This window comes from Pipra filicauda, unplaced genomic scaffold (assembly GCF_003945595.2).
Source record: "Pipra filicauda isolate LSUMZ 115617 unplaced genomic scaffold, ASM394559v2 scaffold8_size5757611_pilon, whole genome shotgun sequence".
In the NCBI taxonomy this organism is placed as follows: Eukaryota; Metazoa; Chordata; class Aves; order Passeriformes; family Pipridae; genus Pipra; species Pipra filicauda.
This window is the reverse complement of record NW_024105087.1, coordinates 963,287-1,035,000: the sequence shown is the minus strand read 5'-3', so window position 1 is coordinate 1,035,000 and position 71,714 is coordinate 963,287. Positions and strand designations below refer to the sequence as shown.

The window sequence follows — 71,714 nt, the reverse complement described above, 5'->3', positions numbered from 1 at the left end:
TGCTGTGGTTTTATTTTTCTTCTGGAAGGGGTCAACTTAATAAAAATTAGATGAAAATGTGTAAACGAGGTGTGGAGGAAGTTGTACTTAAATATACAGTATGTAAATATATTTATGGCTATATAGCCAGATTTCTCAGGGCCTATAACAGAGTGGTTTCATGCAAAAGGAAACAGTTGAAGCCTTACTTTATTCATGCTTTTATCTATTTTATGTATTCTTTTGTCTGAGCCAGCCAAGATAGCCATGAAAAGAAAAGCTGATTTGTCTAAGAATCACTTGGAATGTGCTAAAGTGTGGAATATTAATCAGGAGACAGAACTAAGCAACTTTTACATAAACTCTGAATAAGAAAAAGTCACAAGGAAGACACTAATAATGCAGTGCTTCTGCTACTTATTTTTATCCTGTGATCTGTTTTGGAAAGAAGATCTTTTCACTCCTCCAAAACTAAGAAAGCAAGAGCACTAGGTGTTGGTTAATGAGGCTAATCAGCAGAAGTCCTGTGAACTTGACAGAAGTTTTTCATTGCTGTGAAAATTTGTGTTGGCTGCGCAGACAGGAGTTCAAGCTCAGCATATTTATTTTGAGAAGGACTACAGAAAATGAAAGGAAGTGGGAACAACATAAGCGAGAAGAGCAGAATTTGACCCTACACATTTAGGAAAAGGAATTCATAAAACTGACTTGGAAGTACCAAAGATGTCTTGTGCTAATGAGAATTTAGATTTCATCTTCAGAAGTTTTATGAAACTTTGCCTAAGACGGTAATATGATCCTGATTTTCCATTATCCCGCATAGTTGTAAAAGCCAATTCCAGAAAAAAAACTAAGTATGAAATGACTACCCAGTCAGCATACCCTTGGTTTGAACAGTAATAAGTTCTACATTCCCTACTCTAAGTCAGTTAAACTGCACATCTGATTTAGTGAAGAACTTTTCCTGGGATTAGAATGGCAGGATTCGAGACACAAAATCTTTTGTAGAGTTAAAGGAAAAGCTTATCCCTTATTTATGGGTATGTAAATCATATCTGAAGATAGTGCACAAGCCCCAAAACAAAAAAGGAGACACCAAGATGATATTGTAGCTTTATGTTCTACACTTAGATTTTAAATATATTAATATTTTAAAAGGTTTTTTTCAAATATGACTACCCCACAAGTAATCTTGGGCCTGGTTCCTTCTTGTATTAAAGCTTTAACTACACACAGGATTTTTTTTTTGTGTGTAAAAATACTATTTTTGGTTAAGACTGTTAATTAACTTTTTTCCCTGAAGAAGTAAACTTTTTTTTTTGTGTGTAAAAATACTATTTTTGGTTAAGACTGTTAATTAACTTTTTTCCCTGAAGAAGTAAACTTGCAGTCGTGCTATCTGTCTGTCTTCATGTCCCTCCCCAAAGACTTTTCAAACCAAGAACTCATTCTGAGCAACTCTGATGGCAGATGGAACTCTCCACAATACAGAAATCCCACAGCCTTAGGAAAATGGGTGGCCGGAGAGAAGAGAGAGAGATCAAGCCTCTGTCAGTGACCCAGTAAAGATCAAAGCTGCAACATAAACTCACCATCAGGGACACAAACGCTCTTGGACTGCTTTCAGAGACTGCACACAGAAGCACAGTCTTGCAAGACAGACCCACACAGAGCCAGACTTTATCAGCTCCCCTGTTAAAGGAACTGCTTGTTCCACCCCTGCTGTTCTGGCAGTAGTAACCCAAAATGACCTCTACACCCAAAGAACTGTAGTAACACAAAACAAGTGAGGAGATGAAGGGATCAAACTGCTTTCCCTTGGAAGTAATACAATGCTGAGGTGCACTGGTGGTGAACCCATTTTCATTATGAGGCACTTTTACACTGCTGTTGATGTCATGGAGCTGAAAAAATAAAAATCAGAATAGCCCAACAGGAAAATTCACTGTGTGCTTTCTGACTTTCCTGTCTATATTCAAGCAGAAGTTACACAATCACATTTATGCCATCTCCCAACTCTTGATCTATTACTTGCCAAACAACCTCAGTAGCAAGCAGAGGCTCATCAGGGTCGCTGCAGAACTGCTTTCATTCAAGTAGTTTAACACAAGATCATTCTAAATATGCATTGCATTGTGTAAAGTTGTGATGTAGAAACAAATGGGATGTTCTTTTTCCCCAACAGTCATAGACTCAGTTTTGAGACCAGCTCTGCCAAAATTGACTCTGAGTCTCCAGCAAAGCTTTGCTGAAATCTGCAGAGCACTGCATAGCAGATGGCAGTTCAACTGGACATCAAGACTGGGACTGAAACTCATGTGAAAGAACAGAGAAAAATAGTGACTCTTAAAACATGTTATTAAGTCTAAGCATTTACTGGATAATAAATTATTTGCTAAAACTCTAAGATGAACTGAAGCCTTTACTGTTAATTCAATCATTTTGGAGTTCTTGATGTTAAGTTAATTAATTGTTGTTGGCATAATTATGAAATATCTTCAGTTTTATAATGGGTATAAAGTTCTGAAATATAAATTGAAGATATCTCACATTTTTAATAGTTGTTCCTTAACCTTTAAGGCATTTAGTTTTGTGTGGTCAATGAAGAAAATGTGAGCTTTTTTCAATTACATAGAGGACATTATCTGAGATATTATTTATCAGGCAACTGAACAGATAATGTTTTGTCTACTTACTCTTCCCTATTTGTCCTTCTGTGGTGCATCCATACCACACATACATTTGTTGTAGTTCATCCCATTCTGACGCTCAGCAGATGTACCAAGTATGGTCTCCATTTACTCCATCTTGCCCGTTTTCAGTTTATGTAGAATAACCTCTCACAGAAGCTGCAGGACAACTGTCTTTCATTCAGTGACCCAGAAGATGCAGTGGTCTCATTCCAAATACATGCAACAGCATTATCCAAATAGGCTATTGCAAACTGACAGAGATGATAAAAACCCATATTCCAATAATACCTACAAACTAGAGGAATCATGCTACAACAAAACAGGATAGTGACACTGTTATCTTGCCTCTGTGGCCACTACAACCCACCTCAACCACTGTACAACTGTGCCATTCTATTCAGCATGCCCTCTGTCTTGCTGGGTAGGCACAGGCCACCAGTGCACCACCCAAGTGTCTCTTTACCAAATTGTTGCAATAGTCCCTTACAGGAAAGGAGTCAGATTGGTTTCCAGGAGGTTATCAAGTCTTGGTAACAGCTTAGTAGTGGTTAGATGGCCTGAATGTATACCTCTCTGTGCTTTCTATGAGATGACACTTTATTCTTCCTGTGGTTGCACCAATACCTGGAGGATATCCCCAAAAGCCAATCATTAGGGATGGGCCTCCCAAAAACTCCGTTGTCTATACCTTGCAATGGCCGCGCTGGGGTTCACAGGCATTATTTCCACTCTCCTTCCACAATGACATTATAGTAAATATCTCCCAGATCATCCTCCTTAACCAACTATTGTCAACTTCCAGCTTTATTGAGAGGCACCCTACAATTCTTTGGGGATCCAGTCTTGTTTCTGGAAATCTTGCCACTGTAATGCCACACCTCTCTGAATGATCACTTTTCAAGGAGGGTGGGAAGATGAAAGATTTCTAAAATACATGAAAGTTTGGGTTCTAAGAAACCTGGAGATAGGAGTAGAACAGGAGTTAATGTGACCACAAGCTCAGCTCAAAAATGACTTTTTCATGGTAAATGAGAAATTACAACAACCAGAGATTCTGAGGGTTGTTTTTTCTGTATCTCCTCTTCCTATCAGTCAGAAGAACGTCAGATAAAACTAATTCTCGAGGCATTTCTTGCCACCCTGTGCCTTCCAGAGAATAAATCACATCTTTGGGATTCTTTCCCAAAACAAACACAGTCCTAGGGAAAAATTTACCCACTGGGATCCATTGAGAGCTACATTCAGAACTCAGCTTCTCTCTCAAGGGTTCCTGAATCCATCAGCTTAATTGAAAAATAATTAAGATATCCATGCTTAGCATTTCCCCCAAGGCTGTTGACTGCTACAGTCGAGCTTCTTCACAGACATGTAAAAAATGCTTAAAAGTGCTCACATCTCTTGAATGTTGCCATGCTGCTTTGTTTACTGTTGTGTGCGGGACATAACTCAATTAGTCAGAGGTGCTTGCAGAATCTAAAGGCATGGCTGGTATTTAACTTGACTATAAAAAAAATTATTTATTTGTTCTCCTTTCAGACCTGCAGGAAAGGATTTAAGCTTAACATATGAGCTGAAAAAAAGTCACATTTTATACAATCATATAAGAGAGAGCAATGAACATAGCTCATTACTAGTTTCTGACAAGGCTTAATATGTCAGAAACTAAATCAATTTGAGGATTGTAACATTTCAGAGTAAAAGATGCCAAAGGATGCCAAACCTGATAGATTCGAAGGGCAATGCACTACAACATATAAAAAATTAGCCCCCTATGAGAAGCTGCAAGCTTAAAACAAAATAATTAAATAATAGGCCCTAATGGCATCACCTCCACAGCTTAACTTCAGCAAGACAACATTTCTGCAGTTCTTACCCTGAACTTAACATTGCCATGCAAAAGAGACCACTCAGATTTCTTATCCATTCCAGTTGCTCAGCTTCAAGCTACAAGTTTGATGATGTCCTTACATAAGCTTTGACTATAAGCTTGAGGCTGTCACTTATAGATGCATTCTTATTAAATATCAAGAAAATATGGCATATTTTATGAGTCTGATTGCTCTCACCAGCAATTAGCTTGTTTTAAGGCAAGTGCATTACACCTGTGAGTGTCACCTTCCAGCATCTCACATCAATACACAGTGCTATGCTGTTGTTTCTTCCAACACTTAAAATAAATTTTGTAAAGAGATCATCTTTTTACTGAAAAGCAAAAAACAGTGAGAGCTGGAGTTTTCTGTTCCCATTTTCCCCTGACCATGATAAGCCTTAGGCCCACTTTTGGACAAATGTGTTTACCACCTCAGCTGTTCAAGAAAAACACTGGCAGTAACACTCTTTTAATGACACCATTGCCCCTATACACTGAAATTCATTCCAAATTGATTTTAAGTAGATCATCTTTTTAGGATTGACACTGTTTTCTTTCCCTTACAGGTCAGGAAATAGTCCATTCTAAGTCACAAAAAAACCAAAAATGTATGGACTTCCACCAAAGCATTTTCCCTACCAACTGCAGAATATTCTCAAGATCACAATTAATAATATGGTATCTGAGATATTTTCCTTTCATCCATGAAAACTCTGCCTCCATCCATCAACAAAAACAAAGTCACAGGATTCCGTTAGCCAAAAATATCGGTGCACTGATGAGGCTGTGGTAAGCTCTGTTCTTTATTCAAAGCTGGTGATACTGGGTTTTCTGACTGTGGAAAGAGATACACTGTATTCTCTGCATGCTTAAACATGATTAAAAGTGGATTAAAAAAATATTATCAAATCAAGTTTAGCATTGCAGAAAAGAATATCACATGGATAAATCGATAAGCCTCACAAGATACATAGGGAGATGATAGAGAGAAAACCATCAACTGTAAAAGAGTTGGGATTGTTCAGCCTGAGGAGGCTAAATTGGATGTGGGACCTAACAATCATAAAATACATTAAAATTCTGCTACAAGCAGGAAAGGAATTTTTCCCCTCCTTATTCACAGTGGAAAAGCCAAGAAAGAATGTCCATAAACCATGGCAAGAGGAAAAAGAAGGTTAGACACGAAAAACCTTTCAAATGGGAATTATGATGAAGCCTTCCAACTGATCACCCGGACAGGCAGGGAAGCCTCCAGAAAGGGACATCTTTAAACTCTGACTGAATTGACATCCACTGGGAATAACAGAAGTATCGCTGGGCTTGCTTGGAGCAGAGGACTGCACAAGACTGCTCTCAATGGTCCCTTCTGACCTGTTTTTCTACAGTTTCTGAAGTTAATTCAGGAATGTAGCTAGGGCAAAAATCATGGCAGTGAAGGGGGGGAAAACTCTGCCTTTTTTAGTGAAGGAATCTGCAGGTGCATGTGTGTCCCAGTAATTTTATGTAGAGGAATGACACTACAGATCAAGTCTAGCAAGACCTAACAAATTAACACTTTATCTTAACGTTGAGAGGACAAGCCATTCGAAACTGGATGCCAAATGCTCCCCCCAGTTTATTTCAAATATTCTGTTGGAACCTGTGTAACTACTTAAGAAAGACAATTTCTGCTTACAACCTACACAGAAAAAGACAAGTGGGGAATGGATACACATCAGGATGACTGGATATACCCTCGGGCTCAGGCAGCTAGGTGAAACACCAGGTCTCTTTTCAGTAGACCATGTTCTGAGGAAGAGGGCTGCAGAGGTTTGTTTCACCAGAGGAAATAACCTTGGCTATTTAACCTGTCCCATGCACCATATTGCATGTTGTGATACATCATCTTCATGGAAAGTTAAGATCAGTTTTGAGTGATGTGCAGCCATTTATTGTTTTTGTACACAGCCACCACACAACCCCTTGCTCGGGTGTACACATATATTTTCTGTGGTGTAAATTGCTCAGTGAAAGGACTGTCTCTAAGTATCTCTACCCTCGCATTTGTACAGCACCTAGCACAATACTGCTGAGATCATAATTAGCTTTGCCGTGATAAACTGCAATAGAAATATGAAATACCAAACAACAAAGAAGCAAATGTTTAAAGGAAACCTACTGACTGGCAGAAGTGGTAATTTCATAGAACATACATTTAATGCTTTGTACACATTTAATGCTTTGTACATTTAACTACATTCAATAGTCAATGTTTCATGAGGCAAATCACTGGTAAAAGAAGTTTGGGGATCCCTATACCCCTATGAAGCCCTTTTTTAGAGCTGAGTTAAAGAAAAGTCAGGCAACAAAAAAAAAATCTTCTCTGCAGGAAATGTTTATTAAAACCTCTCTGAGGAGATTGGAGCGCTCATTTTATAAAGCTTCCAGTTCAAGGCTCAGAAAAGAAGCAAATTTTTAAAATGCTAAGTAGGCAGAGTTTTCCATTTGACTGTTTGGTTCAAGAAAGTTCAAAGGTTGCTCTTGTGACACACTAGGCTGAGGCTATCAAGGAAATCATGATAAATGTGTTTTCCAATGTACTGACCTGGATGTTAGCATATTTTTTTGCTGAACATTATGGGGTACTTTGCCTAGTACATAATTGATTTTCCAGTAAAGCTTAGGCTCCTTTCTGATTCCAATAGAAATCTGCAGACCATTTTCTTTAGTACCATCATCAAGCACCAGGGTGGGGTGCAGGGTGGGGTGAGGCAGGAGGGAGCGGATTGTGAAAATCCAGCAGCATTACAGAGCACTAGTTTAGTAGCTCTGCGAATAACCTGTTGAATTCTTTGTGTGCACATACCAACACTCATATGTTCACTTAAACAAGGACATTTTCAAAGACCTAAAGGCAACCGGATGTGCCCCCATCACTTTTTCAAGTATTCAAAGACCTTGGAATGAGACCTGGTAAAAACTCAGAGCTGATACTTTTTTTGTGTGTTCTGTGTATGTTAGTTTTCCCCCTTCATCCTCTAACCTTAAGCACAATTATTTTTTTTCAATTTTCAGAACCCTTCTGCGCAAAGCTATTTTTTTATTCCTTTATCCTTCCTAAGGGTAAGGAAAAAACAAAAATAAAAATCAAGGAGCCTTGGTATATATATTTGTTTTTGACACATATGTAAGATGCAATTTGAAAAAAGATCTCAGGGCACACAGTAGAGGAAGCTAGTGTGTACAATCTTTTATTAAAGTAAGTGTATTACAAACAAGTGTATATAACAAATGCCACATATGGTATGCATCGTATCACCCACTTGTAATTAGATCATCTACCATATGTAAAGTTTCCCATATAATATATACCATAACTTAGGTCACACTGACAAAAAAAAAAAATCTATTTCTTCTACTTGACATATTCAGGCTACAGAATTTATTGTTTCAAGAGTGCTTTCACCCAAGGCATGGATATGTATATTCACCCTGCTGCCCTTCCAGGGCAACTGCCTTCTCCAGGCATTCAGAGAGAAATTAAGACTCTGTGCCAAACCAAGGGAAAGGTGCTACCTGTGACATCAGCTTGCAAGTTGTGGAATTTCTTTACAAAGCATCATTGAGAGTCGACTGGCTGCCTTCTGGTCTCACATTGATGTTCCTGTATATCTCACATCCCTGTGCTCGCACAAGCCCACATTATGATTTCTTTGACAGTATCTGGATACGTAAGAGTCCCCCTTACTAGTGAAGAGACACAGCGCTGGACAAGGCAGGAGCCCTCAGCCCTCAAGGAAGGAAGGTCCAAGCAGGAAGTTAACAACAGCCACTAACTGCCATAGGGGTATACCTGGCACCTTCCCATTAAATTAGCCAACTTAACCCTCAGGCTGACCATTCACTGCTAACTGATGTTCTTTTCCAGAATAGTTCAAATTAAAACTGTCCCCCAAAGTAAATGTAAAAGCCCAAAATAATTCTGACTCCTTTCCCCTCCGTAATAATTTACTTTGCAATCATCCTCTTCTTCCAAGAGATCACAATGTACGTGGGGAAAAAATGAGCACATCAACAGCAGTGATACGTGGAGGAGGCAGGAAGAATGCACCAAGTGCATCAGTGTCTCTATGGGTTTGCCAGAGCCCTGTTTCTAAAAAGGTTCATCATATTCCAGCCGTGATGGCTTTGACTGCTTTAATTCAGCAGTACGTGTCCAGGGGCTAAGGCCACCTTGTCATTGATACACTTGACTGGCAGGCATGGATCTTCCCTGTCAAAATACCCAAGTGTTTAAGTAATGACTAGTGCCACTTGAGTGGAAAAAACTAGGCGAGCTGTCAATACAATGGGTGTCAGAAGCACATTGTTACTCATTCTAATCACAGTAATTGTACACAGGGACAGGCAGGGAAGAAAAGGAAATGAATGCCTATCTGCTGGCAACAATGCAACTTCATTTAACCTTAACAGACCAGGCATTGATATCATTTCTTCCTGGCACTCTCTGCGATCCCGATGTCAAAACAGCTTCTCATTTGCAATGTATGACAATTTCCTCACATCTGAAAAGACACTGCTGCAAGTCAATAGACTATAAATTGCACCTGGAAATGGGATCATCTTAACTAAAGCCTGCCTGCTTTCCCCAGGAGGCCCAAGCCTGCTCCCCCCTCCTTTTAATAATTTGTATGTTTAGGTGTTCGGTCAATTTACTCTACACTTGTAATGTCTTATAGCCAAGACCATCAATCAGATTCGGTGTGACAAAAATATCCTGCTGCAATATTACAGGTTATTAAAGGGATGATGGGAGAAGGCTGCATGCATTTACTGGGCCCCTTTTTTCTCATCTCAGGAAACCTGTCACAGACCTAAACTGGTGATTCATCTTCTCTTCACTATCAACAGGTAGCAGCCAAGAGTGGACTTTGATGAGCTGCTTTCACTACTCTTTTCTCCACACCCTCTATCCTCCTCTTGCTGCCTCCCAGCCCTATATCACAGTCTTCCCCACTCGTGGGAGAATGCACAACCATGGAGAATGCTACTTTAAAGGCCCAAATGGGTAATTAGCTAGCTCAGCTTCCAAAAAGGCCAGGGAAGAACTACAGTGTCCATTGAAGGGCTTTCAGCAAGGGGCTCATCATAGTCCAGAGCACTGTATTTTTTCAAAGAGCCAAATTCACCCTGCAAATATTTTGCATAAAGCTCTAAACCAAATCTTGATGAAGCGCTATTGTTCAAATGCTCTTCTTAAAGATTTTTAAAGGCAAAATAAGCTAGTATATATATGATATAATTACATTAATTGAAACATGTAAGTAATTATACTTACTAGGACCCCCAGCATTTTTCCTGAGCTCTGCAGTCTAGGGCAAAGCAGGGAGGAACAGAAAGGTGATAGCTCACTCCCTGATTTCCCAGGCTACTAACTGTCTGCACACAAGGTGTCTATTTATGACATGGCACATCACCACCAGAGCCACATGTCAATCTCAAAATTGAAAAAGAAAGGGATGAAATAAAGTAATAAGCACAAACAATAATGTGAGGCTACACCCTACCCTGGGATTTCTGCAAGTGACAGCCTAGGTCAGCGAGGGTCTGAAAGGAAACTGCAGCCAGCGTACAGACGCCAAAGAGATGTGTGATCTCTCTTCTCATATTTAGTTCAGTGGGAGAGTGTGTCACACTGACTACTTGTGATATTCCAGCAGCCTTAACATCTTAAGACAAGGGTCTTATTTCAATTTTATAAGATTTCCTATCTTCCTTTGGAATAAAGGTCATACCATATGCCTGACCTATGACTCTAGTGCAGCATCTCCATGCTGGCAGATCTGACACCAGAAAATCTCTGGTAAAACCACGTATTTCTTTTCTGCATCATGTCTGGGTGGTGATCATGAATGGGGATGGTGTTGTTCTCACAATAAAATACATAACTGAACTGGTGAAATTATGGTGAGAAAACAGATATGCACAGCCCATCTGACCTGTGTACTGAAGTATGTTTATTATATGCATACAGAAATACCTAAGCAACAGATCAACTCAGGCCCCATCACCTTTTCTAAAGCTTTGTCATATTCTGTTCATCTTTAATACCCTCAGACTCCCATCAGCTGATCACACAGCTAAGATCCATACTACCAAGGAAGAACAACAAGCTGTGTCCAGTGATTGACACCAGTATGAGTCCTCCAGCCTTGCTCAGGACCAAGTCTTTAGCAGGACACTATTTAAAAGTCTGATGGCATCATGAGTTACAATATGGCTCAGTACCTAGGAAACACACCAGGTAATTCTGTTTTCAAGAAGGAAGTGCCCATCAATAGCCATCAGGTAGTGAAATAATGTAAGAAAATGATGAAGCACATTTACATCATTTCACCATGTTTAATCTGTTCAGTCTCCGATAGCTGTTTTACTATGTGCTCACTACTCAGATTCCTCCACACTGTCCTTGTAAGAAAGAGGGCACTAGACTAGCCCTTGAGGAGGACGTTTCCTACCCCACTGCCCTCCAGCCCTGTATGCAGATTGAAAACCTGCTAGTCAGCCTGTCCTGAAATACAGTTTCCCCCTAATAAAAGACAAGGCAGCGTTTCTCCAGGGCTGTGCAGGGCTGGAAGGTCTTTTACATAGTCTAATACAAACTAAGACAATGATCACATCATTAGACAGAGAAGTTAACAGTCTGTCTTCAAAGAGATGGAACAATCAGTCCCAGAGAGACCACTAAACACATAATGCATGAGTGTGCAAATTATATCTAAAGCTTTGTGTGGAATGAGCAAGAAGGAAAGACAGAGAAAAAGCATCAGTTGCTGGAAAGACCTCAGGACTCTGCTGATGGCATTGGAAAGGAGGTGGCAGTGCACTTTTACCTTCAAAAAGGTGTTTCAGTTGCAGAATGTGAACGAGGTACATGGGCAGCAGAACCCTTGAAGACTTCCACAGGTTGGCAGGCAGGGGATATGCAGCACAGGGACCCTCCAAACCCACATTTCTTCCTAGATTTTTTGTATATTGTTGGTGGCTGATGCCAGAAAGGCTTTATTTCCCAGAAGAGAAAAATGTACTAGCAGGACAGGCAACAAGGAAAGAAAAGTGTGTCTAGAGCTAAAAAAAGTGATGGAGCCATAGGCTTGTGTTCTGACCTGGATGTCTGTCGGTGCTGAGGCTGCCTAGGGTGAGCTCCCTCCTCTCCTCCAGAGGTTAGCTGCCGATGTGCCGCAGACCAATAGGTCAGAGCTGACATGTCCCAGCCACATCATCATGGACTTGGGGTGCCCAGGAATAGCTGTGAGAAAATACACAGAGAGATAGGAAAGGTGAATACATTACCAACAGAGACAAGACTCTTAAAAGAGACAGGATCTAATAGGAAAAACAGAAATACAAAAAAAGATATACAGCATTAGAGGAACAAAGCCCATGGAGACAGTCTGTTGGGTGCAGCCAGAACAGGGCCAAGCACTGAGAGCAGCCTCCCTTGCCAGCCCAAGTCCCAGCTGGCCAGCAATGCCCTTCAGGGGCATCTGCCAGTTGGTATCTTTTACCTTGTGAGCCAACAAAGCATTTGGGTGGCTATGTGGTGTGGAGGCCTTGCAGTGGGGATGTTTTCCCCATCTTTCCTCCCTGGCTGGCAAAGTCACCCCCTAACCCACCAGTGCTTTCACACCTACATACTTTTTCTCTTCCATATTTGCATCATCATCATTATCCAAAAGCATTGTTTGTTTTTGTGGGTTTTTTTTTAAGAATGCAATTTTAAGCATGGCTGGTTTTTATTAAGAGAAAAGATCACAGCGATTTTGCTTTGCAAGCCATTAAGGAGGATATTCATAAGGCTCTAGTCCTCAGTGCAAATTAATATGGCCCTGAAACAACCCTGGGCTTCACAGTTTGCTTTTCCTCAGCAACTGTGTTTTCTGTAATCTAGGCAGCCCCACAAGAGGGCTGCAGGGCAACAGCCTTATCTGCAAGGCTGAGGAGGAGGGAGATGAATCTAGTGAATGCATTTTTTTTTTTTTGAGCAGTGATAAATTTAGAAGGAGCAAAACAGCATTCCCAAAATTACAGGCAATTTCATTAATTTACTATTATCTAGTGTTGCAGAATTTTGACAGCAATGGCCACGGTGTGAGTTACTGCGAGGTGTGTTGTGAGATGCTGTGATCTTTGCACAGCCAGCCCATTTTTTTATATTGAACTTTGAACACACTGTAGCGTCTGTGCCTGTGGAGAGATGGCCCAGGAAACAGCTAGAATATTAAGTACCCAGTTATATGTCTCCCAAAGGAGGCTGCTGCTAATATTATACATTACAACAACATTGCCTGAATGGTTTATTAATGGTAGCAAAACAGAGTGAATACGACATACAATGATAATAACAATAAATGTTATTTATACGGTGCCTATCCATGACAACGCTCTAGAGGCCTCACAAAAATACACTTAAAATGCTAGCATTGCAGTATTAAAATGTGCCCAAAGCCTCAGCAAATAAATGGATTTGGCATTTAAAATGTGATTTACTTATACACAGTGCCCTTAGCAGCAAATTTACATTTTAGATGGACACATAGAGATTTCCAAAAATCATGCATGGTTATCATTGCCCAAGTGTTTGGAGGCCAGTTTAAGCTGATATAAAAAGATTCTGAGCCCAAGCTATCTGCAGGTTCCTTTTAGGACTCAGAGCAAATTACATGGAAAGAGAAGGTCCGGAAGCAACCAATCGTATTGGTTTATGTGTGCACACAATTATAACTGCAAGGTAAATATAAATGAACTTGTTTTTAAAATGTAGCTAGAGTGTAAGGTAGCCAAGATAAAAATGTCACTGGTTTCTTTGATCCTCCTTTCAGGTTGCTGGATAAGCAGTGCTGCATGTTTGACACTCCCTTTGCTGTGCGTTTCCGGCTTTGGAAACACCTTTTTCAGAGCTTATCACATGTGTTGGGATTTACCTCCTCAAGCAGCCTGTGCAGATGAGGTGGTGATAGAGAATGCAGTGTCTGTCTCCTTGCCTCTGAGCCCAGCTTGGCTTTCCATAACAGAGTGGAGCAGGTATGCTGTCTCATACCTTCACCACGCCAGGTCTCCTTCCAGTGTCCAAAGCCTCACCTCAGCACCCTGGCTCTAACCTCACGCACATAAGGCAGGGCAGATCCTCAAGTGCCAGTCGGTGTCAAAATGAGCAATGTTTAGAGGAGCAGTAAGCACCAAACTGCAAAGCCAACAATTTTCTGGGCTCGCCTCTCCTCCAGTATTATAGGGTCTGTCTTTTCATCATCAAAAGTTACCAGTAAAGAATGAAAGCTGCAGCTGTCAGAAAGCTCTGCAGACAAGGCTGCAGAAAGCACCTGGGCAGTAGGAGACAGAGACTAAGTTAATGCATTTATTTGTAGTTGGCAATGATAACTGGGTTAAGTGCCAAATTCAAACCTGACTCGTCATTCTTAAATGCCATACCTGATTAAATAGTCAAAATCACATTCCACCACTGCACCTGATATGCAGTTACAGAGTCATCTTCTAGTTCTTTTTTTTATTAAGTGTCTCACAAGTCCAGAGATACCTGACCACGTTTGAAAGGTTTATTAAGAGATAGTAACAAGACTTCAACTAACGCTCTATTTATCTGCTAAAACCCTTCCCAGATGCACTTCTGATGGCATCATAGCATAACTAAAAGGAGCATGAGCTCATCTGTCTGCCAGAAGACTTCTCTCATTGAACATTCAGAATTAGGAACCAAAACATCTCATGTTCCCTCACCTCATCTTCCCACACCCAATAAATTTAAAAGGGAAAAAAACACTGAATATGTAAGAATTTTGTGTGGCATAACCCAGAGGCACTCTGTGCTCATCAAATACTATTTTACAAAAATTGATTTCTACATATACATGCACGTGTGTGTTTGTATAGACACACGCATATTTCTCACCACGCAGTTTTCTGAAGCAACCATTGTCATACCATATAGACCACACTTTGGTCCAGATTTACTGTGCAAGAGGCACAAAACTGCAGGGAAAATCCAGTTCTTTGCCCTCAATGTTACCGACAATAAATAAAGGTTATTAGCATTCATATACTTTAAGCATATTTAAGTGTATGGTTCTATTTTTCTGTAAAAAATAAAAATATCAGGTCACTTAAAGGGCAAAGGTCTTAGGCTCCATGGAACAGAATCTGGCAAATGAGCATAGCGTGAGGGTAAAAAAAAAGACAAAAAACCAAAAATCACCTCACAAAAAATTATCAATTAGTAAAAATTCAGTGGATTGCAAGTAATAACAACATTTTAAAGCACCAGACAGAAAACCTGGCCCCAAATTATCCATCAAAGATATAAAAATAATTACAGTAAAACTATTCTTAGTCCCAGGGTTTCTCTGTAACCACACAAGGATCTTCTGCCGTCCCTCTCCACATAATAAGCACGGTCTTTTTCTTTATCTGTGAACAATGACAATTTCTCCATTGTCAAAGAACCTGGGGGAGAAAAATCATCTTGTCTTTGCATAGAACACCACTCGTTTTTATGCTTTATATAAAATAATAATGAATGTGGAAGGATCGCTAAGTTTCAAATCAATCACAGTCTTTTGATGTTATTATTAACTGCACATACTCCATTCTTGTGGTTTATGGTATCATCAGAACCCCTCAATTGATTTATACCCTGGTGATCTAGTTGTCTCTATTCATTATCCCATATTTAATTAATATATGCCTCAGAAGGAGTTGTCAAAAGACAAAGTTAATTATAGCAGAAAAAAAAATCTAGTTGAAATCATGTCATATTTTAGTTTAGTGACAGCTCCCACAAAAGACCATTTTAGCTGCTTCCGTATTTTTTCTGCTTCTCTGAATAAATACGATCGTGTTTTCCCATCCAAGTGAGAAAAAAGACTTGTCTCTACTATTTACTAGGCACTTTAGACCACAGAAAGTTTTCTTAGATAATTAATGTTTTACTAAGTATTTGCAGTGTTTGAGCTGTGCCGAAAAACCTGATCCTGAAGAATAGAGAATTTGGCAACAGATTATTAATCTTATTCATTAGGCTCAAATAGCACCTTTTATGAGGGGAAAGTGAGTATTATACAACCTATAGGTAAATACATCAGAATCTTTATTCAAAATTATTCCAGCTGTGTGGGCAACCTTCTTTGAGATGCTTTCACTATGTTCAAACAAATGACTCCTTCTGGAGGAATGTTTGTACATTTTAAGTTCATGTTGAAAAATATTGATGTAAAATGAACATTTTAAGTCTTAACTATAAATATTCACTGTGGGAATTCGATTCAAAGCTTTATGGTCATCCAATCAGAGGTGTGAGGCTCACATATCCAAAGAAAGCTGTCCTGCTTGTCTTGACTTAGGTATATTTAAGTTATATCTGTCAGAGCCCACTTCCAAAAAAATATTGATTTTAAGACATTTGCAGATTTTTAGTGAATTATTTTGAATTATGAATATATTGAGAAAATCCTATCTGTTCCCAGGTATAGCTTACTAAAAGAAACAAAAAAACATTAGTCTTAGCAAGCCGGGGATGCTCAGTGCTGCTATGTACACAGCACTTGCACTCTTTATGTTATATATGCTGACGCAGGGAAACTGTCAAGCTTGTTGTTTAGGATTCTTTTCTCAGAGATCTGTGTTTTGCTAGTGAGCGTTTAGTCTAGGTCTAACAGTAAAATCTGAGGGTGATGGCAAAGTCAGAAATATAAATCATGTCAAAAAGTGACCTAAAACTGTTCCATCCATTAAAAATGCCCTTATTCCATATTCTCATACCTTCCATTGCACACAATCTTACTGTTTACAGCACCCATTTAGATCCTTTAAAGAAATCCCTTTATGGGACTTCATCAGACAGCTGATGTCCCTTCACTACAAAGATTCCCAGACATTTTACACTAATGATTGCTGTCACCCCCCAAATTTTTTCCACCTCTGGCACTTCTGTGGTTATATAAGTGTTATTCCAGGTTACAGGTCTGCAGACCTGTCATAGACTGCTTATCATGACCCCACAGACCACAGACTGCTATTTGGGACCCAGGGTTTTGAGACTCAGCTTCCAGCTGTGCATGTTTGCATTGGGTCCAACAACTGTTTGTGAGAAACATCTGTGGAATAAATGTTATTGCTGCAAAGCATTCGAGGACACCCATATTAAGAGGCACAAATCTGCTCTTGATTACAGCACTGGATATATAAACCCACAATAACACATCTATTTAATTTCCTGAAATATTTTAAGGGTTACTTTTTTTTTGGTCATTAGCAGATTTTTAAGCAAAGTGAAACTTCAGACTTTGTTTTTTCCCCACCAGATTTGATTACAGTGTTTCTGGCTGCCATTTTGCAATGCTGCCACTCTGGGGTAATCCAATCCTTCCCCTTGAAGTCCCAAAATTTTCAAAACTCTTCTGAATGCTGTTTCTGATTTGGAACTCTAGCATCCACTACAGCCATACTGCACTGCAATGTGAAACTGAAAAATATCTGTTTGTGGGCAAGAGTAACAATTATCCTATCAAGCTGGAAAGCACACCCCAGTATCCTCATTGCCCACTGCAAGATGAACGTTGCCTCGTGAGCCCCCTGTATGTCAGCAGTATGTCACAGAGATATGGCAGGAGTAGTTGTTGCTCTTCTTTAGAAAACAGTACCCTATAAAAAAGACCTGACATCCCTCAAACCCCTAAAGTTGGCATTTCAAAATTGGGTGGACGGACCTGGATTCTTTGGTCAACATTTCAATATTTGATGTTTTGATCTTGCAAAGGGCGTGCTCACTCCTTTCTGTGTCACAGTGTGTTTCACCCCAAGAAGGTCACTGCTCCACTGACAAAATTGATTACATTTTTCAGTGCTTTGCTAAATTTCCAAAAGCTGATCTAAGAATGCCATGGCAGGACCCACCTCTCTTTTGTTACAGTACCCCTAAAAGCATGATCCTGCATATTCCCCGCCACCCACAAATCCCAGGGGATGCAATTTCAGGAGGAACTATAAATGTCTAACAGAGATGGTCAACTTATTCTTTGTAAGTTTTCCAGAAAACTGAGTGACACTATTTTGATTCATTAACCATTTCTGAGGAGGCTTCAATTTTTTACCTAGTCATTTACTGTTTGTATCCATCTAACAGAAACAAGTTTTAGCAAGCAGAGAAAATATCATCTAAGCCTCACCGCTTATTTAAATTTCTTGAATGTATGGCTTAAAACATTTGAAATAATTAACACAAATAAAAAACATAAGAAACAAGTACAAAACAAATATGGATAAATATATTATTATATAAAATATTGTTTAAATAACTACTACTAATAATATAATTATTATAACTAATAATAAATAAAATAATGTTTATATAACCACTGTCAATATATAACAACACAAGTATATACAAATACAAAGAACATAAAAAAGAAAATACCAAAAATCAAGCTAGACACTATAAGTATCAAAAAAGAGGTGTATCATGAAAAAGTCATTGAAAAGGTGAATATATGTTTTCTACATCTGCAATATTTGACTCACTATGATTTCTAAGAATCAAACTGACCACAGAACATCATGGATTACAATCATTCCACTTATATGTCTATTTATAGGCTTTCATATTTCTCTCTTAATTTTTAACCTTGTTCAATATTTTTTCTCCTGAATATGCATGAATTCGCAGGTTTGGGATTTTCTAATAAATCTCTTTAGAATAGCTTATTGGCATAAGTGAATAAAGTATTGTGCTTTTTAAATTATATCTCAGCTGGGACAGTACAGTGACCAGAATCAGAGAGCTACTCTGTCTGAGTGGGGAGCAGACATTTCCCATCACGTTCTCAGAGGCAGTCCCTGCTCCAACAACTGTGTATTTAAGGATAGAACATGATTTCCTTGCCATAGTCTTTTCAAGTAGCGGATGAACACACGCTGGCACTCAGATACAGTGATAATGGATGTGGGCTGAGGGAAAAAGGAAAACAAACCTGTATAGAATGGAGAGTATCGATATTCTTTCATCAATACAAGGACACTAAAACCACATTTTAAAAAGCTTCATCAGATCACCTGTGTGCATTCCTGCCACAAATCACCACTGTCCTCATGAATTTACAGAGGAATCTAGTAAGTAAATACCTCTTCTTGACTTGTATAGTAAAAATGGAAGAAAAAAAAAGGTTGTGAAGTGCCTGCTTGGGAGTATATACAAACTAAATCAAAGGTATTGTTCAAAATTTACAGCAGGTCATCTCTTCTTTTTTCCTATTTCTTTTCAATATCGAATGAAGGGCTGACCAGCAAGGTCAAACTTTCCTTATTAATGAGGCATTGCTAGAGCTTTGTCTCATTAGGGCACTCAGAACTATGCATTTACTGCAATTTGCAGCACTTAATAGAGAAAGGTCAGAGCGGGTTACGTTCAATTTCCACTTGGCAGAGGGAGGAAAAATGGAAGCAATTCATTTGCACAAATTTGAATAATTCTTCTCAGTCTCCTTTTCTTTATCTATGTCTAGATAATTCCTGCATCTTAGCCCACTCACGAGCATCCCAAACCTGCCAACAGCCGGCTTTCTATGAAGGCTGTAATGGAGCTGACAGATTCTATGAATCCAGGTGTCAAAATAAAGCCATTCAGCTCCCCCTCCTCCCTCTCTCACAACAGGGAATAGGAGCTGCCTCTAGTGAGCTCTTAAACTTATCATAAATGTATCAAGATTGCTGTGGGCCACGAAACAGCTGTAGACAATTAATCTTTCCACAATTCTTCGGCATAAGAATTGCTTTCCCTGCGAAGTAACATCTGCCATGCCGAGGTGATTATTCATGGGCAATGGGCGCCACCATAGTTTTATGCATAGAGCCATCAGTGGCAATGAAGCAAAATTTATAGTTTTCCCTGGTTCAGTAAAAATAACATTTCAGCTGCATTAAAATGTCATCCATCAGCATTGTCCCAGAGCACAGGGCTCCATCTCATCCAGAGAAATTAAAAAGTATTCATTTTAATGGTAACTTGCGAAGCTTGCAGTGACACGGCTTTTTTTCCCCTCTTTTTTTTTTTTGTAAGCAATATTGAGGAGGAGGAGGACTGAAGGAAAAGGTTATGTGGTGCAGCGAAGCTGAGGATTAAATGTGCTACTAGGGAGTAATGATATACCAATTACTGGGCTGCTGGTTCTTATTTATTCATAACCCCTGAACGCTTAATCAAAAATCCTTGAATCAAATTGAACAACTAAAGAAGGAAAGTTATTTCACAGAGATAATGTAATTCTTCAACTTAAAAAAAAAAAAAAAAAGAGAGAGAGAGAGTGCCAAATGGATATAAAGGCAAGATGTGGCACTTGCCAGAGTGGTCGGGTTAGTCTTTTAAAACATTAGCTTAAAGGAGTAGGGAAATTTAAGCCGGAAATGTAATAGTCGTAATTTACAAGTGAGTTTCTATTCTAACTCGTAGAGTAAAGCTGATTAATGTCTGCTTTGGCAGCATTCTGGAGGGAGAGAAGTGTGCAAAAACTTACTGTGTGAGTTTAACACTTCACTCTGTGTTGCTCATGTATCATTGACACCACTGGACTGTTCAGGTAGCCCCTTGCCCAGAGCAAGCACTGACAAGTCAAGGTCTGCTTAGGAACTGAGGTGCCATTCACATGAGCAAAGATAACACATCCCAGATTTAAGACTATTTGTATACTTACATGGATAAAAGACATTTTTCCTTGGTAAAGAAGTGACTGAAACAAAGAGCTAGCTACACCTGCACCTTTTGGAACTGGACCTGGACTGTACAGACTCCACAGCCCAAAGGCAGTGGAGAGCTGCAGTGGGTCCAATTCACATTTCTGAGCTGCTACCAATGCAATGATTTATTCTAGGGTGAAAAAACCTGTGTTTAGAGTAGGATATTTTGTACAGAAAAGATTTAAAATCTCCAAGAGCTAAATCTAAATATGTCTGCATTCAAATTTTCATCAAAATTGTGCTGATTTAATTTCTAAAGCATATTAATTTAACAGGGATAGCAATCTGCACATGAAAAGTCTTTTGGAATGACAATTAGAAGATATCTTAACCTTTAAGGATAGACTATTTACAAAGGCATATAGACATAAAATACTAGGTGAAACACTGCACTGAAGGAAGAGCTTCCCCACTAGAGCAGACTTGGTTCCAGGCAGCCTGGAGCATTCACAGAGCAAATTTTATCTTACTTGAGGGTGTCCACAGACTGATTTTACTGATCAGTTTTAGAGTTGTACCTTTACCCATTCAGTTGCTGGGTTTTTTCCATAGCATTTCTGTGGAGACAAGCTTTCTCTGGGGATTCAAATCCTCAGTGTTTTGTGTTTCTCTCTCTTATGATCCACCTCATTACGACATGAGTGCCCAAAGCAAAAACTCAGGCTTGCACCCTGAGTCAGATCTCAAATCCTTCAAAAAGTTAAGTGATAACAAAATATGTACTGCTGAGTCCAGAACAGTTCAAATTTCAATAAAACACCATGGACTTTTATTATACTATCTAATTCTGAAAGTACAGCTTGCTCTAAGAAAAATACCTCCTCTTTTCTGAGAGTCTCTAGAAAATGCCAAACACACAGTAAGAGACAAATTCCCAGTCTAGTGCTTTTATCTAAGAATGTAATTAATTATGGTCAAAAGGGAAAACTAAATTCCCTTAAGTGAGAGTCAGGGCTCTCAGGAGCTTAGTGGTGGTGAGCGACTCCAATGAAGAACAAACAGGTTTGTGATAAATTGTTACATAAGATGCTTGGTTTTAGTTCCATTCTTCTGTTTCCTTTGCAGTAGGGGGACTGACTCAAGGCCCACATCTAGGACGAAGGAGGCTTGAACTGATCTCTAATGGATCCTACAATTTACTGTTTGCTGCAGAACACAAAAAACTCACAGTGCTATGAGACCTATCACCAACACAGGAACCAACAAAATAATTTTGATGGTTTGCATAAATTCTTTCAATCCCCCTGCTGATTCATTGGAAAGGACAAGTTCAGCTCCTGGGTCCTGACTGACCTCACTTGAATTATGAGGGACCTTGCCTGGAAGAAATATTACTGTCGGTAAGATCGGAAAACAGCAACAGTGCCTGCCAGGCCCTCTTGAGACTTCAGCGATCAGCTAAAGTGGCATGCTGAAGGACATGAGACTCAAGAGCAAAGAAAATACTGAAGGGGAAATGTAAGTAACAAATTCTGTATGGATTCAGAGAGAGAAGGGAACAGCTAGTGAGAAATCAAATGAGAAATACATTTGACTTAAGGAAAAAACACAGGTTGACTCCTTGTGGAAAGGAAAAGCCATCTGACCAAGAGCCCTCTCAGTTTCCACCAGCTATCTGAACTTCCCTGGATTCAGCCTATTCACAGGAAAAAAGTAACCTTTGGGTTGTGCTGCACCTGAGAAAGCACAGTAATCTAGCAGAAGCACATGGTTTTTTGCGAGGTTTTACTTTTGTCTGATTTTGGACTGCATTTCTGAATCTTAAAAAAAAAAAAAAAAAAAGGGAGTTTGGTTTATTGATATGCAGCTCACTAGGGACAGAAAAAGTCCACAGACTGTGGATGACTAGCTTTAAAACAAAACATGAACAAAAAGCAAAAAAAAAACAAAACAACAGATTCTTCCCCTTTTTATTTTTTTTTCAGTCAGAAAGATCAGGATAAAACAATCCAGAAACTTGAAGAAACAAAAAAGTCTGCTAAATTTCATATGTTTAACTCTGCGAATGAAAATAAAACAACCCTCATTTTGTGTGATATGGAGATGCCTGAAGGCTTATATCAAACTATTTAAGTTATAGAGTAAGAATTGGGTTTTATGAGTACTAAGAATGGACTCAAGAACCATTCAGTACTGGACCCATCTCTGAACGGGAAACTGCGTAAGAACAAGACAAAGCATTTCTTCTCCTGGATATTATTCCCGGTTTCCAGCAATTAATGTTTCAGGAATCTCCTGAACCAGAAGTTGCTTCTTCCTCTTACACATCACTTATAATATCCAATCCTCCTCAACAGTGTAATTGTGCTTTTGATCAACTAGCATTTTCAAGCAGCTCTAGAGAGCTGCTTTTAACTCAGTGCTATCCCTACCCCTTCCAAATACTACCTATCTTCGAGGAAGGTCATTAAGACAGATGTCGTTCAGTGCTACTGGCAATAGCCCAAGCAGAAGAGCATCCTGTGAAGGGCTCATGGAGAGTTTGGCCTTCCTTGGCAATAACCCATCTTGAGCTCTCGAGCTTTTCCCAGCAGCTCTCAGGGTATTTGCCTTCCTAGGAGGCCAAATCTCTCCTGCATTCAGAGGAGAGACAGAACTCCTCCACGTGACTCCTTTGAGTCTCAAGAGGTGTCCAAGTAGATGAACCCTCTTCTGGAAGTTAGCAATACAAGCATGATTTGGCTTTCAATGTTTCTACTGAAATGGTAAGCCACAAGGCTTTTAGATTTTGGCTCTTTTTTAAACTGTACAATTACCCTTCCCAAGAAATGTTAGGACAAGACAATTAACCATGTTATTGATTTTCTAAAATAGCAATCTTACTGTGACTTCATCAGGAAATCTGCTGATGTCGGGCCATAACTGCACTCACTGGCCCCACCAAGTCATCTTTTCCAACTGGGAAGGTCTCTCTCACCTTGAAAACGGCTGGGTCTCACCATAACACAGGCTGAATACTTTTAGGGATTCATGATGAGCTCTTAACTATCATTTATTATCTGGGGTCCAGAAACCACAATGGAAGCTCATGCTCATAATACAGAATTACAGAGCATTTTTCAACATCCCTGCACTAGCTTTCTCTAACACAGTAAAAATGTTCAGGGAAGCACCAGTCCCATAAGTTGCAGCATATCTCAGCAGACTGGGTATGTCCCGAGGGCCTCCAGGGAATCTGTATCTGAGTTGCCAGGACAAAACTGAACCTCTGTGTCCTCCCATCCGAGGTCAATCATGCACTAGATTAAAGCCATCAGGCTCCACAAGAAAGTACAACTGTGCTTCCCTTTTGCTGGGCAAACGTACCATTAATTATGAACATTAATTAGGAACAGTGTGTCAGCTCCAGCCAGAGGAGTTACCCGTAGGCAGAAAAGAACAGGGAAACCTGGCAGATAAGTACTCTGTTATCCACTTCACAGGTGAGGTGATGAGGAGGTTACAGATGGCCTGCCTGAAGTCCTGTGGGACTGCAACCAACCTGGGAACTGTATCTGCAGTCACATTCATTCATCAAGCACTCCTTCATACTCATCTTCCTTCTTGGTACATGTCGAGAGGCACTATTGTCCGGCAATTTCTCAGCAGCAACAACCGTGCGCAATTTAAGGAGCGCTGAGGGTCTTCTCTTAATTTAGCAAACCACCATTTTTTCTGTCCTACCAAAGTCACTGCAAGGAGAGAATCTGCAGTGAGAAGGAACAACACATTTCTGCAACATCAACTCTCAGCCAAAAGCAACCATTCATTCACTTTCTAGCAGTAACAAAAAACATGAGGTGCTCACATTTGGAGCCAAGGGAAGAGCAAATTAAATCTCTTCTTGTATTATTCCCATGGACCTAAACATATATGGTTATTTACTATAACTTTACTTCATTAGTCTTAAAGACATTATTTTATGTTAAATCTTGTGGTTCTTTTAAAATAGGACACACTGGGGAAAAAAATAAAGGGTTGCTTTATCAAACACATTAAACTCCATTTCTGTCTGATTTTAAAAAATTGTGAAGCACAAATTATCCAGAGCTTAGCACTCAGTGTCTCTTTCTTGGCCTATAAAGTCAACAGTTATGGTGTTAAAGTTTAATCAATCCCATAAAATGTTACTCAGAAAGTGACCCTGGTGTTATGGCTGAAGTACATCTCCTACATTAAAAAGCACTTTCGTGGAAGCCAGAGCAGTGTTTTTGAAAGAGAGAGCTAATAGGTGTCTAGATGAGGTTATGAAGGGGAGGAGAAAGTAAAGGAGAGCATTGGGAAAGGCAGTCGAAGGAGGAAAGTAAGAGGAGAGGGAGGAGAAAATCCCTTTTTTTCCAACTGGTTCCCCACAAAGCAAAATGTAAATACATGAACATTCGGGCTGAAGGATAAGAAGCTCTTTTGACAGCTGCTCTAAAGCAGAGATCTTCATGAATTTCATATTAAAGCCAGATGCAATTTTCACAGTCAACCCAGGAAGATTACAGCAAACAAGACCCATGGTAACATCACTGTAGACAGATGACAGGGCATGACTGATTCCTGCAAAGCATAGGCTTTTTGGATACTGTTAAGATGAGGTTAATTAAACTATAACTTCATCAGAACATTATATTCACTGGCAAAAAAATAAAGCCAAAAGATCAGCAATTATGGTCTGTGAACATTCTTTTTGACCATTATCATCCTGACTATTGATTCACTTCCTAAGATCCAGCCATCTTCCACGGCAACATGCAAGCACTAGACAGAGTATAGTAGGCCTTGCCACATATTCTACTTCATGTATGTTTTGGGTTAGAACAGCCAGCATCCTTTAATATTTTTGTCACAGTACATAACAACTCTGTTTGGAAAGTGTCATTGGTGAAGACAATGAAAGCACACACACTCTTCTGAGGGAGGCAATATGGCTTAAAATCAGAACAGGCTACCATGCCTACCAAGAGGTATAAAACTGCATAGCATGTTGCCAGACTTCTGTATTTCACCTAGCAGAATTTAGACTTCACCATTCACTGATTCATAAAAGTCTGACAGATTTCAGGTCAAGATTATTTACTATGCCCAACCTTTGGTGCAATATATCATGTCTTACAGACCCACGCCCAAGAATATACAAACCACTAAGATTATCAGAGACATTCAGAAACTACTTAAGTTAGTACCTTACCAGAAATAGTTCCCTACGTTGGATGCTATGCAGGAAGAACTAAATTAAAAAGCAGTCTGATAACAACTCTGTTTTGAGAAGGAACTAAACAAAAGCTATTTTAAGATGGAAAAAAATATTTCTCTTTCAAAGGCCTCCGTCTCCAGATTACCCACCAGAGATTAGTAGTCTATTTTCAAACCCTAAAGAAAACAACATTTTTTTGCTTACTACCTTTGGTGAAGGGTCTAGAGAGAAAGTCCTATGAGGAGCAGCTGAGGGAGCTGGTGGTGTTCAGCCTGGAGAAGAGGAGGCTCAGGGAAGACTTTATCCCTCCCTACAACTACCTGAAAGGAGGTTGTAGCCAGGTAGGGGTTGGCCTCTTTTCCTAGGCAACAAGTGACAAGACAAGAGGACATAGCCTCAAACTGTGCCAGGGGAGGTTCAGGTTGAACATCAGGAGGAATTTCTTCATGGAAAGAGATGTTAAACATTGGAATGGACTGCCGAGAGAGGTGGTGAAGTCACCATCCCTGGAGGTGTTCAGGAAATGACTAGATGTCATGGTCTGGTTGACAAGGTGGTGATCACTCAGAAGTTGGACTCTATGATCTCAGAAGTCTTTTCCAACCTAAATGATTCTGTGATACCTATGAGAAATCACAACAGACTTTTTTCTCAGGGATATGGATGAGGGGAAGGCCATGTTTTAGAAACTGTTTCAAGTTAGTTATACCCTGAAGTGAGAATGTCATCTGCAGCATCAGATATAAGGTGCTAGTATTTCAGACTATTTTAACTAAGGTAGTTAGTACCTGTTATTTTATTAAAAGATTACCTAAGCCGGATCTGAATTGGATTCCAGTACTGCTATTCCAGAGCATTTTTGAGAGCAGTATTTTCTTGTAGTTCTGGAGTGGAAAACAGTAAAGCCCTCCTCTGAAGAACAGCTAAAGAAACATTAAGATTCACCTCTGCAAGGTTCATACAGAAAACAAGGCTGGACAGCTCCCTCCGCCGCCGGGCTCTCCAAGGCAGACCCCGTCAGCAGCCAGTCTTCCTGTCACAGCTGTTATCCAGAATTTGTTACAGCACCCGAAAGGAAACATTCTCAAACTAATTTGAGTTACATCTCAAATAACCAAATGCTCATAGTGAATAATTTACAAGGAAGCAGATACCTGTAGTGACTCAAACAGAGTGTAAATCTAAGGGCTTTGCAGGTTAGACTGTGCATCAAACAACTGCACAACCTAAAGAGTAAATTATGAGAAGTTATTCCAAATGTACATGTTTGCAGTTCTGCACAAGTTAAGCTGTAAAGGCCATTATGTGCTAGAACTCAGCTGAACAAACTTGAATGTACAAAGGCATCAGAGTGTACCTTCCAAGGCTCATCCAAATTGTACTAATTTGAATTTCACTTCAAACCTCTTGGTTCATATAATGTGGAATTCCTTCAAGTTTCTATGGTGTTCAAACCTGACATTTTCACTAGTTAAATCTTCAAATATACGGTAACACAAGGAATAGTTTAATAAACATAATCCTTTGATTGAGAGGGAAATCATAGTAAGAATTCAGTTGTTACTTCTAAGCAGGACCACGACTAAAACACTGAGGCATTCTGTACAGTCTTTATACCTAATTATGCCAGAACTTGTCTTTGACATACCTATTCTGACTTTAAGGCAAAAGTATTGAATAAAACAATGAGAAAGCCCACCTTATTAATTCAAAGACATCAGATTGTTCAGGTGAATTTGTAGGCATGCAGAAGTTGACATCAATGGAACACAACTTCTCAAGTCCTCAACTTGCTAATGGATCCAGACCCTCAGAATGACCAAAGCTGCAAGTGGAAAAGACAGATTAGTTTCTTGTATCCCTAGTTTCTTCCATTCTGCTGGGGCTTTATATGCTTTTTTATCCCCCAGGCCATCTTTAAACAGCTTTAATCACGTTTCCTTCCCTGTCAAGAGACTACTGCAAACCCATGGCTGTCACCACCAAATCTTTCCTTCAATATTTAAACTAAACCTTTTGCCCTCCTTTTCATCTTGCTGTTTTCATTTTTTATGTCCTATATACAATAAATAATTCTGCCACCTTTTAAGTTTTGGGGTTTTTTTCTGGTGAAAAGTATTTGTAGACCATGATTTCTTGCTCAAAAATTGAGAAGTTTTTAAGGCAAACAGTCAATCATTTGTTTCCCTGTCATGTCTCTGAATAACAAAAATCAAAGTGAAGTTTCCTTCAAATAATTTCACACCAAAATAAAGTTCTTTATCGCCATTTTGACTAGGAACACATTGCTAGCGAAGACATAGATAATCTCCAGTGGGAGGGTGTTCAAGTATTTAGCAGAGATGCAATGAATTATGAATAAATAAATATAACTACAAAACCGAGATACAGATTAGTGTTTCAATCTCCCCAGCACAGAGGGAGGGTTGCTATTTCAGCATTCTTCTGATAAGTCTATTCAAATTATGAGCTAAAAAGGGCTTTTTTTTCCCCCCCTTAAATAACTTATTAGTTAAAAGGATGTGAATTAACTTAGAATGAATGTTCAATTCATATAGTAGAATCGCCATCATCATTATTACAGGAAGCTCTAATCATTACGCAGCCACTAATATAAGACATTCTGCTAGCTTGCCTTTAATGAACATGACTCACATTTCACTTTAATGATTTCTACACCCGTGACTCCTCTGCGCCTTCTCCTTCTACCCAGTCATGGGGGAATGGTGGCCTACACGCCTTTTTAAAGGTAAAGGGATACCTTTCAAGAAGGGAGTCACTTCCAGTACCTCTATTTTATAGGAGCTCACACTGCAAAGCCGTGCAGAAATCTGAAATCCAGAAAGCACTCAGAGTCAAGTCCTTTCAAGAAGTCTCCAACTGGGCTACCCAAAATGGTGGCACAACAAAGGAACGATCTCCTCAAGGAAGCTGAACCATCTGCAGCATTTCCTCCAGAAGAGTCCTCACTCAGCCATCTCACTATTTTCTGAAAAAGAATGCAGCAGCTTAAGCAGAGCAATGCTCACAGGGAAGAGGCTTGCATTGATGGCAATGCAGAGGTGCACTAAGTACATTGCACTCTTCCCAAAGAGTCTGTGGGAATATTCCACAGAGAAGCCCAGCACCTCACACACTCCTCTCTCATTCAAATCTAGCCTCATCATAAAAATCAAAAAAGGTATTGAGATACTGAAGCTTTAGATTGCTAAAGCAGTCCACATAGTCCACTTACCTCCAGTTCCTAAGGCCTTAAATATCTTCACAGCATAGAAAATTTCTCAAAAAAAAAATCCACCTCAATCAATCAGGTCAGAGTCAGAAATATCTCTGCGGCAACTATAATCTAATGTTGGAGAAGCATTGTTAATAACAGCCAGGGATAAGCACAAATTTACAAATTTAGCTCTTTGTGTGTCTGCTACATTAAAAACCAAACAAACAACAACAAAAAAAACCACCCAAAACTCCCCCCCAAACCATATTAAAGGAATGAGGGATAAATAAAACTGCTAGTTATCACAGGAAACCTATTACATTCCTTAAGCTTTTCTTGCCATTAACTATACAATTCAACTGCAGAATTAATTTCACTACAAATTCCATGATTCAAACAGAATTCTACTCCTAATAACCTCACTGCTAGAGACAATTCTATGCCATCTGTTATCACAGCCTTCCCATCGGATAAGACTTCAGTAGTTTGATGAAGTCAGGTTCTGGTTTTAGGGATGATGGTTACAGGTGTAAATAAATTACTTATACACAAAGAAATTCTCTATTGCACTCCTCAGTCAAACAGACTAAAATATTTTACAGCATTCCCTGGGAACAGGTAAAGGAAAAGCAGAGGTGACTTCACAGAACTTCCCTCACATCCATCCCATCCAGGTGTGATGTCTGGCACATAAGCACAAAGCATTCAGCCACACAAGGCCAGGACTGAACAATACTACAGCCACTTGAAACACTGGCATCAGTCTAGGGAGGAATGATGTTATTACTCAAACTGTTTGAAAAGTTAAACATTAGAGTTTTCTTCCCTTTATTTCATAGTCTTTATTTTTTTCTTAACTTTTACACACTCCTGTCATTAAACTTAGAGAGGCTGGCAAAGTTAAATACCACTAACTTTCTTAAATTCCTTTAATTGTCCAGAACCTGTTTAATATCCAGTCTTACAGGCAGCACTGTACAGGAAAAAAGTTTGGTCCACTCCTGACTTGAAAGCTCAAAAATATACCTGTCATTGAAACTCCACAGGGTGCTCCTAGCAAGGGACAAGGAATGCAGTTGGCACGTCAAGAGACTTGATTGCAAAAAGGGGTCGGGGAACATCTGAGGAACATCAAAATGGGTCTCTGATCCTGCCCTAAAGCAACTATAGCAAATTAAAGTAACTAAAGCAATTATCTTTTAATCACCCGAGAAATGCAAGAGACTGTCCTTTCGCTACACTCTTCAGCTACCCCTGTATGTGACATTTATGCCCATGCATAGCTCCCCAGTTTTATTTGTTGTCTGTTTACAGGACATCTCTTTAAGCCCAGTGCTCATAGGAGATGTAGGACTTTATTCCATTTCAGTTTTGGAGGACTATAGCTATTATTTCATGCATTTAGCTCTCCTACAGTTGCTTCCTATTACTCCTTGAAACCATACAACAACCTTTTCTTGCTCTTTGGTCTGCAGCACACAAGGATGTACGGGATCACAGCTGAAGTATTCCTGGAAATGCTAAACATCTCATGCCCAAAATTCATCGGCGGTGTAGTTCAGCAGCTCAATCCATCATCACTCAGTTAGGCCTAACATGTATGAATAGTTTTGGACCAGGAATGGAACAACGAAGTCAGCTAAAACATTTTTGGTATGAAATATTGACCAAATATTTTAGTGATCCCAGAACAAAATGTTTTCCTTTTTGGTTTTGATGATAACAAAATTAAGATCCTCTCCTCAGTACACACCTGTTACTATTATCCTGCTTCACATCCGTTAGAATCAAGAATACAAGCAGAACTCCTCATTACCATCAGGAAGATTGCTTTCTAGGCTGACCATCAGGAAATGTGGTACAAGTTGAGAAGCCTGCAAAACCACTCCAAGGCACCCAGGCAATGCCTAGAGTCCCTGTGTCTTTCAGGCCAAATTCAGATGTTTCAGCTGGTGCTGAACGGCATCTTTCTCATGTGGCTGCACAACAAGTGACTGTGAGCCCGTGAGTTAGACTCTGACCTCACAGGCTTGTTCAAGTTCGCAATTATCCCAAAATGTATTCTTGTCAACAACACACAATTTTCAATACATCACTTGCTTTTCGAGTCAAATTAACACTTCACAGTCAGATCCTGCTTCCTAGACAACTCCATCCTAATTGAGACTTCCGTGATTTCATTTCAAGAGAGAGCAAGAGCTTTCATTTGTGATTTTAGCTGCACGGACAGATAGATAATGAACTGCATATGTTTCTCCAAACAAAATATCACATCCCCTGAATGCAGCTACCTGACAAAAGACATTAGACTACAGGAGCTGGGACTGTGCTTAAGCTCAGACATGTATTGTTAAATGTGACATGCTCAATTTATCATTAGTTATGAAGTGAAAACGGATGAATACACATTCAATTTAGTTCAGCTGCTTTCTTCATTTATCACACTCTTTCATCATCCATCATTCTTCCCTGCCACCCTTTTGATTTGAACAAATAACACACTTTCATAAGTTTAATCTAATTAATCATAATTGTAAGGTAATGTTCCCTTAATGAAGCGTATATTGGGCTCTATAAAGTTTGTTGCAATTTTAATAAAATCTGTTCCAGATAAAATCTACAAATGTTTTCAATGGAACCAAAACCAGCCCTATCTCTCTCCCACTCATTACTAAGGTTGATGATGATGTATAAGTACAAAGAGTTGCTCAAGCATATTGTTCTTTTATAGAACCACTGTTTCAATAAATTGGAAAGCGTTCATCATTTTATGAGACAAGACATGCAGTTAAAAAAGTTAATTGAAGTAGAAACAAATTAGAAAACCAACCTAAAAGATTTTTCACACGTTATTGCTATGAAATACACAATACTCACTATCTTCTGAATGTATCTCACATGCCAAAGTCAGTACAAAGAGGAAGTTTCTCCTCAGCAGCAGAAGCACTGTACAGAGCTACTAAGTTTTGCTGCAGTTCTCCAACTGCAGATAACCCAGGACAGAGCCACTTTATAGCAATGCCAGTGAACATGTATCTTCATAAATCAAAGTCCAGAAATCTTAGCTCTTCTCAGGACAACTTGGCTTCGGTCACTGAAATTTTTTGAGTCATTATGACCCCAGAATTCCTTCATGCACCCCCCCATCCCCACTGCCTATGCTACACAAAATTTCCTATCTTGTCTTGCCATGATTTTCAAAGATCCATAAAACATTTTGGAGCATCTGGGTGGAAAGTGCTGTAGAGATCAATATTACTTATGATGATTGTTAATGAGCAATTTAATTTGATCATTATTAACATACATGGACTCTTCATACCAAGATTAACATAACCTCCATTTGCTCACACCATAACATACTCATTTGTATCTGTTTCCACTCTTATATTGGCAATTATTTCTAAGTTGCAATAGCAGACATAGGACATTAGAAAACTGACTTTTTTTCCCATTGGCAGCATTTCACATCTCTGGGCCACTAATGACAGATGTTTGTCCTTTTCAAACAGTGGTTGAAAGCTTTACTTCTTTGCTCTGGGGATTTTTGACCAAGTCAGTACCCTGTCCCATAGTATTGGGAAGTTTGTACTCCATCCATCCAACCATTTTCAAGTGCAATTTTACTAGCTTTACTTCAGCCTTTTTCCAAACTAGTGAGAAATCTCCACAAGAGGAACCATTACTACTATCATCTCCATCAAGATGAAGTTTCACTTGGCAAGATGATGGGTGAACAACCCAGAAAGCATCTATTTCAGCATCTTATTCTGATGCAAGTCATTATTGGACACTTTCTCCTTTCATCAGGAAGGAAGGAAGACAATGTAGCTCTACAGCTTGTTCCCTGGTTTATGTAAGGAGTTGCAGAGCTTTTTCCTTCCACTTTGTGAAATGAATGTGTGATGGTTTCTGGCAGACTGTTACACAAAATGTGATTGCGACTCTCCCTTGTTGCACACAAGATTAGAGCTGCACAGCTGCCAGTGCTCCCTTTAGACCTGGCAAGTTATTTTACACACCACACAAACAGTGGCAGAAAATAGGGATTTACCGGTTACAAATACAAAGGCAACACTAACAGGAACTAACTTTGTTTCTAACATGGACTTGCTGTAGCCAATTGCCTCTTTTAATAGCCACTTATTTTTGTACCTCACCCCTTGAAACACAGGAGTACAGAGCTTAATAATCCACCAAGAACACAGAACACCTGAGCAGTGATGCCAGGAAGAGGAAATAACACAACAGCGGTAACAAGCCCTTGCAGCTGCAGCTCACTGCAATAGATTCATTTGTAAAGAAGCAGATACCCAGGAGAGACACCTGGGTCAGCCTCTTTCTAGACAGAGGCTGGTGCAGCAATATTATGTGAGAGGGAAATTTCAGATATTTAACATTAGTTCTTCGTTTTTCTGAAAACAGAGGGAAAAAAATGAGGTCTTAGCTAGTAAGGGAGAAGCTCTTCTCTCAGGACAGAGGAGTTTCCACATCTTCCCAGCTAGGAGGATTCCTGCTGTAATCCCCTTTCCCAGCTCTTCCCCTTATTCCTGTTTTGCCCACAACATTTATGTGGGCCCGTGGCACTTGCCAGAGGCACTTTCTGCTTCCTTTTGCTCTGCCCCTTCACTTTTTTTTTTTTTAATTTTTGACTCAGAATGAGTGTATCTTCTAAGTTGCTAGAGCAGCCAGCGCAGCCAAAGCACTGATACCAATTAAGTTAAGTACAAAGTATGAGATCAATTAATCATTCATTATCTTTACAATTCAATAGCTGAAGCTCCAGGGTAGGCAGTCCAATAATCCTTACAACCCCCAAGGTACTCATCTTCTTCTAAGCTGATCATTCATTACTCAGAGCATATCAGCATAGAAAATTCTTCATTTTCCAAGGCAATCAGTCTAGTAGAAGTGACAAGTCTTTAAAGCTCTGGTCCACCTTAAATACATGAAGTTCAAAAGGCCTGTAAACACATGTTCAATCAGTGCTTTCAGTGAAAGCAAAAGAAAAATTCATACTGAGCACTTGGAATTCAGGTTCATTTCACAACAGTAACAAAATCAGGTAACCTTTAAAAATGGTAATCTTTACAAATGCACTGTTCTGCCTTAAGTGTTACCTCTGTCCCAAGGCAGAAATATACAAGAATCCAATCCAAGGGATAGGTATGCAGTGAAGAAAGCTGCCTTTGGTAAACTGAATGAGGCAGGAGCCTTCAGGCTTCTGGTATACGAAAGCTAGAAAGTGCATGTGCAAAATAGCCCAGCTCCTGCCTTCCTCGCTCTGAAATGATGGGTGAACTCTGACACAGAACAAATAGCAAGATGGTAGCACAAATCACACAAGTCCCAGGAGGCACATGTGTAAGTTAATCCCTTACTAGAAAATATTCGGACACAAAGTGATGCTAATTGTCTTGTGTTATGGTGCACCCACTCACTTTTCTAACACAAAGGTATTTTACAATGAACCACCTCAACTTTACAGAGGAAGATTATACAGGAAAAAAAAAAAGGGTAATGCAATGCATCTCTGCTCCTTAAAACAGGTCAGTAACAAAGGGAAGAGAAAAAACAACTCTAAGAATATGCTGAAGCCTGTGACCTTAAGCTCTCAAAACAGGACCATCCAGAGTAACATAAAGCATTATTTAGAGAAAAGTGAGTGCCAAAAAGAGAATAACTGAGATGATGTAATGGGAGTGTCCAATTCAAAGGAACATGCTGGTCAGCACAGACTTTGATTTACCACCCTAAGATCACACAGCTGTTTCTCCTACTTCATTTTGTCTCCTAAACCTCCTTTCTTTTGGCCTCCAACCTCCAAGGCCTCCCACATAACCTCATTTCCCTGTCAAACCACAGTTCCTGACATGGAAGGTGCTGCACAGACCACGAAACAGAAGGAGGTTCTGGGACCCTTCGTGCCAAGGCAAGGCAGGCACTGGGGCTGGGTGAGTGGTGGGGTGTGTGCATGTATAGTCCATAACCACCACATGCAGCAAAAAATGATTTAGCCAAAAAGTAAGACAGCAAGCAAGGAAATAAGAGGTTTTCAGCTCACAGATCTGCAGGGGCAGCAGGGCTTGGAGAAGGGGTTTACGTGCTATCCAGATATGGCTGCTCATGCCAGTAGTATCCAGGAGAGCTTATACAGCTACTAAGTGCCCTGGAGCCTATGCAGCTATTACACAGCTGTGACTCTGCCACAGTTTGGGAAACTTTTCAAATGTAGAATGGCATTCAAAGTCCACTCAGACATCAGTTTAAAGAACCTTGCCTCTAGTTCTCTCTCCTTCCATATAGTAGGACTAAAGAAGTTTGCTCACATCTGGGAAATGTAAATGAGTAGGAACGATATTTCTCAAAGAAATCTGCTCCAGCTTTTCTAAATAGAGATCTCCCATGCAAAAAAACCCAACCACCACCTTTCATCCAAAGTGGAAAAATAAATACAACAAACCTCAAAACCTCAAAATCTGCTTTCTTTCTGTCTTCCTTTTTTTTTTTTTTTATTTTTTTGTTGGAAACTGATGAGTGGGAAGATTGTTCTGTGTATCAAAGTGTTTCTCCTGCTTTTCCTTGGAAATTAAAGGGGAAGAAAGGAGAAATCTTAACACAGCTGCATTCTAACATTGCCTTTCTGCTAAGTTCCTTCCAAATTCAATTCTTTCCTGCAAAGCACATTAGAAAAGGAAATTTAGAGGTTTTCCATGGTAGTTCTCATGGTATTTCCACCAACTCACATGCAAAGAGGCAGCACCCCCAGAGCAGACTGCATCCCTCTGAACATGTCCAAACTAAGGGTCTAGAAGCATCTTTTCCATCTGAACAGCAGTGCTGCCCACGTCTGCTTGAGACACAACAGTTGCAATGGTGCTGCTTCTATTCCATCACAGCAGGCAGTGAGTGTGCAGGAGTCAGCCTGCACACTTTGGCTTCACCTGCCCAGTAAAGTCTGGAGCTGCTGGACTTGTCCCTTTATTCAGAGCCAGTGGCCAAGACAACCTTGCACCCCAATACTTTTTCAGTGATTTTCTCTTCTAGTTTTCCCACCCCTGCAAAGGACTTGAGGCCACTCAGGGGTTGTGTCCTACTTATTATTGGCAATTGTGTCCACTTCAGTGCACTCATTGAGTCAGGAGGCTTCATCCGGTGAAGCTGGTGGAAGACCCTTCTATTTAAGAACTAATTTGTTACAAAGAATGATCTCTTACATTTGGTTGTTGTTTGTCCAGGGAGTTCCTTTGTCATTTGCTTGCTTGGTGCAAGGTATTTACTGAGCACTGCATTCCTGGCAGCAGCACAGAAACCGCTTGGACTCAATTCATTAGCATTTAACCTTATATTCATAGTAAGATCCACTACTTAAAAAGCACTAGCAAACGTTGCCACCATGTTATGCTGCAAGCACAAGATAAGAAGAGGAGAAAATGTACTAAACATCATCTTTGTTACATATGTGCCAGTGCTAACCTTGCTGTGTGTGGCCATTATAACCTTGCTTTCAACTCTACAGAAACAGCTCATAAAATCTGCCTCTGCCGTACAGCACTGTCTGCTCACACAGGGCTAATGTTTAATTAAATGGATACTTCATAAGAAAAGCACAAGGAAAGACAAGTACCCTTCCAGTTTCAGCAAGACCATAACTCACTCACACACAAAAATATCCGCTGTTTCAAGTTTATGAGTGTATAACAGCACATAATCAACACATCCCAGCTCCTGAGCTACACAGGTGTATTTGTTCAACATCCACACTCAGCATAAGAAGACATTTCTTTTGGGTAAGAGCTTGAATTAGAACAAAAAAAATCATAAAAATCTTAATAGTAGGTTACCATTCAAATTTTCTTAAGCAAGCAATTTTTTCTTTCTTTTGTTTCCCAACTTTTGTTTGAAAAGGTGTTTTCTCAGAATTGCTTAAAAGAAAATTGCCAGATAATGGAGCTGATCAATTAATACCTGGAAAGAAGGATGTCATGCATATGGATCAGTAGGGAGGAAGTGCAGGGAGAAAAAGAAATAGTAATGAAGGAATAGAGTTCCTGTAAACTGTCTTCTGGATGTTTGCACCTTATCCCAGCTTTTAAAAGGAAAGACACAGTCTAGAGAGCAAATTTAGCAGTGTCTACTTGAAAGGTAAGAGTAAACTTAGACCCTGACAATTACTAAATAAGAACATAATTAATTATTCCTCCAACTGAATAGTCCTGAATCCTACCACAAATCAATCAGCTCTTCTTGCCTAAGAAGCTCTGACTCTATTTTAGCTCAATGAAAACAAAATCAATGAAGGCCAATTATAGCCCATCTCGTTAGAGTATGCAAATAGTGCACCGTATAGCTGAGTTACTGCTGCTTTGGGCACTGCTGCGTAAGACGCGTCAGGCAAACACAAACGTGAGCTGGTGCTGGCACCTAGCTGTGTGTGCTGTGATACACCAGCTGCTTCCAGTTTCTTTGAAGGGGATGCAAAAGCAGCAGAGACCAACTGTGCCGAATAGCAGTTCTTTGTCAGCCTCCTGCCCTGTAACTTCAGGTGCAGAAAGCCCACCAGCCTGTCTCAGAAGGCAGATTCAGCCTTACTTATGAAAAATGATGCATGCAAAGTAGCAGAAAACTGAGCAAGCCCACCGTCCTTTCATCATCTCACACTGAGAAGAAAAGGCACTTTAGGAAGCACATAATTATATTGCAAGGAAAGGATTTCATCCAAGTGCCATCTATATCAATTAAACATCTTGCCCTCTCAAATGACAACTGAGAGCTCTGAGTCTCTAGAACACAACTCTGGCTACCAACTTAAGGCAGCAGTATACATCCACCCTGCCACCACTCTAATCTGAGCTTGCTTTTTCCCCCCACCAAACCAAAACCAAAATTGTAGCATTTCAGGAAGCTTTATCCCCTTCCCTGTGAAAATTCAAAATGGGAAGGAAAAGTTCACCAAAATTTTCACGCATACTATGAATGCTCCATAGCTGTCTGAAGACACAAAGCTACTGTCCCATGAACTAGTTTGAGTTTAACCTTTTTTTTTCCTATCAGTGCTAACCCAGCCACATGGGAGTACTGACACAGTAGATTACAACTGTACGCACATCTTTGCAGATCACGAGACCATGAGATCCAATTTCATACACCCACAAAAATCTGGCCTTCCCAAGTCCTGTTCATCCTGACCAATTTTCCCATCATTTGCCCAGAACAGACAGGATTATTCCTTTCAAGGAGTTGCCTGCAGGGACTGACTTTCCCAGTTTTCTGGCTACAGATCAAAGACATTTTTGGCCAAAAGCCTCCTAGACAGTGGCTTTCTACCCATATAGTGGTACTCTACCCTTGGCTCTAGAGCCAACTTTGACAGATTCATCTTCCCATGGGTTACCTAAAAATTATGATGTCACACTTACTTTCCTGCCACACTTGTCAGTGCTGCCAGGACTTGGGGTAAACAATATAACAGCACTTAAAATTAAATATGCAACTTTTGCAAGATTGGGATGCCTCTAATTTTGTTTTGGGTGTTGAAACCTTGATGTCACAGCACAGCCCAGGCTTTTGGGCTGTGGTCGTTTTGAGTCTTTAGCTTTGGGATTTTTTTTTTCCTTATTGTTATTTTTATGTTAGTCATTATAGCTAAGGGGTTTTCTGAGGCACGGTGAAAAGGAAGATAATTTTGCTGTACTTGAAGCATGAAAGACAAACCATTTCTCTTTTTAATTCTTGACATACATGCCTAGGAGATGTGAGAAGCCAAACATGGGAGTTCAACTGCTCCAAACACTGCTGACCCTCACTCTCCTTCCATATTTGCTGTTAACGCTGAATTCTAAGCTAAATCCTATCACTGGCATTTTTCACATTAAAAAAAAAAATCTTCCTATTTAAATACTGTACTTCTCTAACTTCAGGAACTGAAAACATTAGAATTGAAACTTTTAAAGTAAAAAAATCGAGGGAAAAAATTGTTCCTTACTTCATAAGCAGCTATATGCTATGAAAAGCACCCTCTTCAGACAGTTTTGAAAACAGTGAGCAAACCCTTGTGCAAAAGTAACACGATACTCAATAACGTAATAGCCTCCCTGCAACAGTATCTTTAAAAGTTTATTTTACCTTTCTGCTAAGAGAATAGCGTGAAATATCCACTTTTATTTCAGGATGCACACATAAATCCACACAACTAGAAGGCTGTTCATGACATTGCAGTAAGGGAATTCTGTAAGCTGTAGCAAGGTTCACTGGAATTGTCATCACATACCCACGAAAGACATTTCAGGGCTATCAAGGGCATTCTCTTGACAGCACTTCTCCTGTCGCATCCTGGCATGTATTTCTTCTGCTTTCTCTCTGGGTCACAACCAATCCAAATAGCAATTTTCTTAATAGCTGAGAGTTTTACTCCCTACAGCGTCCATTTTCTTAAAGGACCACAGTGACGTATACAAGCAACCTTACTCTTTATCTGTTACTGATCTATGTCTCTCTTTTTAAGCCTACAAGAAAAGATGGCCCATAAACAGCTGGAACACAGCAGCAGATAAGAAGAGGAAGTCTGCCTTAATGATGGAAAATCCCAAAGACAGCAACAAGCCTGAAAAATTGGCAGAAGCAACATACCTTGTTGTGAGGAAGGAAGCCCCATATAGAGGGGACTAAAATGCAATACCACGCAAGGCTCAACAGTGGGCCCATTTACACAGATTCCATCCCTGCCCAATTTAATTAAGGTTGGTGATGTGGCAAGGCAAATAAAGCTATCTCAAGCAAAGATTAATCCAGTTGAAGGTCCCAAATCGTTAAGCCACTTCAGCTTTGCAAAGCTGGACAGTACTGGTTTAAGTAAGTAATTTTTATCTTTTTTAAAACAAGCCTGGACTTGGCTTGTTTCCTAAGTTGGATTTCTATAACACAAGTTTACTATGACTTAGCTTCTCTGTGAGAGAAGTTGGTATGCATTTCCACCAGGAGGAGCTAAATAGTCTTATTTGCTCTTAAAGTAAAGCCAGTAAAGGAGAGTAGTGGTATCCCTAAAGTAGCACACTTACCAGCTCCTGGTGCTGCCATCAGCAAGGACCGTAAAACTTGCACCTCATGGAGAGCCTGTTAGAGAAGCAAAGCCTGAATGGTAACAGTGATTTAAAGAAAGTAACAGCACGCCTCAATTTTGGCAATTGGAGATGGCACCTATAGCGGTGATTAACTCAGACAGGCTGGTTAGTACTGGCAAGTGAGCACAGACATGCATCTCACCTTAATCTTTTCTCTGCACTACATAGTAACATGACAGTGATGCCACTCTGGGTAAAAGTTAACTCTCAGACTTAGCCCCTAGAACAAACCTTAGCACTTTTGCCAAACCACAGCAGCCCTCTCAGTGTGCTTTGGAAACCTCTGCGAATGCAGCAGTAAGCACCCTGTTCAAATAAGTTAAAGACCAGAAATCAACATGTCTACAGAAAATAGAAGTCCTAGTCCAGAGATAGCACTGATGATCAACTCCCTGTGACTTTTCTTGAAGAGCTAAGTGAGTTCATATGATTCCAAGGGAAGAAGAGACAAACACTCCTGCCAATCCTCAAGGTTTATTTTGAGCTCCTTTGAAACCTAGTAAATCCTGTTTCAATAAAATACTGGTGGAAATGGGAACGTAGGTGAATCCTGACCAGAACACATTCAGAATATTGAGGACAACATATCAAGCTCAAACACAAGCAAAGATTTTGCACCTTTGGTGCATGAAGACGTGGTCATAAGGCTGCCCTCCACAGCTCCAATAGATACTGAGATCAGTACAAACTAAGGATGCAGTTTGGCTCAAGGACTACATTTTCCAAGCAGCAAGTTATTTTAAAAATCATAACTGCATTCCCTTCCCAGTCATGTCTTCTTTTTAATTCACGTATTATTTGTAGTTTCACAGAGTTATTTTGAGCCTGTGCTACTTCTGAACTTCATAAGATCGAAGACTTACATTTGGGCAGTACCTTTCTCAAGGTATCAGGGACAATTTCCAAAGATCTTTTGGCACCTGAAGATTAAGATAGAAGTTTTTTTAAGCATCCCTAACAGCATCTAATTAATACCCACCAGGCACTTAACAACCCTAAAAGCCTAAATACCCTCCCTCACCACCCAATTCTTCCCCAAAACCTCAGACATGTTTAGTTTTTACTCTAAGCCAGGTCAGCTAAATAAACAGGTGGGTTTGGAACTTCCAGTTGGTCACTGTTTTCTTCATATGGCTAGCTTGGGGAGTGACTACCTCCTAAACATCATTATTCCTCTCCCTCCTCAACAGGTGGTGTCATTAACTGAATAGGACAAGAAAGAAATTTCTGCTGCTGACAAGCAATCATGCTTCTGAATTCCCATCCCTTTCCCTAAGCACGAACCAAGCATTAGGAGTCGAGTGCATGAGTAGAAGTTTGATTGCAATTGTTGGAAAGGATTAATCCCTGCCCAGGCTGCTGACTTCCACAGTGCAATAATTAAGTGGAACGGTTGCACAAGATGAAGCATGAGGAAGAAAATTAGAGTATGCCATGCGAGGGTTGTTTTGTGCTAGAGCTGTCCCCACATGCGTTTACACTCCATCACGCTCACTTTATGCAATGCTGTCAAGCATCTGGACTAATCCATTATCCCAGGATGAAGTGAGAAGAACACAGGGCCAATCTCATTGTTCTTCTACGTAACTAATTGCAGGAGACAGTGACTTGCTACTGTATGGGAACGGAGGCAGAAAGACAGAGCCCACAGGCAAGAAATGTGAGAAAAATGAAAGCTGGAAGTACATACAGACATCATTCTTCAGCAACAAAACTTGTGCCCTTCTTAAACATCAGGCATGAAATCGCACAGCCAGAGAACATTAAAAAAATAAATAAATAAAAACTAGGTTACAACAAACATGTGGCAAAAAATATAGAAAGGTGGAAAGTCCTGATGAGCAAAGCATGCACAAAAACATGCTGCTGTCCAGAAAAGCTCTGACTCATGTCAAGTCACTTCAGAAGCAGAAAGTTTTGGCATGCCTAGCCTGACACAGGGCCCCAAACTGAGGTGGCAGTGCTCTGCTGTCAATGCCCTTTACTTGAAAACTCCAAGGAAGACTTAGTTGTAAAAGGTATGAGTCCCCCGCTCACATCCTAGCTCAGTGCCAATTCATTCCAAAAGTTCTCTTCACTATCCAAAGCAAGAACATTTCCACTATTTTGTGGAAAGATAAGGTTGCAAGTTATACCCCAGCCAATTCATTGCACAAGGATGTAACTTAGGGGAAAAAAAACAAACCACAAAACCCAATAAATCTTCATGCAGTCATCAGCTGATAGACAGGGCTGTGTTAAGCACTGAGACAGGACGTGTATTCCAGGTACAGCTAAAAACCTCACTCCTGAGATCCACTCCTCATTCTGGATGGATGCCCCATTCCTGGAAGTGTTCAAGGTCAGGCTAGATCAAGTTCTGAGGAACATGGCCTAGAGGAAGGTGTCCCTGCACATGGCAGGGGGGCTGGAAACAGATGATCTTTAAGGTGTTTTCCAACCCAAACCATTCTATGATTCTTTAACAACTGACTTGACTACAGTAAAATGAACCAAGTTACACTGGTGGAATAGTGTCAAGCCATCACATGACAGAGCAATTTACAGAAGTTAAGGGTTATTAATCTCTCATGCTCTCTCTGAAATTAAAATCCCTACAAATTAGGTCTCTAAGACACACTGTGTGCACAGAACATTATCTGGTGTATGAGAAAAAACTGGGTACATTCCAGCCTGTGAATTGTACACTACCATAACATAAGGTCACAACATAGCCACTGATGGAAGCACTGGAAATGTCCTGGAATTCAGTGAGACCAGGTCCAGGCTAGGCAGTCCTTCCCACCACAGAGATGCACAAACTGCAACCTGGCCACCTCTAGCTGACTTTCCACTCCTGTGCTATGCCTGGTCTACAGAAAAGAGGTAGGAAGCCATCAGGGATTTTTCTGTGCCTCCTCACCAAGCTGCAGGGCAGTTCTGCTGAAGCTCAGATATGGACAAATCCATACCTTCCTGCCCCAAAGGTGGACAGCAGTACCAGTCCACAAGATGGAAAACCAAGCCACATACTTTCCCATCCCATGCTATTTAACAGAAGTATCAGCCTTATCCATGGCATTATCATGTCTGTCTTGTATTTAAAAACAATATCATTTTTCATATTAGCCCAAGGATAAGAGGTCACACAAACCATTATAGAACCTAAAAGCCAGATATTAATTTTAAAACACTGTAACAGCTTTGTGCTCTGTCAAAAAAAAAAAAAAAAATAAAAAAAAATAAAATCACCATTTCAGATGATGTCTTACATGCACTGGCTTCTCAGTAAAAGGAATTTACCTTTTCATTATTATTTACTGACTGTGCTTGTATTTCATTTGTATGGATTTTATCCAGTGAACCGGTGGAAAAGACAGCAGCCTCAGAAAAAATTTAATAAAAAGATGGAGACAGTGAACAATCATTGGAGTCTGTATCTTGACTCTTGAGGTCATATTTCTGCTTCTTTTATTATGTTCATTTCAGGGAAACAAAAAGCATTTCAGGGAAACAAAAAACTCCTGGATGGGAACAAATCAGAGCTGCTAATGGCACTGCTAGATTCTTCAAGAGCAGCAGTGCCCAAAAACTCATCTGCGACAAAAACAAAGAATTCACCCTCACTGTTAAGCTTGAGCAGCCAGTTTGTCACATAAATAAATATTAAAAATCCCCAAGACTTTTTAGCAGCTTTCTAGTCCAACTGCACATACTCTCACATGGCTGAGTCAAGATCTGTGTTTTGCAGCACACACTGGCCCCTCAAAGGGCTGTACTGGGACCAGTACTGTTCCACTTCAATGACAGAGGGAGCGAGTGCACCCTCAGCAAATTTGCAGATGACACCAAGCTGAGCAGTACAGCTGGCACACCTGGAGGACAGGGATGTCATCCAGAGGGACCTGGACAAGCTCAAGAAGTGAGCCTAGGGAGATTTTGTTGTGGCCTTTCAGTATTTATAGTGGGCTTACAAAAAAGATGGGGACAGAGTTTTTAAATAGAGTGCTCAGTGATAGGACAAGGGGTAATGGTTTTAAAGTAAAAGGTAAAGTCAGATTGGATGTAAGGATGCAATTTTTTACAGTGAGGGTAGTGAAACACTGAAACAGGTTGCTCTGACAGGTGGTAGGTGCCCAATCCCTGGAAACATTTGAAGTCAGGCTGGACAGGGCTCTGAACAACCTGATCTATTTGAAGATCATTCTCTGCTCATTGCAGTGGGGTTGGACTAGATAACCTCTAAAGGTCCCTTGCAACCCAACCATTCTATAGTAACACTACATTATACCACAACAATTAGAGCTTGCAGTCTAAGTTGAGGCACAACTGCATATAAAATCAGGCTTCATTAGTGCCTGTAGTGATAGATTCCTTTATCCAACAGCTACATAATACCCAACATCCACACCAAAGAAAAATACCAGAACTAGGGACCTAGAACCTCCTTCAAGAGCTTTAGTACTAATACCTTGGAGAAGGCTTCAACAGCCAAGGTCTGCTTTGATCTTAGTTGTGTCTCGTTAGGGTTTTCTTTTCTCCTTTCCTTAAATATCTCAGTACTGTTTAAAATCCTTTCAATTCCTCAAGCAAGAACTTGCATATTGAATAATATCAGGATTGACCAATTCTTCAGAAGTACTAGTTAAAACAAGGAAGAACAAGAATATATCACATTTGCCAAGTCTGATATTTGAAGTCCTCTACAAGTTATATCAGACAAATATTGGGGAAAGTGAGGGAAGACTTAAATCTTAACTAGAAACCTTTTATCTGTCTGTTCAGTAATGGAGACGACAAGGACGTTTTTAAGTACCTTAAATCCCAGGGTAAGACCTAATTTAGGTTTGGCCCAGGAGCTTCCAGAGTCAACAGTGAGGTTTTCGTAACAAGTTTTCAAGGATTCTCAACTTGAGTTTTTTTTCACTGGCTTCCTTCATGTCAACTATGAGCTGTATATAATAACAGCCTGCATACATTTCATTTATTAGAGACAGAGCAACTTACCAGGATACAAACAGAATCTTTAGCTATACCCACTGTGCTCAAGGAAATAACACATAGATTTCAGCAACAGGAAAATAATATTTGAATTGGATTCCATCGTCACCTTTAAAACCAACTAGCTGTTTTTTGGTTTTTTTTAGCCCAAGGCCAGTAAAAGGCCATCTAAACAAAAATATGTACTTAGGTCCTAGAATAAGAATCAATGCTCTATGTGCCCAGCACTAGAAACTAAGACTTCAAGTTCAACCACTGGATTTCTTGAGCTGTTTCTACTGATCCCACTCAAAACAGCTGCAACATTTCCCAGATCTGTCAAGGGGAAAAGGAAAAACACGTACAAAAAGCTTTCCAAAGGCAGCAGAGAGCGGCCTAGCTGGCACTGAGTCAAGTCACAACTTCTATGCACTGCCCTCCTTCTATTAGTCATTGTGGTATACATCGGTGCCCTATAAAAATATTTCTCCAAAGTTAATAAAACCACCCAAGGAATGTGGATCTCATGTCTGTAACAAATCTGGGATATGGTCCAGAACCATCTATTAGTAGTCACCACTGCCTACACAGCCAAAAGTGTTCAAGGGAACACTTTTTCAGAGCTACATGAGAAGTCTAGGGATACAACACCAAACACCTATCAAGAGTCAAAGAACACACAAAAGGTCTTGCTTAGTAAAGATGTAAAGGTTCAAGAAACCTCCTCAGATTATTCATTCACCTACATCTTCTCCACTCATTTAGCAATTAAGAACTGACTGGATGATGCCTTTCCTCATGGTCAGTGCCACTCATACAGCTCATCTACACATTTCCTTGATAAATTCTCTCAAAAATAAGTCAGACTTTGTTAAAAATTAGTTCAGTGGAGGCTATTTGTAATGAATCACAGAACTCCATTTGGCTCGTCAGACAACATTTCATTACAGTGACACTGTACTACCTTATCATCCTTCAACTTTACTGGACTTTTTGCCTTAAAATTCGGTTTTGCCCTAAGTGAGAAGCAAACTGCAGTCTTCGGCACTTTTCCCAAAGCTCACAATCCTGTTGCTGTAAACATGTGCACCTGACAGAGCACCCCAGTGAGCACAGCCAAGATTTCCTAAAACCACTGCAGTTCAGCTACTGATGATCAACTCCAAAAGCAGGAATAGAGCAGAGGGCCCATAAAACTGACCGTGAAGGTTCTCTTAGGAATCACGCATTTAAACCTTCATCAAAACAGTTCTTGTTCCACCTACAGAGAAATATATCACAATCTATACCTTAAAAGAAATATTTAAAATATATACACACATCAATATTTGTACATAATAGATTTTTAAATGTGTCACCTAAACTGTATTTTATATGTGTATGCACGGGTGCACATGCAGGCATGTTTTTAAAAAGGTATGGTGTCCTTACAAAGCTTCCTATTTTGAGTGCAATCCAGGAAAGCTCAAGCTCACAGCTATATCCATAAATTATGACAAACACATTCATTAGCCCAAAGCTTGCAGGATCACTTCATCTTAATAGTAATAACATAACTCAGTTCACAGTTGAGCTAGGTCCACATTAAGCAAAAGACTTTTGCTGTGTCTCACTTGTCTTACCACTCCAACCCTTTTAATATAAACAACTTCCTTCTTAAAGGCCTGCCATGCTAAACCTGAAAAAACTTCTCTGAAAACCCCTTCCCTGGTGTTTTCTCCTAAGGTCACATACCTCCAACAGGCTTCACAAGCAGATTTCCAAGACACAGATATGCTGCATGTCCATATAATATTCAATGAATAAATATATTTGTCCTTGTGCAAGTGCATGAACTGAGAGATAATGAAAAGCAGATCAGGAAACCCTTTTTTTGGAAACTATGTTCTAACATTTTTAAATTCTGATTTGTAGAACAGCAACATATTTTTCCAGCATTACATTTAAATTCTCTTTGCCACAGGAAAAAGTCACTTAAAAATGAACTCTTAAATTTAAAAGCCAATAGTTTTCCAGTTAATTATATATTCATTAGTTGAGTCTCCCTGTTATGGCTTCATGTTGTAATTTCAAGTTCAGTCTGTATGAGGAGTCACTCCTGCTTCGAAAAGAAAGGATAAACACCAAGCCATAGAGTCCAAGGAGAGGGAAAATAGGAAAAAAAAGTCAGGTTAGAAATCAGGTAGAGCTCAACTACAACTGGTCCTTTATGTCAGCAACTGAAGTTTCCATGACTCTAACATTAAGTTCTCAGGAAGTATAACTGTTTTAATTACATACACTCAGAGAACAGTATAAATGCCACACAGACCCATTAGAAATATAGAATTTATTTTTCATTACATTCAGACAGCAATATGTTGCATATTTGGACATGCCGCATCTTGTATCGTAGGTGACTTACAGAGTCTATGTTTATAGTTGTGGTAGCTATTGCTAGCCCAGAAAACACAAAATGTGTTTTTGGAGTGGTTCTCTTGAGAACTTTAAGCCACCAGCAGCAATTTTTGCAGAAGGGTTCTCTTGAAAATCCACTTCATAAAAATTCATTATCCAACTGTTTCCTGTCTCTTACCTTTACAGTTTCAGAGCTCAAGAAAGCAATTTCAACAATAGCAGTGGGCAGGGAGATGGAGGACTTGCCCCTTATCTTCCCTCAGGTAGCAGTTCTCAGTAAAGGTGATACCACGTTGTAAGGCCATCAAATTCCTCATGGGCCATGAACTGTGCTTTTGGCAGGGCAGCTCCTTTCCCATCCTTTAGGGTCTCTGCAGCCCTTGCTTCCATTCCCTCCTTGCACATCCAGGTGCAAGCTAACCCAAGAGTGAATCTTACAGTTCTGACAATATCCTAAAACATGTTATTTAAAAAAACCTACAACAAAAACTCAGTGAGCCACTGGGGAAAAAAGACAACATTTTGTTATGTTTAAACCTTCAGTGTACCATAAACAAGAGGTATCTTCACAACCAGTTTTCCTGACAGCATCTGTTCAGTGTATTTCCCTTCATCCTTACAAACTCAGAAAAACTGGGGTGCTATTTTCCTTGTGTCTCTTAACTCTGCTGGCATTCAGCTCAGGAATACCAGGAGCTGCAGTGCATCATCACATAAAGATGGGGAGGGGTAGGAGAGTGAGAAGAGTGAATAAGGAGGAATACAGAGACACTGTCCTTGGCAGGCTCTGACCCAGCCATACAGAGAATATGCATACACGTCATGAAGGGTTTTATTGTTGTCTTGCTCTATTTTTTGTCCTTTTTTTTAATTAAAAAACATTATTCCTGCTAAGGCTGGTTGTGCAAAGTTAACTTTCAAGAACCACCATTCAGTCTGACTCTGTTCCTGCAGACAGGCTTCCTATGGATCCATTTCTCACTAGCATCCTGCTGTAGTTTTTCTGCTGTTCTTCTCTGAAAGTATCTTTGACTTTCGCTCGTTTCAGACCTCCATCCCTGAAATAGAGCAAGAGGGAAAAGTAACCCATCAGGACTGTTATGACTATTGTTATTAAACTATGCATTACATAACTGTAGAGTCTAAATCTAAAATATTATTATTAAAGGATTTTCTTTAGAACTTCTATAACATCCAAGTTTAAGTATGTTTATTAAAACCTTTATCTTAAGCCACAATTTGTATGAAGTCCAGATCTTGAGTCTAGCCCACTAAAGCAGCCTACTCATGTTGGTAACAGGCTGTACCTACAATAGAAATCTTTGGCAGTCTGGGATGCTGCTTCCCTAGCCTGTAGAGGAAGTCAATCTTGTGCAACACCATAGTTGCCTCTTGCCTTAACATCATTCAGAGGGCCAGCTGGGCCTCACAGTTGAATCTATTTGCCCACTCTTTTCATCAAAATCTTCTTCTCGAGTTTGTTTCATATGAGATCTAGGCATTGTACTGCCACTTACTGAAGTAGGACATGAGAAAGTCAGAGCAGAAAGCCTCAAGTCCCATTTTTTGTTCAGGTTTGACAAGTAACTTCACTTCTGCTGCTTAATCACAGCAGAAGTCTCGATATGAGGAACAACTGTGAATGGGCTGTTTCAAAAGCATCAAGCCTTCAGGTGAAAATCATTCCATGTTACATGCTCCAAAGACTTTGTGCATCTTTATTTTTACTTTCACATACGTGCATGTGGATTTACTCCTTTGCTTTCTCCAGAGTGTAATAAAGTCATGTCAAATGTTATCTGTCACAAAGCTAAGGGAGGAAGCACCTCTCAATCAAACTAACAGAAAGTCCATGAAGTCTAACAAGGATGGCATTACTCACCAGGGAAGTTCAGTCAGTCCTCCTTGGCGAGCAATGGCTGACCTCACTCTGTTGGCAAAGTGAACAGCATCTTCATCCTCCTTCAAGGGTCATAAATTCAACATAACAAAGCAGAAAGAAGCGAATTGAAACAGGCTTTAATAACATTTTTATCTGCTGCCTCATCAAATTAGCTCACTTATCATGCCAACATCACAATCTGACGTCCCCTTGTGGTAATAATTTAATTAATTTTTCCCCTAAAGTGTTGAAACTAGGAGAAAATTTTGCTCCAGCAGGATGCAACATTGACACCATTGTGATGGTACCAAGCTGCATCAGGAAAAGCTAAGTCCAGTCGTACATCAGTCAACACTGACAAAAATCCAATACAAAACTCTGACATGGGGGCATGGGGTAGGTAGAGGTTTTGGGGAAAAAAAGAGTAAAAAGACCCTTGCAGACACAGTCAAGTTCTTAAATAGCAATTAGTCAGCCAGATGCTAGATTACCTCTCTAACCATTGGTGGCAAGTACCACACGTTGCAAACAATGGCCCAGCTTGTCATTATTCGCAGCAGGTAGCTCACGATGTTGTATTTGCTGCTGTTCCAGAATGCATCTCCAAACTGAGGATCATACTGCAAAGGATCACAAAAAACAAATCATAAAACCCCTTCCCCACAGACCATCACAGCCTCCCAGATCTGTGATTACATGACAGAACCAGCAGCAGACGTCACCCATTTGCCTGAACAGCCAAAACAGTTAAGTCTGCTGCAAGCAGCACGCTTCTCTTCCCTTCAGCACTCGGAGGGACTGGCTGGATCTCCCTTCCTTTCAGCTTTCTGGAGGAAGAAGCTGATCCCATCAGGGACTACCAGCCAGGTTCCATAGGCCAAAGGACTTCACTTTCATTTTAGCCACTTTTACTCCAGGAGTTATCCACAGCACACAGCCAATTGCCAGAGCTACTGTGCCTTCAACAGCAGCTGTACTGAGACAGCTTCCTGCCACCCAGACAAAAACAGATCCCAAACTTTGAAATTTAGCAGCCAGTTTTTTCCACTTACTTTGATTGCAACAGGATAGATCGTTCCTCCTATTTCAAAGCTCCCCTTTTTGAACATCATCACAGATGTATTGTTTATGCAGGTGCCTGTCCAGAAGATAAAGTCATTGCTCCACACAGCCTACCACATATTTCAGTAACAACACTGTATCAACATACAGGTCCTGCCCATAAAGGCCTGCATTTGTTGCTCAGGGAGTGAAACTTAAGCATCTCTCCCCTTCTTACTTTTATCCTTTGTCTTGTGACTGACTCCTGAATAAAGCCCAAATGCATGTGAGACAAAAAGCACAATGCTGAATTTAAATCTATAGGACAGTGAATTGATATTCACAGGGCAAAATAAACAATCTTCCCATTCTTCTGCCTAGAGCTTCTGCCAGAACCAACAGCCAGAGACAGTATTGTGTTGTCTCCACATAATCTCATATGAAAGATGAAAAATAGGAATGCCCTAACCAAGTTTATGGCAAGGGTGAAGATACAACTGAGCAGCAGAAGCCACAGAAAGAGAAAAGGGATGACATCTACTTTGAATGGAGATAAGTAGTTCAGCCCTTACCTTCTGGAAAAATTAAAATTGGAAGCTTGCTTTTATCCGCCACATGTTCCCTGAGTCTGTAAAAGCAGAAGGAAAGCTTAAAAGACAATTCCTTTCCAGTCTTCTTTCCCCAGGCAGGTGCATTAAAAATATCTTTACATATTATGTATTTGTTTGAAAGCGAAGGCTTTTACTAGACACTAATTTGTACTTGCTTTTCTGTTTATAAGAACACTGAAGCTTTGTGCAAGCCACCCCGTAGGCCCATGGTGCATTACACTGAGGCAACATCCTGTTTTCCTTCCTCTACATTATTTTATTAATGACTGTCAGGAAAGCCAACGAAGGTATGCCATTAAGTCAGTCCAACTAACTCTGATCAACTCAACCTTCAAGAAATTACCCACATAAGAAAAAAAAAATTGTGCAGTGGTCCATCCAGGTTCTGCTTACTTAACAGTAGATTTCATAAGAAGTGGGTTCCTAAATGCCTACAGCTCACACTATTTGAATAACACTTGGATAACTTGGCAAAGCTGTCCTGTTGCGCAGAGGCAAATAAGAGGTGGTAAAGAAGTTAACCTGTCAAAATTAACCTAAAAGTTCTTTAAAAATTAGGAAGAATTTCTATCCCTGTACTACTGTGTCCACAGGTATGCCTTTGGTGACATTCTGCAGAAAACCACTTTTTGTAAGCAGCTCATTGTCATAACTAGACACATTCTGCCCCTCACCCAAACAAGTGAAGTTTGGTATTTCCAGTGGCTCACAATTTCAAATGAAACTGAGAGTTTGTATCACAGAAAGTCTGTTTTATGATCAGTATTTCTCTTCAACAGAAAATCCCAAAATTTAAATATCTTCCCATCCTTTTAAAATGTATATCTGAATTCACCAGACATTAGTTATTATGCTGATGGCTACCCAACTGAGATGTTTTGTGACAGTCCGCTATTCAGACCTTACCAGAACTTTTGGGCTCATCCATGTTACCCTGTATAAACTTTTCAAGCCTTCGTGGGTGACCTTGGCACCTGACATTTTGACCAGTCTACTGCACCAAAGCCCACACAAACAAGCTTATTCAGGTCATTCTGAGTGATCCAGTTTCCTGCATACCACCCCTGGAACTCACTCCAAAAACCCCTCGTCTGGGTCTTTGATTGTCCAGGGAGTCGGGCACCGGGAGGTAGCAGAGACACACCATCCCACGCCTCACCTTTTCGTCACTAGATGGCGATCCTTGATCTCGGAGCGTTCGAACCAGACGTGAGGACAGGCCTTGACGGTGGCTCGCTGGATGACTCCCATCAGCCCACCATGAACCTGGCCAACCTGCAAGCCCAGCAAGGCACATCAGCATCTCAGACACTTGAAAAGCAGAACTTCCTCTTCTCCATCCCTCTTTAAAAAAAACCCAAATGCACTGGAGACTGCAAACCAGGATCAAGCAGCAACCACAAAACTGTTAAACTGCATTCACTTGAGAGGACCTAGGTGCACACAGGGAAGTGTATCCCAAGTAGTTCACCAGATGAAGAGCCTAGCACTGACACTGCCAGGACAACTTCACCAGCATGTAAACTGTAGACCAACTTCAACACTAGTGCTCAAGTAGATATCTCTAAACCATGAAAGTTTAATACTGAAGTCCACAACCAATACCCCACAATCTTTCCCTCTCATGGTCCCTCCTCTCCCTCTGCTGTGGTCATAATGGATCTGCTCATACCATTGCATAGCATCCATCATTTGTCAGAATGATTGCATCTATCGGTGATGTGTGGTTGGCAACACAAATTCCTCCTTTCTTAGGTCTGTTTTCCCTGCAAGTACATATTTTTTGATTAGACTACTAGTGCACTAAGCATCACATTACACACACAACAGTTCCATAAAGCTGCCAGGTGACTCAGCATCTAGTGTGACATTAACTTGCAGGTAAAAAAAGAGCAGTCCCCGTTTCAAATGGGATGCTCACACAGAAGTATACACCCACTTTCGCTATTGTCACTCACTTGTTATGATAATGGATGGTACCAGACAGAGCTCTGACCAGGATGCGGGAGCACGTGAGGTGGACCAATTCACTCAGGTAGTTTTTCACACTGAAAGAAATCACAGATATTTGGAGCATCCTGGAAAGCAGCTAGACACACAGTATTCTCCAGCCTACTCAACACAACTCAGGACTGAAATTTTCCTGGTGTTCTGGAGCACAGAGGGATATTCCCAGTTCTACCACTCACTTGCTATTGCAGCTCAGCCAAGATATGTCATACTCTTGGTGTCACTTATCTAGGCAAGGCTGTAATCTCCTTACTGGATGTTTTTCATCCCAACACCATTACCTCTGCTACAACGCTCCCTTTGAGTCTCTCCTGAGAGCGTGAGAAGCCCTTTAGAGATCTCAGTGCTAAGCCTGGCAAGAAGCCAACCTCAGCCCAAAATCAAAATGCCACTAAAAGCAAGGTCACAAATTTGTGGTTCAAGTGGACTATCAGTAGTCTGTTTGTAAAATCTGTCCGCTTCCCATCTTCAGCTGTTTGCACTGATGCAACTTGGCAAGTTCATCCTTTACGTGCAGTACCTACCTGCTGTTTGGCAGCTGGCCTACCAACGTTGTTCCCACAATCATTGACGAAATTCCAATGGCAGCGAGGGTAATGCTACACACAACACAGATATTAAATCAAAATAAGTATTTTATTCATTGTAACAACACTTTCTCGCTACAAAATAGAAAGGGATTGCAGAAATTCAATTATTCCTCAGATATCCGACTTATACAGTTCGCTAACTCGGCAATCCCCTGACCTGTTGCTCAAAATCATGGTCTAGCAAAGGCAGCAGATTCAGATACAGTGCAAGGGAGCTTTACAGCTCACCCACCTTACACTTATACTGCCAATACACATGACTGTGGGGAAGAATTCATGGGAAAGATGATCACTTAGCCCTAATCTACTCTCCACAGTGAATGGCAAGATAAAAGTATTCTGAATGGCAACTTAACCATTAAAAGGAGTCTTTAAGCAGGTTAATCTTCTGTATCTGCCAATGCTGCCTTTCGACTAAAAGAAGCTGAGATGACATTTACCAAGAAAACACAAATTTATGCATTCCCAGGCTGCCAAAATCCATCAGCACCCACGAGCTTACCGTAGGGGCAGCAGGAAGCAGTACCGCACTACAACCCCAATGACCCACACAATAGTCAGCCTCAGGCTGATGTAACGGAAGTTGACATTAGTCCTCGTCAGGAGATTCCAGGAGAGCAGTTCTTCTGAGGAAAACCTCTGGGTGACCGCATCATCCACAATAGCCTCAAATCCTTTTCTACAGAAGTAGAAAATGTCAGAGAATTCGTAATTCACTTCATTCAGACGTGCAATTTCTTCCTCCATAGATGTTTCAATTCTTTCAATGATACCTTGGGAAGGAAATGGTAACCACATGAGGAAATAATTCCGTGAATTAACAGTCATTCTCCGAATCACTTGTCACTCTGCATTACCCAAGGAGGTAAACTGACTTTCAGAACCCCTCCTATGACAGCAAGATCAGCTGGGTAGTTGAACACACCATACTCTTCAGTAAGCCAGTTCCAGCTCCCCTTCCTCACATCTACTCCTTGAGCAGAAAATACATCAAATCTGTTGCCTACTGAACATGAAGCAAGAAGACTAACCCATTCCCACCATCTAACATGCTCTCAACTCTGCAACTTTATCCAAGACCATTTTATGCTTTCAGAAGAAACCAGGTGAGACCTTGTCCTTTACATTCCCTTCTGTGCTCTGTATATTTGTAGGCATTTATTCTTCTCAATGGAGGCTTTCCTGTTCCCTAAGCCCATCTTATATTGTGGTGTCCCTCAGCCACATTCAGCTGAAATGTGTTCTGCTGTTACTTGCCAAAGCCCCAGACCACAACACTGTGCATGGACCAGCTTTGAACCAAATGCACCTTCCTCCCTTCACAGCACAAGTCTTTCCTGTAAGTAACCACACAATTTTTTTATTTTAGTTAAAATCAAACAAAGAAACATATCAAACAAAGTCATGCCTAGAGGTGCCTTCCTATAATTTACTTCAGTTGTGTTTCAGTTGAACTCTGACCACGTAATGCCTGGCAAAAGATGAGAAACCTGGACAGTTCAGAACTGCAGTAGCAATAGGAAATATTCCCTCTTCTCCTCCCCTCTTTTCACTTTTTATACTTATGGTCTGATAACCTCCAATTTCTCACTAGAGCTTTTAAAGGCAAGGACAAATTGTGTAAGCTAAATAAAAAGATCAAGTAACTGCTTTCTGGTAAGCAAGTCTGGCTCCAGAAACTGATGACTGAAGAAATTTAGAGTAACAGTTCACCAGAACAACCATCCCCTGAGACACTCAACTTGGATTACAGAGGTCCAAGTTCAGGTTGCCACTCTGTCAGACATTCTCTGACAAATTGCATAATCCTTGTGCTTCCATATTGAGATAAAAAAGGGAAAGGACGTAGCACCAACTTCTTCAAGCTACTAAGAACTTTCCACACTGTATAAAGTGTTTTTTGTAGGAAATCTACATCCCAATGAAGTCTTGCCAGCAGAAAAACTCTGAACATATTTGCTGTGCAAATCACACACAACATTTAAATTACAAGTGATATGGAAAATCTTCGAACTGCACTGTAGCATACATATGGGATAACATAGGAAGCTCCAAGATGCAAGGCCCACTAATTACTGAGGAAAATGCTAAAGAACAACATCTAAGAGATTTCACATTGAAACAAAACCTATCAGCACCTTCAGCTTTGAACCTGGCAACCATGTCTTCCAATTCCACCTCACCACCTCACCGCATCATCCTATCACAAGCCTACAAATATAAATCATTAATATGGCACACCAAAATGGCACACCACATGCCCTTCAGGATCTAAATTATACAAGCATGCATCACATCAAACATTCACCAGAATAAACTACACTTGTGTTGTATTTTAAACCCAAATCAGAGCTCTAGTTTGTGGTTCAATTTTTCTCTCAGTCAGTCCCTTAAACCTCTAAACTTTGAAACATCCAGGACTGTAGGCAAATCAGTCCAACCTGTCTGCTCCACACTGCTGGAGACAGGTCATAGGCAAGAAACCAGGGGAACTCTCCAGCACCCATCACACAAGTATCACTCTTCTCTCCAGATGCCAGAACTAGGAACATCCAGACTCTGGTTCAGCACCTGTTAAGCATCTGGCTCACCTGGCTACAACTTCTTGGCTGAAACCAGCCCAGGGTTCAAGATTATCTGCTGGCAAGCTGAGAGAGCACAGCTGTACTGTCTTGCCTCATCAGCCTGCACTGTCCTTGTCACGTGACGCCTCCATGCACCAGCCCTGGGACAAGCTACTCCAAGCCAGGATCTCAGCAGCACACGAAAGTATTATGAACAGAATGGTAACACATGCTGCTCTGGTCATGTACTTAGCTGTCTTGTAATCAGAAGGAACATTTAATGGCCTTTAATCCTTAGCCATGGGCAGAGTTGAGTTTGCCAAAGACAGCACTACACAGGAGAACAGCCAACATCACTCTCAACCAAACAAAAAGCCATAGCAGCAGCTTTATTCAGGGTTGCTGCACAAGCTCCAAGCCTTCAAGCTCACATACTCTAGGTCACCTGATTATACCAGGCTCAAATTTGACACTGTCTACTTACACAGTAAGTATATACTACACAGTGAGTAGATGCTACTAACATTATTTGCTTAAACTTTTCTTTTACTGGATGTAATTTTCAAAACTGACTTAATAGCATTTTTGTCTTTTTTAAACCCACCAGCTTGAAGACAACACAGCCAACACCCACACAGAGCTGAGAGCTGGTTATTCAGCTGCAATGAGATAGACATCAAGCCTCCAGCTACCTGCTCAGCCAAGAGCTACCATTGGCTCCAGCACAAACATGCTGCCCTCTAACATAGAGGCACCCTGAGGTGACAGTACCAGGTAACTGCCCAAAGCAACTATGTTTCTCCCTGGACTATTCCTTATCACAGCACCAGTGCAGGGGCAGTGGCTGCCATTTCTGCCAAGAGATGTGAAATACACTGAGTTTGGTACTGCAGAGGAAGGTGGTGTCTCCTCAGTTGTGCTCACTCATCGTTTTGTCTTTTTTTTTTTTTATTCACAGACACAATTTTAAGGTGTTTGGGAAGACCATTTTTGCTCTGCCTGCAAACAGGAAAACTTGCCCTTGGACATGCATCTGCAATGCTCCCTCCTACCCTGACCCAACTCTTAGTGATGACTGGATAGTCAGGAAAGATGGAAAAGGTGATACACACTCCCTTACGACACTTAACATGCACATGCGTACACACAAACATTTACCTTTACCCTGTTTTATCAACTACTCTGTAACTCATTATCAGCAGGAATTTCTCCTCCCTCAGTAAATATTGTGTAATGCAATTGGGCCTCTCTGCCTGCTCGTGTTTTGTCACCTCAGGGGATGCCAACTTATATAATGCACTGTTAGATCTACACCTGCCCTGACCCTCCAGCACTTTCATCCACATACAGGAATCCAGTCTCCTAATTACAAGTCAGTTATTCCTACACTTAAAATACTCCCAAGAGCAATACACAGAGCATGGCTTGGCACAGCAGGCTTCATATCTCCCCTGCTTCCCACATCTTCTAAATAAGTAACAGTTAAGACTAGCTTCGTACAGAGCGAGCCACCTACAGTGGGGAAAGGTTTTAATCTTTTATTTCAGATATAAAAAGGACATTAAAAAGTGGTGCTTCAGGCCACCATTGCAATTCTGTATCCCCATACATAAGACCACCTGAACACAGCCCCCATGCAATCATCTGTATGAATTATCTCAGTCCATTTTTACTATCAATGATGCTGCTCCAGATGGTGGAGTACATTCAATTTAGTCCAGGTTCTGAACCATGGCACATATTAACACTATACACCCCTCAGTCATGCACAAGACAAACAGCTATTTGGAGATTTTTGGAAAGATAGCTCATTGATATATCTACTAATGGGACCTCTCCCTTTTCTTTTCTAGAGAAGAAATAATTACGTATGAGAATGACCAGATGTCTAGGAAGACAAAATCTCCTACTGCACAACTGAAGCAGCACAGCTGGATCTCTTGCCCTTTCACTGACCCATAGCATGATGGGGCACTATCAGCCTTACAAGAAGAAAACAGGTATCTTGCTGCATCACTGACAGCCTGTGAAGCACATAACAGGGCACTGACATTATTTGGAAGGACCTTGCCTTCCCCTGCCATCCCCCAGAAATACCCCACAACTGTCAGGACACTGGTGAGTGATACAGGATGTACTTTTCCTCAGCCACTTTAAAGTCAGCAATTAAATAAGACAAGTTTTAAGCTGTTTTAAGAGCTGCTGGGCAGTATCTCCAGTTTATTATTACAGGTGCTGACACTTGCATCTGCTACCATCGAAGCCTGTTTCATGCCTGGCCTACAGATAGTAAGATACCAGTGTTTACAGCATTGATAAGGATACTCCTCTGGAGATGAAACACACACAACCAGTTCAGCAATTCAGTCCCCATTACTGCCTCCTGTTTGCATGAGCTAATTCCTAGAATCAGGTAACAACTGACTCGTCTACTAACTGGCAAGCTGGGCCTGTTTCCAGCTGTGCTGCCTAATGAGGGAACACATAGAAAATGCTGCCAAAGGCTGTCAAAACCAAGCAAATGATTAGCAATACTAAGTCATTCAGGAACCAGGAGAAAACCAACTGCAGACCACAATGCCTTTTGAGCCTTCTCCTGTTTCCTAGGCAAACTCAGACTGCTCTCACAGCTCCAAAGTCTTACAGCCAACTCTGACCTACTACAGCCTACCAACTGACCTACTACAACTCACACAGACTATGGGTTAAGACATAGTAAAAAAACCAATTTCAAAATTAGGCTAAAGGAAGAATTATGAAGCAATTTTTCAGCTGTCTTTCTACAGACAAGGAGCGTAAGAAGTTTGACAAACACTGATATAAACTCCAGGGGGCAAAAGGCCAATAGAAGCAGACTGAAAAAGGGGAATGAGTATAACACCACACACTTTAATCTGGCAGCCCTACAACAGGAAAGCACTGAGCTTGGAAAAGTACTGTCCAATAAACATTCAGATCTCCTGAGAGAATATTTTCAGTGTACTCTGATGCTGTTAGGACTGAGATAGCTGGCCAGCAACCCTGCAGAAAATGACTTAAAGAGATTTCAAGATAGAAATCAACCTTATATTTAAAATTGAAAACTTCTATCAAGTTTGAGGATGGTCTCCATCTTACGCTTTACTTTGTTTTGTTAAACCTAATGTTATTTCATACACTTCACTTCCTCATCCCCTGTTTTTCAACCATTCAGTACAAGCCAGTAAAAACAGCATTTCATCCTGCAGGAACAGCAGCATTGCAAAATAATTAGATGTATCAGAGTGCTGGTTTTAGCTGGGGTAGAGTTAATTTTCTTCATGGTGGCTGGTATGGAGCTGCATTTTGGATTTGTGCTGAACACAGTAATTATAATACAGAGATGTTTTTGTTATTGCTGAGCAGGGCTTACACAGAGCCAAGGCCTTTGCTTTTTGTACTGTTACATTGCTGAAGATGTTGGAGGTGCATGGAAGGTTGGGAAGAGACACAGCCAGGACAGGTGACCCAAACTGACCAAAGGGATATTCCATACCATATGGCATCATGCTCAGTATATAAAGTGGAAGGAAAAAAGAGGAAAGAAGGGACATTTGCAGTGATGGCGTTTGTCTTCCCAAGTACCTGTTAAGCGCCATAGGGCCCTGCTCTCCTGGAAGTAGCTGAACACCTGCCTGCCTGTGGGAAACAGTGAATTAATTCTTTGTTTTGCTTTGCTTGTATGTGCAGCTTTTGCTTTCCCTATTAAACTGCCTTTATCTCAACCCACAAGTGCTCTACCTCTTACCCTTCTGGTTCTCTCCCCAGTCCCACTGGAGGGGGAGTGAGCGAGAGGCTGCTTTGAGCTTGGAGGCTGGCTGGGGTGAAACCACAACAGTCAGCGTGTACCCACCCCACCTCTTTTCCAGTTCTCTCATGCACACATCTAACTAATTCATTTGCAAAGGACTCAGTACTCTGATTTTAGAACATCAGTCTTATTAATTTGACTTGACCCCAGGCTCTCACCATTAGCAGAAGGAGTCTTTGGCATCTGTGGCTGTGGCTTTTTGGCACCTTTTTCTATCCGTATAGTGGCCCACTGTCAAACAGAAAGAAAACATTAATTTCACAAATGCTGTATTCACTCAAGGAAGAAAAGTCACCTAAAAAAAAAGCAACAGTTAATCAAAGACAGGCTGTTATTTTCAAAGAATATCTACACCAGGTAATCATCACCCATCTTCCTCAGATGTGTTCACAAACCCAAACCCATACACAGTTCCTATGAAGAAACAAACAAAGAAAGAAAAAAGTAAACAAACAAAAAACACCAGAACACCACACCCCCCCCCCCCTTGCTAGTCAGTACTTACCAGTTGTGCTTGTCAGTCTTCAGAGAGCCACCTCAGAGCTTTGGTGCCAGTTCAGACACAGCCACCAAGAGCCTGAAAGGCCTCTGTCAGCCTTGCTACTTGCACACCAGCCAGCAAATCCAGGCTGCATGGGAAGCTCCAGGAGCTGAGCTAGACAACACCCCTTGAGCACACAGCACAGAATGTTCACAGAGCTGACAGACACATCACAACTCAGCCAGAGTAGTTTCACCATACTGAAGAAAAAGAAAGTCAAACTAAGGCCTGCACACAGCTAATTCTACTAAATACCAAGACAACATTTGCAGTCACAGGAAGCTTCATTTAAATGCAGTCCAGGACAAAAAAGGACTGCACCCAAGATTTTTCCAAGCTGAACAAACCAAAAATTCTATTTGACTCTGCAACTGCTCATTTCTTGGCATTTTCACAGAACCATAGTGGTTTGGGTTGGAAAGGATCTTCAAGTTCATCTAGTTCAAAGTCCCCTGCTATGGGCAGGGACACCTTCCACTAGACCAGGTTGCTCAGAGCCTCATCCAGCCTCATCTTGAACACCTCCAAGGACTGGGCATCCACAACTTTTCCGGGCAACCTGTGCCATGGCCTCACTACCCTCACAGTAGAGATTTTCTTCCTCATAACTAATATAAACCTACCCTCTTTCAGCTTAAGGCCATCCCCCCTTGTTCTATCACTGCATGCCCATGTGAAAAGTCCCTCTCCAATCTTCTTGTAAGCCCCCTTTACATACTGGAAGATGCCATAAGGTCTCCCCAGAGCCACCTGTTCTCCAGGCTGAACAGCCCCAACTCTCTCAGCTCTCATTTTAGAGCTCTGAGCAGCAGAGGAACAGGCCGAATCCCCAGCTCTATTGATACAGCTGCAGAGAGCCCGTTCTCCTGCCCCTGGGAGGGGCTGCCAGCTCACTGGGGTTAACCTGCTCTTTTCCAGCAGGTGGGCTGAGAGAATGAGATTGCAATAGGTGATAAAGTAAGCTCTGCTCTCCAGTGAGTGTCAAAGCTTCCCAGCTGCCCTGATTCCTGCAAAACCCCCTGGCAGAACCACATCAGAATTAGGAGATTTCCTCTCATTTCCAGTCCCGGTGAGGCTGGAGCCAGTTTAACCTGTTCTCAGGGCAAAAGACTCTCTTGACCTTCATCTGACTCAGTTCCACAGAGTGCTTTTATTACACCCTGCTATCTCAGCTTCATTTTTACTGAGTTAACAATTACACCCCCTTTTCCACCCCAAAGCCTGTGATGTCAGAGTAGCCCTTCTTGCCTGGATCCTTCCTTTCCCTACATGGCAGCTTTGCTAAGGGATGGAAAGCTCAGCCAATGAGGGCTGACTCTGTGGCTCCCCACTATGCACATTAATTCCTCCTCCACAGGACTTCATACTATTTCTAGGAATATAATAGGCATATTCAAGACAGACAGGGGATCTGGGAGAAATGAGCTCCTAGGAGAAGATCAGATCCTGTTCAAACCTTAACAACTTAAGCAGCATACTTTTTTAACAGCATACCAGTGATGCTCACTGGTCTGCACAGGAAGGACCCAGACCAAAGATAAACCATGCATTTTCCACCTCTCCGCTCTAACCAAGCCGTGGGGCATTTGGAGATGCAGTTCCCTTTTGGAAGGTCAGCATCCTGACTCATGGCATTATCTGCACCACACAGCTTCCTAGTACGAGCCAGTACTGCTTCATGTATCAAGTCTTGCTGAATCACAACCTACCCTACCAAGAGTTATTTGTTTTCTCAGTTCTGCTGCTGCTGCTAAGGCAATAGCTCTTCCAGGAACTCAATACTTTCTGGCTACACAATATCCTCAGCAGTGTTATGACCATAAAACTTCTGGGAGATACCAAATTAAAACACTGCTCAGTGAAGAAACTATTCACAACACTGTCACTTATACATTTCTTCTATGAAATAGGTTTGGGGGTACAGAAAGACCAGCACACACAGTCATTCTCTGACCAAGTTTGAACCACTGAATTCAATGAATTAAAATCTCCACAAACAGGTAAGTCACTTATCACATAGAAGAGAAAGAGCATACTTGGCTAATGGTCTCAGCCAAACACACTAGCAGAAAAAATAACTTTTCATCTTTCAAATTCTCTCAAAGGGGTAATCAAAACCTGGAAGAACATTTGCTGCTTGGTGTTTAGAAAGAGCATGCAACAGTCCCCCCACAAAGCTTTTGCTACAGAAACCCTGCAGTTATGGGTTCATGCTAAACAGTGTCAAAAAGGACACAGGTTATTGAGACACACCTTTGTAATGCTCAAAAGCTTGCAACATCCTACTGTACTGCAGTATCCTTTGTCATTTTGCTATGCAAAGGAGGCAGTGGACTCTTCCCAAAGCAGACAAATTGCAGGGTCATGTAACTCAAGTCAGTTTCTACTGCACAGATATGTTTATCAACCCTACCGAGAAAAGTACATTCCTTCTTCCTAAGTCATCTGATCTTAGCTCCACAGGTTCATCTAACTCCAGAAAGGTGCAGCAGCCCACCCTGGTGGGGGGAAGGAGGGAACAGTGGCAGAGAGAGACTAGAGCAGACAGCTCCCTTTGCCCTCTACCCATGCTTTCCCAGGAGCTGGGAGCACTGCCCCAAGCTTGACACCAGCGTGGCATCTTGTACAAAGGTTGAGCAGAGCTTCCAGGGAACAGCTGACTTGTGCTCCACTAGTCAATAGCTGAGGCAGTTTTATGTTCTGTGCCAGGTCTCCCACGTGATTTAAGTACACTTAATAAAACAGACAAGGATGAGACCAGCTCCCCCTCTTTGCCAGGAGCCTTTGGGCATTCAAGGATCCTCATCTACCAGATGCTACAGCAAACAAGCTTTAAGTCCTCTCTGTCAGCTTTCTTCTTCCCTCAATCCATTATATTTCCAGAAAATATGCATGTTCCAGCAACCAAGCAGCAAGCTATTTTTACTTAACTTTAACTTACTGTCTAATTCTTCCACTTATTCTCAGGCACCCAAAATAACGGCACTATCATCAAAGCCAAAATCTGAACTTTGATCAAGTGAAAAGCGTGTTTATATCCAGGTTGAAAAACAAAAGAGACACCACATGCAGCAGTGTGAGTAATTTCCCTTCCTTCCTGCAAACTAAGGATATGTACCATCCATCGCTGTTTCAGCTGGTTCCTATGCTAGAGGACAACTTTATGCTACAAAGAGTGATCACAATGTGAGCTGATCCATCCTACAGAGGGGAAAATACTGTGTTTGTGTATTAGAGATCAAAAAGCGTGAAACAATTACAAGCCATAGCCTCCATTCCGCTCAGGAAATGAGCAAAAAGCAGACTGGCAGGTCTTCTGGATCTATCAGTAACATTGACGCAAATCTGGGTGGCTTCTCCCAGCTTGTGAGCTGGCGCTGAGCAGGTAGTTTCAAATACTTGGTGCAGACCTAAGTTTTTAGTAGGGATTCTTGAAGACGCTTTTTGGAATGAGTATAAAACACCAGGCTCCTGAGCAGATTAAAAACAGTTCTGCAGCTGGGGCTACCCACAGAACTGCAAATGTAGTTAGAAAGCAGCATGGTCGCATAACTACAAACATCACCACAAGTCTGATTTTGAAATTTTAGTATTCCAACTGCTCACAACAAAGTAGCTTGGATGTTCTAATCACACAAGGCAGAATCTGAAGATACCACACTTCACTAGGCAAGGAAAACACCAACTTTTCCCTAAAAAGGCCTCCCTCCTCATCCCCTTAGGAAAGGCCTTTAATTTATCAACACCTTAAAAAAAAAAGAAGAACCAACAATAACAAAACCAATTTCACATATACATCACTGAGCAACTGCCACACATGCAGGACTTATGCAGTGCTTAGAGAAAGATACAGTCAGACTTCAGAGTCAAAAATCACACATTATTTACAGGAGATGTGAAAAACCCTTCCTAACTCCAGATAAGACAGTTGCCAAATAGACAACTACCTTCAAAGACAAGCTTGACATATTGTTTCATGAAAGCACATCTAGAGATACTTTGCTAGGATCAAAAGTCAAGTTATTAAGAACACTTCAGAGATTTCTCCTGTTTCCCTAACAAATGGAGCTTAGCCTTTCACCTCATTTACCCCTTTACATCATCTCTGGCTTAATAGCAATGTTTGACGATTATTCAGAAGAAGAGAGATAACTGAAATCTGTACTCATGTGAAGTTAGACTACTGGTGTTCCTCTATTTAAAGGCACTGCCAGATAAGAGCCAAAAATTTATATGCTAGTTTAGGTGAGTACTCCTCCTTGGAGTCTCTCCAAACCTCAATAACAACAGAAAGGTTTCATAGCACCTCCCACACAATGCTGCCTTGTTTAACACAGCAAAATCTGCATACCAATTACTGGGTTCTTTTGTGTGAGGAGAGGGCATCAGCACCATCAAGAGGAGCAATCACTTCCGAGTGAGGGCAAAAGGTCCTCTTGATCTCCCATGAATCTTCTCATCCTGATGGACATCTGCCCCCCCCCCCCAAGGACCTTTCCAAATTGTTCTGCACACGTGACCTGTATAGCAGGTACTTCATGGTAGACAGGTATCCAAAGACCAAGAGTCCAGCTTTACAGAAAAACACTAAGGGCATCAGCAACAAAAATGCCAAGCAGCTTCTTTTATGCCAGCTTCACAAACTCTTTAAGGCAAGCTTTGAATACAGCTGCTGTTATTTTTTTAACAGCATTTGCTTACCAACAGTATCAGGAATCCCAATGTTCACATGCTGTGAAATTGAGAGCAGTTTCAGATCAGAGTTGTTGACCTGGAAGATGCTGCATTAATTAGTGATGCAACCACAGCAGAGGATAACCCCCAGCTCTGCCAAACTTACTTATGTGCAAGGAGCCTTGATTTTTAAATCTGTGGTAAACATACAGAAAGGCCTTCAAAGGACTGGGGTCTAGGTTAATACGGGCCAGGAATTTAATTCACGATTCTGCAGCAAATTTACTAAAATACTATTCCAAAAGCCAGTTCTAAGCTCTGTAAACAAGGATGCGTCATTCACATCAGGAATGTCTCCAAGACATGCTCCTCATTACCATCTGAGCTGGCAGCTTTCAGAGCCACTCTCTCACTTCAGAGCTCTCAGATTCTCCTCTGCCCAGCAGTCCTTGAAGGATAGCAATTACAGAGACAGAGGCCTTCACTGACACCATGCAATGACATTAGTCAGCAAAGCTTGCTTCAGAGGCCAGTGAGTTACAGAAGAAACAGTCAAAATCCACAATGATTCATCTATTTATCAGCTTACATCTTGTCCTTTTCCCTTCCCCGCCCTTACACCCAGCACCACATGCAACCCTGACAGTGACTTATGGGAAGAATCACAGAATTAACTAGGTTGGAAAAGACCTCTGCGATCACCTTTGACCTAACACCACCTTGTCTATTAAGTGCCACATTCAGTCTCCTCTTCAATACCCCCAGGGCCAGTGACTCCACTATGTTCCTGGGCAGCCCATTCCAAAGCCCAATCACTCACTCTGTAAAGAGTTTCTTCCAAATGTCTAACCTAAGAAGCTGCAGCCTGGCATACCTGGAACAGGACATTACAGTCCATCCCACCTACCCTGCACAGTCACGATCTCTAGTTTGACCACAGGCACTGAAAAGTCCTTTTTTCCCCCACAGGTATATTTTCCTCAAGTTTAGGTCCATTCATATTGCCAGGGTCACCTGCAACACAAGTAACTTGGGCTTAAACCTCCTAGGTACCAAATAAAGTTACATTCTTGTCCAGCAAAAGCACATTCCCTGCAGGGCAGCATAATAAGAAATTGCTTCTGTTAAAAAGGGGCTGCTATTAAACCTCAATGGATCAGTTACAGGACGTGAAAAACACCTATGACTGCAAGCATCTGTTGTGCATTACAGAAGGCAAAGCCAACCACACAAGAAGTGCTCTCTCTGCTAACTGCAAGCCCCACAAGGAGCCTCAAGAGACTGGGGAGCAGGGCAGTGCCTTCAAAGGGCTTGCAGTCATCACCAAACCATTAGTCCAAAAATAGACAATAATCTGATGTTAGTTAATAGCCAGGTTGTTTGTTTCCTGACACAAATGTGACCCAATAATTTCACTTCCCTCGGGCCTTCTCGTTTCTTAATATTTCACAAGTATCATGCACCCCGTTTCTTGTATTTAAAAAAGACAAGAAACATATTCCCATTAGATAGATCAAGCAGAACAATTTGTACAAAGTGTTGCTGACAGCAACCCTACTGTGTTAGGTAGCTAGGCACACACACCAAAAAAAACCCACAAAGAAACAAACAAAACAGCAGAATGAAAAAACACCAAAGTACTGGAATTAGTTTTAACAAATTGAACTGCAGTCTGTCAAGCAAAGACCATTACTGGGGGGCAGGGGGCTCATTGCTACTGCCAAATATATGGACACACGGTCTAAACAAGTCCTCCAGATCTTCTACAAACTGATGAAAATAGAGAAACAGATTGCTCTGTGGCAATGGCTGCACTACAGGCCTTAAGGAAAGACAAGTGACTCTCTGAAAGGCTGTGTTTCTCAACTGCTTCGCAAGACAGCTTGAGTGGCTTGCAGGGCCTTCACCAGCCCCAACCATATTAGAGCTCATAAAAGAGGCAACGGATTGAGATAGAGAAAAAATGAGACTGAGAGGTGAAGATGCACTAAGTTTAAAAATGGAAGCTATCTGATGATGTTGAAAACCGAACAGGGAGAAATGCAGCATGCTGTGATGATTGCAAGAGGCAGTCCCCAGTGTTCTAGCAGTAGGAAAGATTTCTGCAGCAAGTGATTTCACAAGCATCAGCACAGCAGGTGACTAGCCCAGACTAGCTCCTCGTAGGGGTGAACAGCTGCTGGAGATGTTTTTTAAAACCATACTTCTATTAACACTGAAAGGGAAGCCACAGGCAGAAATGAGCAGTTTCCTAAAAGTCTGCTGAGTTTGGTAAGGCAATTCAGAAGCAAGTTAATGTACTTTAAGGAATACCCACGTGATTGAGGGGAAGCAGGCTTTCTAATAGCAAGTGGTCTGCCTGCTGTACTTCATTTCTCTGGTATTAGCACAACTGGTCACAATTTTCTACTCTTTTTCCCCTTATCACATAGGAAAAAACCTACTTATATTCTCCATACAAAGCTGGTAATCCCTAGTGCAGTACTCAGGGGCCAGATGCAAGCCAACAGAAGCACATTCTCATCGGTACATACTGCATTTTGCTTAGAAGCATGTGTCTTGCTGAGGCAGTTCAGCATAGAGAAAAAGCTATTGTGCACCAACTGATGTCTCTTGTCAGAAATGTCAGATGGTCAAAGTACAAAAACACTTTGTTCCTAAAAGGAGCTTTCCCATCCCTTTTCCTGGACCATGCTTACAGCACTGGGAACAGGCTTCTGCCCTCCTGAAACAAGCCGAAACAGATTTTTTTCTTGTTGGCAGGAAAAAAATCCAAGCACAAGTGTCCTGCTAACCTCAACTTGGCTCCTTACCACAGCCTGCATAACAACTGAAGAACACCACAGACTCATATGCTGTTTCATCTGACATGACAGTGGACCAGCACATGTACCACGGTGAACTGTAGATTTATCATCTATTTAGTGCCTGAACTGTGGACAGACTTGGACTCTCACAGCAGATTAGCTTTAAAAAAACACATGTTTTTTTACCTGATAACAGATGCCATGGAGGAAACAAACCACAGTCACTGTCCTCCCACTGTGCCTGCTACATGCCAACGTGTGTCCTCCCACTATGTCCTCCCACATGCCAACATGTGGGACATAAGCAAGCAAAAACAAAGAGCAACTTGGTATTCAGCTGAGGTGCACAAACAGCCACCACTTTCTGCAGTTCCTGTGATCCAGCCCATCAAAGAGACAACAAAGGGAGCAGCGGCAGCAGCAGCAGTAGCAGCACCATCCTGACTCTGCAGGCCTAAGGGCCCATCCTCCTCCTGGCAAAGAGACAAGGGAGACTGCCTGGGAGATCCAGGGCTGGAAGCTGAAGAGGAAGCTTAAGGCAGCTATTATGTTAACCACTGTTGTGAAAAAGGCCTCAGCCCATCAGAGACTGCAGCATCCTCTGACTCCACACAGCCAGGAAACTCCTCTCAGAAGAAAACCTGTGCGCTTGATTCAAAACCCCCAGACAGTTTCAGACTCCCAGGCAGCAACTGTGTATTTAGCGCTTTCCACTGTTAATGTGATTTTGGCAGGGAAAAGTCAGGGGCAACAACACATATCTTGTCAGGTGCTCTTGCAGGTGCTGCTTGGAATGGCTGGCAGACAATCAGCTTGTTTCTGTCAGGTTTCTAACCAAGGCAGACCTGTGAGCCAAGGAACAGGAGTCATTCACCACAAAACACTTCCTTTCAGAGATTCTCTCCATGTAGGTATTCTGAGTACAAAGAATTCACAGGCAAAGCAAGGCCAAATAGAGGTAAATGGACTACCTAGGTGGATTGAGTTTCTTTACGCTCCTGTAGGAAGTTCACCTTAGCTGACTCTTCTCTTCAGAACACTTCACAGTTTTTCATTGGCTTTTCTTTTATAGATAAAGTATTTTATGTAATATTTATGTTCAGTATAAATTCATATTAATATAATTTTTAATATACTGACTGGCATGTAATTCCTAAAAGTATTTTACACAAAAGTAATGGCAACTCTCGAGATAAGTCATTATTTCCTCCCTTAGGCTCTTGCAATTAACCACTGTCGACATGCCATCAGATACTTCTCCATACTTCTGCCCAAAACATTTTGAGTCACCCCTTGTCACAACATTTGATGACACTAAAAAATAATGATTAGTGATCTAAGAAGAAAGAATGCAAATTGTGGTTAATCACAGGTGAAGGCAAGTCATCCAAATAATACTATCTCACTAGGACATCTGGATTGCTCCCTCAGGCAAGTGTGACCTTCACCCCCTCACCTTCTGCTATTCAAAAACTTTTTTTCCAGTAACTGCATCTTCTGCCCTTAACAGTTATCATCCTACCATTTACAGCCCCAGATAGTACTTGGAGTAGATTCATTCTCACCCAAAAGCCTTAAAACATTTTAACTTGAGGCATTTAAAAGATACTATTTAAATAAATGTTGGTTTGTTTTTTTTTTAGCTAAGCACCAAGGAACTTGAATGCACTGAAGTACATAAACAAACTTTGTCCGAAAACTTCAAAGATGATACAAACCCTACTTTTCACAGTCACATACTGATGTATACATAGCACTGACTATGCTGCGATTCATTTCACTTTTCCTCCTTCGTCGGTTTGGGTGCCCTTCCTCCTTGGGAAAAGCATCATAAAGATTTAAATCTGATCATTTTCGTCAGCAATTTTAAAACACTGTTCCTCCCCACCACCAAGAGCTTCAGGGGAAGCATTTTCACACACATACGAAATATGCCCCATGCAGAAAGCGAGAAACTGGCTACCCCAGAGAATTCAGGGAAAGATGGCAACTGAGGTGCTGGATATGCTCCGCTCGGACGGGAGTCCGCATCTGTGAGCATCAGCACTCCTGGCACCCGCCGTCGCAGGCACCGGGCGTGCTGCCAGACATTTACACTCGTCCCAGAGCGTGACCCAGCATCATTTGTCTCAGGTGGGGGAACAGCTGTCCCCGAGCAGTGACAGCCGCGCCCAGGCCATGGTACAGCCTTAGGTAACAAGGTTTTATTTCGCTCTCCTCTCGCGGGTTCAAGGAGCACACGCCAGAGCCTGCGCAGCCACCAAATAAATCAATAGAGATTTCGAGTTTTGCCCAAGGGCTTTAAGTGCAAAACCGTAAACGGGCACAGGTGATGCCAGGCAGGAGGCGGCCCAGCCCCTCTCCTCTACAGCCGAGGCGAGGGCACAGACGCACCCCGGGGCTCCCCAGCCCCGCAGCGCTGCCGGGGACCCGCACACCAGCCCGCGCCCCGCGGCCGGAGGGAGCCGTGCCCGGCCGGCCCACACCGCCCGGGCACGGGGGATAAAACCGGCGCCGGGAAGGGGAGCGAGGCCCAGCCCCCGCGGGGGACACCCCACCGGGGGCACCCGCCCGGAGCCGCCCCCCCCGCCTACCTCCAGCGTCTTCACCAGCACCCACATGTAGGCCTCGGAGATGCCCAGCGAGACGCCCAGCGCCGAGGGCAGCACGATGAGCCCGAGCACCAGCGCCAGCCACACGGCGCCCACCCGCGCCGCCACCGACACCCACACGTCCTCCATGGCCGGGCAGCCGCGCACGACGCCGCCGCCTCCCGCCGGCACCACCGCGGAGAGGAGGCACCGCCTCCCGCCGGCCCTAAAGCACCGCGGCCGCCCCCGGCCCGCCCCCGGCCCGCCCCGCTCCGCCCGCCGGGGCCGCGGCACCGCCCCAGCGGGCGGCAGGGACGGCTGAGCCTCGGGGCGGCGTGTGCTCTCACCCTCCCGACCGGGTCACTTGTGAAGGGCAGCAGCGGGTGCTGCGGGCCGGGCGTGTTGGGAGCAGGTGGGATGTGCCTCGGGAGAGGGTGCTGGCGGGGCGGAAAGCAGCTGAAAACGGGGCACGGCCGCGCTGAAAACTCCTGGTGTGGGAAAAACGGCTCCAACGGAGCGGTGCTGCCGGGGCGCGCTCAGGGCTGCGTGGCAGGAGCGCGGGCAGGGAAGCCGCAGGGAGAAGCCGAAAAGAGCAGCCGGGGAAGTGGAAGAGGAAAATTGGGGAAAGCCTCTAGATCTGTGAATAGTGAATAAGGACAGCTAAAGAAGGTAAAAGGGACAAGGTGTGCACTTCAGCCTGCAGCACGCACGGTCCGTCTGGGCTGTCTCGTGCCTTGGGCTAGGAAGGGGGGTTCACTCCAGCCCCCAGGGTACCCCACCAGGCATTAGGCCATGAGAAATGGAACTTTGTGGGAAGTGGCTAGGCACAGCAGTCCTATAGCACTTGCAATCACACAATATATTCCAAAAAAACGTTGTTAGCAGAAAGAGGCTGAAGAGGGATGGCAGCCTTCACAAAGCATCCCGGGGAAAGGGAACAACATCCTCCTCCAAGAAAAAGTCATTTGACCTTTCTGCATGCATCTTTCATAAGTGTTTCATAGAAATGGGATGTTTTATTTCCCTCTCCATATTCAAGAGATCAGAAATCTAAGAGCCAAGTGCTTAGTATCCAAGAAAAATAATGAATTAGAGTCCACAGCCTAAAGAACTATTTCCAGGAGAGTCATGTGAACAAGGATGTCGCATTCTGGCTCCTCTTTTTGGCTCTGGCACTACATCATCTTGGGCAAGTCTTCTCTGCTCTCAGTGTCTTGCCTCTCCTCCTACTCTTTGCCTCATCTGGTTAGATAATTTCACTGAGGCAGAGACAGGATGATCCCTGATGAAGCCTCTTGGGACTACAAGCACAGAAACAATTGTCTGGCTAGATCTGACATTGCCAAACACAACTTCAGTGTCTTCATTTTTGTAGGTGTTTAGTTATGATCATGCCCGAAA

The 71,714-nt window shown here is 41.5% G+C and overlaps 1 protein-coding gene across 3 annotated transcripts; it reads right to left on the bottom strand.

Moving 5' to 3' along the window:
* Nucleotides 1-47,090: 47,090 nt before the first annotated feature.
* On the bottom strand, nt 47,091-70,848 carry LOC113990038 (glycerol-3-phosphate acyltransferase 3). Of its 3 annotated transcripts, none has more exons than XM_039391058.1 (13): nt 70,661-70,848; nt 59,859-59,931; nt 59,475-59,528; nt 53,810-54,080; nt 53,242-53,316; nt 52,666-52,755; nt 52,380-52,473; nt 51,867-51,982; nt 50,669-50,724; nt 50,108-50,193; nt 49,547-49,675; nt 49,056-49,135; nt 47,091-48,231 (listed from the first exon to the last, which is right to left on the bottom strand). In XM_039391058.1, exons 2-13 carry the CDS (start codon nt 59,881-59,883, stop codon nt 48,105-48,107), a joined length of 1,203 nt encoding a protein of 400 aa, XP_039246992.1. In that variant the 5' UTR covers nt 59,884-59,931; nt 70,661-70,848; the 3' UTR covers nt 47,091-48,104. The 3 variants fall into 3 exon arrangements, with proteins under 3 accessions (XP_039246992.1, XP_039246991.1, XP_027580907.1); XM_039391057.1 differs by having other exon boundaries at nt 70,317-70,793; XM_027725106.2 differs by lacking the exon at nt 59,475-59,528 and having other exon boundaries at nt 70,317-70,792.
* Between the last annotated feature and the right edge of the window lie 866 nt (nt 70,849-71,714).

Bases quoted from the DNA above. Each gene is read 5' to 3' on its own strand.
- LOC113990038 (XM_039391057.1), bottom strand. From the start codon at position 70,463: ATGGAGGACGTGTGGGTGTCGGTGGCGGCGCGGGTGGGCGCCGTGTGG. The intron at 49,676-50,107 runs GTAAGTGGAAAA...GATCCTTTGCAG, and splicing joins TCTATCCTGTTGCAATCAAA to TATGATCCTCAGTTTGGAGA. The intron at 48,232-49,055 runs GTGAGTAATGCC...GCTCTATTTCAG, and splicing joins GGACTGACTGAACTTCCCTG to GGATGGAGGTCTGAAACGAG.